This window comes from Symsagittifera roscoffensis, chromosome 8 (genome assembly GCF_963678635.1).
Source record: "Symsagittifera roscoffensis chromosome 8, txSymRosc1.1, whole genome shotgun sequence".
Classification (NCBI taxonomy): domain Eukaryota; kingdom Metazoa; phylum Xenacoelomorpha; order Acoela; family Convolutidae; genus Symsagittifera; species Symsagittifera roscoffensis.
Genome location: NC_087069.1, coordinates 34,559,431 through 34,631,519, shown reverse-complemented (window position 1 = coordinate 34,631,519; position 72,089 = coordinate 34,559,431). Strand labels below are relative to the sequence as shown.

Here is a 72,089-nt window from a genome sequence, read left to right as displayed (position 1 = left end):
TAAAACAAAGATTTTCATTTTATTTAATTATTAACAGTGCAAGAAAATCTTTTTTCAGTTTTCTTTAAAATGCGAAAATATTTAATGAAATTTTTCTCAATTTGCGAGATTTTCTTTGATTTTTTCAACAAGTGTGCAAAAAAAATTATGAAAAGGTTGCATGGTGCAAAAATTAATGTAAAGTTTTTAACAGTTTGCAAAAATTGGTTTAATTTTTTGCCATCTTTCTAACAAAATTCTATAAAAGTATTTACCAGATGCATAATTAGTTTCATTTTTAACAAATTTTTACCATTGAAATTTCTTAATAAACTTTTCTAAGATCTCTTTTTTCCTATCTCTTGAAAATAAGTTCTCTAGATGTAAAACAATTAAATTACAAAGCACAAGACAGTAGTCAATTTATTTACAAATCAAAGAGCTGTCGAGTAGCTGAGTTCTCAAAATTTTGCAAGTTCTCAATGGAGCGCAAAGCTGGTCTTGCCTCCATCACTGGTGGTTCGCTGACTGGAGTTCTTGGTTCAGAGAACCCCTCATCCTCTTCGATGGTAATTGGGTTGTCCACAGATCCCTCTTCCCGAGGAAAGAGGAAATCGTCGAATGGTTGGGCTACGTATCTAGAGTCAGGAATTTCGGGGTAGTTCATTCCCACATGCTCGGCCACTTCCTCCATCATTTGCATTTCTCCAAGTTGATTCTCTGTAGGAGGTACTTGCGTTATATGATGTTCGTTGAAATCCCTGCGCATCAATTCCACCATATGCCAGACTTGGATTTGGATGTCCATTCGTGCCAGAAAAACTGCACAAACTGTTTCTCGCACTTGGATTTGTACTAAATCAGCCGAAAATTCCACTGAGAACATAAGGTTGTTGTTTTGTACTGAGAAGATCATTTTGAGCAATAAGTTGAGTAAATGATTAAAAACAAGATTTACAGTTGAGAGGGAGAAAGTTGCCGGTAGTTATGTTGAAATTAATGTATTAAGAGCTAAGAGAGGAGGTAGTTGACGGTAGTTAAGTTGAAAATAAAATAATTTTTAGTTAAGAGAGAGGGGTACCTTCAACTGGAATGTGTGGGTTTAACCAATCAGAATGAATTTTCCTTATTTGGATTGTACTCGTGTCCAATCAGATTTCAGTTTCCTTTTATGGAATTCTTATAGAAAACTCGTGTCCAATTGGAAACAAAGCTCCATTTTACACATTGTCGTTTCCAATCACAAAAATGTTCATTTTTGTTCAAGTTGTCGTATCCAATCAGAGGAACCTTTCAAGGACTTAAGTCTTCTAAATAAGTAAAAATATACACAAAAGCAATCGCAAAAATAAATGACCAATAGTTGTTTGCTGTAAAAATAAGAAATATTGCCGATATAAGTAACAAAAGAAGAAAAATTAATAAAAGTAACATCTCTGCAAGTCTTCTCATCAAGTTAACTGACTTTTTTGTATATAATCGATGAGAAATTGCTGATTTTTGAGCAGATAATCAAGTTCTTTGATTTTGATGTAGATTTGAGACGATAACTCAAAGTTGATGAATTTTTCAAAGCAAATCTCTGGAAATCTAATACCAAACCTGATCATGCAAGATTTTGAACTTTGAAAGTCCTTAAAAAAAAGGAGGAATAACGAATTTTGCTCGGGAGTTTTGACAAATTTGGGAGTTGGATATGGAATAAAAAGAGTCTTTGAAATATTATCGTACGACTTTTTTATTCACTTCAAATTTTCTAAAATGAATAAAATTTATTTTCTAGTCAAGTGTAACTCAGCAGTAAGTTTATAGCTTTGATACGCAATATGTGGATCAAAAAAAACTCTTTGATTGAGTAAGTTTCCCTAAAAAGACCTTTACTTAGTCGAATAACTCTATTTTGGACAATATAAACGTCCAAATAATTGTGAAAAAAGTAAGAATCTACATCTATTTCATCAATAAGGAAATCACACGGAATATTTTCTTTTTTCTTGTAGAGTAATTCGAGAAAGTTCAAATGCTTTTTAATTGACATTCTTCAAAAATGAAAATTTTGGATCTAAAGTTATGTCTAGAAACAGCTTAGTTCTGATTGGTTGAGAATTTTTCTGGAAAATTCTAGAATTTTTCGAAAATTCTAAAATTTTCCAAGGAATAACGTGGTGATGACGTCATTGCCATAAAAGGAAAATTGCGTGGGTGTTGACGTCACTTCTATTCATAGAATGACGTCATTACCATAAAAGGAAAATTGCGTAGGCGGTGACATCACTTCCATTCAAAGAATGACGTCATTACCATAAAAGGATAATTGCGTAGGCATCATTGATAGTATAAATACACTTATTTTATTGGGTTAAATCATTCATTTTGTTTGCCAATCAGAAACAGTCAACTGAATTTTACTTCAAATTTTACATTTCGTTACTTCACGAAAAGTAAGTGTTTTCATTCATTTGGTACTTTAAACTTTTAATTTTGGAACATTTCTAAAGTCCCAATTTGTTTAGATAATGCCTGCCCTTAACCGAAACGAGAAGGTCAAATGTGAGGATTGTGGTCAGGAATACAGGAGATCTGATGCTGCGAGACATCAAAAAAGATGTGCTAAAGGAGTTGTTTCTTGTCCTGAATGTAAGTATTCCACTTACAATCAACAAGAAATGAACTATCATATGGTTAAGAAGCATGCTCAACCAAGTTCGAAGCAGTCGACGGTTTGTTCTTCTTCTGAACAAGAGTTCCCCAGTTACTACTCTCTCCAACAACATCGGAGAAAGGAACATGGAGCAAAACAACGGAAACCCAGTGATACGGTAGCCGACTTGAACAAGATTGTGGAGGAAAAAGGGGAAGATGGTGAAAAACTAAAGGAAGACCTAAGTGCTTGTCAACATTTTCTAGTGGATACGGAGATGGAAAATGGGAGAAATAAGGTATTTAACTTCCAAATGTCCAAGTTAGATACTAAAATCATTAACGAGAAACTTGAAGAAGTCTTCAACAAGCTCGATGCTGCTGCCAAAATCAACATTGCTCTGGGTTTTGTTCTTCAAAATATTGAGACTGGTGAATATCGATATTTCTACGCCCATGAAAACAATACTCTATTTGAAAAATTCCACTTACTTTGTACGAAAGCGGATTTGATAACAATCCAAGGAAAATAGGTAGAAAGGAAGATAGGTAGAAAGTAAAAGTATCTAACAAATTTTTATTAGATCAAATTAAACAAATCTTATCGTGTTTTGAATTTTTTCGAAAAATTTTTTTTGATAAAAATTCCAAGTTTTTGCACAAAATCTCTTACCATTGACTTACCATGCACCAAAAAACTAAATACATAACCTTTATTCTACAATCTACACGTAATTAACAATTAATTGTTCCCAATTAGGTATTGCGCGCCCAGATTTTTCTGAAAAAATTAGACATTTCCACACAAAAACCAAAAAAATTACGTTTTTCTTACCATTATCTTACCATCACACAAACCATAAAACCTTACCATCGGTATTCCCTACCTTAATACATTGTAGACTCTATACCACATCTTAATACATAGGTGGCTGACCGGATACTCTATAGCCTATTTTAATACATGGGGGTCAGCCACCTCCCCCCCTGATCAGCCTCAACATCTACTACTCATCATAATGGGCAGCACCAGTGTTTTGTATAGATTGAGTTTGCTTTTCACGGAAATGTGAGGGGAAATTCTCTTCATCATGAAGAACACTTTATTTGCTTTACTGCACTTTTCTTCAACATGAGCGTCCCAGTTCAAATTGTCAGCCCAAGTCTTTGTGCTCTTGTGCAAAAACAATTGGGGCACCTACAAAATGGCAGTCTCTCAGACTCAACGAGCGCGAGAAAGTCATCGCCACACATTTATCAACATTAAAACTTATCATGTTTAGTTGCGACCAATTGCAAATGTAGGAAAGATCTGTTTCTATCAGCACCTTGTTTGTATTTACACAAAGAAACTTAGCATCATCAGCACAAGGGTATGGCTCAAAGCACTGTAAAGAATCAGGCAAATCGTTGATAAAAATTAAAAACAAGAGGGTTCCTAACAAGCAGCCTTGCGGCACGCCACTGGCCACAGGTATGGAACTGGAAAACATCCCCCGTACTCGAACTTTTTGCGTTCTGTTGGATAGGTAGCTCTTGAGAAGCTTGAGCAGTTTGCCTCGTACTCCAAAATTATGCAATTTAGCAATAAGAATCTGATGATCAACATTATCGAACGCTTTCTCAAAATCTGTATAAATCTAGTCAACGTTGTGGCGACGATTCAAGTTTGAATAAACAGCGTCGATAAACTCCAGGAGCTGGGTATACAAGATCTTCTTTCCTGAATCCATACTGCCATGGATGCAGATGATGCCAAAAATGATCATAAAGTGCAACAAAAATACATCTCTCAAGAACTTTTGATGCGATTGGTAGAAGCGAGATTTGTCTGTAGTTTTTCACTTCTATTTTTGAATCTTTCTTAAGCACTGGGGCGACTACAGCTTCTTTCCGGGCGTCAGGATATATGCCAGCTTGCTTGATTTTATAAAAGAGAGTTTTCAAGGACTTCGCGACAGCGTTAGAGGTATGCTTGAATACTCTTGCAGGAATATTATCAGGTCCGGTTGCTTTTGTCACATCAAGATCACCAAGAACTTTGACCAAGAAATCTTCGTCAATAGCAAAATCATTGATGATGACGTCAGTTTTGTCGGGAAACGTTTGAATAGAACCACTGGGTTGGTTGAAAACAGTGGCAAAAAAAAGACATTGAAAAGCTCAACTTGTTCCGCAGAATCTGTTGCAGTGTCACTCAAGTACTTGATACTGGAAGGAATACTAATGCTTCGGAAAGAATTATAAATTTTGAAAAGTTTGTCAAAGGCTCTGCTGTCTGCGAGATCTTCTTCATAGTTGACTCGATCTTCGATTATTGCAGCGTCGCATTCTTTTTTCAGTCTCAATGTCGTGCAGTGCAGGGTGCCCTTTTGCTGATAAGCAGTCTCTAGTCGCTTTATCAGATTTGAAGTTGTTGGACTGATCCAAGGAGCATGACTGGATGTATGAGTTGTTCGCCTTGGAACACACTTGGCCAGGAGAGTGTCTATCCACTCGTACCTTTGCTTCACCAACATGTTCACATCCGACCAGCAGTAGGGAGAAAAAGGCGAATCATACATCAACTGACTCAAAAGTTCGTAGTTGGCAGAGCCAAAACTGTACATGGAAGTTTTTGCATCATGATCTTTGATACCTTTGTACTGCAGAAGAGAAACCAAGTCCAGAGTTGCAATGACTGGCAGGTGGTCAGACATACAGACATCAGTGGGGTATGTCATAGAGACCGAGAACTTCTCTTGAGTGGAGAAGTGATCGAGAGTGTTTCTCTTGCGTGTTGAGCTTCTGACTTGTTGTACCAAGTCAATACCTTCTGTTCGGAGTAGAAGTCATCTGATAAGCATGTAGACCTATTGATCAGTGGTAAATTAAAATCTCCACAAAACAACAGTTCATCAAAGCTGTACGATTCTTTCAGAGATCTGATTCGACTGAATACACTGGTTCATTGCTCTACAGAGACTCTGTAATCACTGTTCGTCGGTGGATTATAGCAGCAAACAACCAACAGCTTGCAGCCATTTACTACGGCGGTACATGAAACCAGGAAACCGTCATCAGTAACACTCAGAGTTTCTGCGAGAGCGTCCCGCCTCACTCCAATCAGAACACCACCATACCGAGAGATTTGACCTGCACTAGCGCGCTCTGACCTAAACAACTCATAATTGGGCAGGAATAGTTCAGCGTCATCGACTTGCTCGGTAAGCCATGTTTCTGTTAGACAAATTAAAATAATATTGCTCATTGCAACAAAGTTGGCGAACGTCACGCGCTTTTGTAGATTCAGGAGGCTTCTCACATTATATAAAAGACAGTTTATCACTGACGAGACTTGAAGCGATTTTCGCGGTCGTCACTTTTCGATATCAGCATCAGCAACTGTTACCCAATGTCCTTGGTCATTTGTTCTCAGAAGCTCATTGTCATTCAATAGGAGGGGGTTTCTTGGAACACCAGAGCTGATGAAATCTTTTCGGAGTTTCAACAGTTCGCATTCACGTCTGTACCCGACAGTGGACAGATCACGAGAAACATACACGTTTTTATAAAACTCAGAAGTTTTTAGTTTCACAAGAGAAGATAAGATGACCCGTTTGTCAATTTGCTACCTGAGAATTACTAGAAACGTTCGCGGCGGTCTGTTGATATCGTTGTTCCACATACCGAGTCTGTAGGCATCGCCGATCACTGGGTCTGTGCCAGTCAAAAAGTTCAAAGTTTTTTCACGGCAGCGAGATCTTCTTGGAACCTGAGGCCTTTCTCTTTGTTTTTGCTCTCTGGAATACCTCTTACGCGCAGAGCGAAAAGATTTGCATCTCTTTCAGTTTTCACAATTTCAGGCGCTTCAACGGCGGCTGCAGGCGCAGGCGTATTGAGCAATGTCTTTTCAACATTCCAAACTGAGCTCAAAACGGTTTCAATTTTTTCGGCTATTTTGTCAGTTCGTTCTTCGGGTTGAGCAGGTTTGTTGAGAAACAAGTCTCTCCTTCCTTGTTGATCACAATTGTTACAGAAAAGCAACACATTCTCTCTGACAGTTGAGAGAGCACTGAGAATAGTGTCTTCAAATCCAGTGCACTTTTTTGACCAATGCATAATGGATGAGCAACAGACACAGAGAAAGATTTCGCTGTCTTTCGTTGGATGCTTGCATGTTGAACAGTGTATTTCGTTGAATACGGAAGACCTCGTATTCATCGTTGCGAATGTTTTTTTTTGTTTGCTTTCCTTTTATTCGTGTTATAGAGAATAAATGAGACGCGATAAGCTGCAGGTTGGTGCACAATGTGGTCGATGTGCGTCGTTGGTCCAGCCTCTCCGTTAACAAGCTTCCTCCTCAGCCATTTAATATGAAACTGTTTAATCAATTTTTTTTGAGACTATCAATTTTTTTTTGAAATTTATGGAGACTGACAAGAAAAATCCCTTGTAATCTATTATTTTCTTTTTTTACTTTTTAAAATTTCAAACATTTCAGTTTTATTTAATATATCGATTTTTAATAGAAGTGTTCAAAACGAAATGTCTAGTCAATATAAGGATTCAAGTACTGATGATGCTCCAACGGTTTTGTCCCCTTTCTCAAAGTCGCCCACTTTTTCCCCTCGACCGGCACTGATCTCCCATTTTTGATTTGGGCGTGGAACTTCCAGGCAAACTGGAACATTTCTGGAGGAATATAGTCTCCTTCCGCCTCACTGAATTTCTCGATTCTTTCTAAATTTTCCACGTCAAATATGGCAATTCGTAATTTGAGGACCACCCTGGAAACTATGAGCTTGAGGGGGGTTCCTGATTTTACTGCCCCATTTTTGCCCCATTCAAAGATGGCTTTGTTGATTTCGGTTTCATCCACGTTGAGGTCGTCACAGTCCATTGCCTGTAAGAAAAGTAAAATCTATAGTAATGATACAATGTTTCCAAGTGAGGTCATTACACAAACAAAATTAGATGTAAGGAATTCCTGTACCAGGAATTTTTATTTTAGAAAAAGTACCATAAGACCAAATCTACAGCCGGAAGCAACTACTAGTTTAATCACGAGAAGGTATTTGCTGTGATTCCAACCTTGGCCCTTTTCAGCTGCCTACGCAAAATTTTAAGTTTGATCGTCGTTAACTAGAAAATCCAAAATGGGACTTAACAACTTGAACTTTGAAGTGTGACCAGGTCAGGCCAGATGGGTGAGGAAGAGTACTGCACTTCTGGTAAGAATTCCTTCTCTTCAGTAGGTAGGGTGATGGGTACTTATCTGCCGCACTTTTCAACAACTGTTTCTTTGCGGGGGGAGGGGGGGGGGGGTAGGGGTGTTCACTTTGGTTTTAAAGCTTTTGCATGTTTGGTAGTTTTAGATTCCAAAAAGTGTATTAAAAAATTTAATGCCACATAAAAAAACTATCGAAAGAAAAATATATAAGAATCGAACAGTGCGCAAAAGTTATTTTAAAAAGTTATCTCTTTTCGGGCATAAAAAGTGCAGAACATGTTGTTACCTTAATAAAAGCCTGTTCGCCCATCTCCAAGTAGCTCTTACTCTCTAAGAATTCATTGGCATTGTCAGCTATGAATGAGAGGCAATGCTGTTCTAGATGGGATACTTCGAAGTAGACAGCTGCGTGGAGAGCTGTGGCTGCGAACTCAGTGTCCAAGTTCTCAGTTATGTGTTCACACACGACTGCTTGCAGATCTGAAATAGACGCCAAAAGTGAAAGGAGTTTGCAAACTATGCAGAAAAAAGAGTGATTTTTTCAGAAGATCTGAAATCGAGCTGGAACTTAATGCCTAAATACTTCAAGTCCAAAGTTAGGGGCGGATTTTTTAAACTATATTTTTGATCTAACTACTGTTTTTCTTTAAAAATTTAAGAACTTTTACAGTTTGCAGTAAAATAATTGGCATGGCAGTACTCTCAGAAATACATTTTCTATCAAGATCTTTATCCATGCAACTAAAAACCCCCATTTCAGTAGAAAATTTTTTGATGATTCAAAATGATGTTTCCAAAATTTGAAGTTTCCAAAATAGTGATATTTCAATTTTGTTACTGATTCTCGTAAATAGGTCTCGAGCATATAACAGCATATATTACCTTGCAGTCCATACTCAATTGCTGTTCCCAATAAATCCATAGCCGAGTTCTGGCTGATCTGAACAGTGTTTGTGTACATGAAGTCTAACATCTGCTGGAAGGTCTCCGGGTTGACATCTGACAGCACTATAGGCACTTCAGGACGTGCGGCTGATTCTTGGAACAGTTTCTGCAGCAAGGCGCACCTAAAATCAAGGGGTTATTTGAAGTCGTTTTACAGACACCGCTCGATAAGCAGCTAGCTTTTTTGGCGTTCTTCCAGGATGGGCTTTAATAAAAATCTAACCAATTATAAAAATCTAGTCTAATCAAAATTATAGGCAAACTTTTCCCTTCTTTAAAACTAATTTATTATTTATATTATCAAAGAGATGTCCCTAAATTGCTTAATGCAAATCTCGCAGGAATTTTTTTTTAAATAGGATTTGTCCTTGTACTTCTTGTTAGGAATTTTGTAAGAGCTGAGTTTCAAGTAGATTTGAGGTTATTTACTTTAATGATTGAGCGTGTATCTTTATAAATCAAATGCTAACTTGGTCCAGAATTCCCGGGTTGACCTCCATAGACCAAAAATGCTAATCATACAATTCCATAACTAAATCTATGAAAAAATGCTAATCATACAAATTTCATACATTTTGCTAAAATGATGTCATCGAATTTTCAAACAATTTTTCTCTTGTTTTGGCATAAAATTCGTTGTATCGTACAAAGTAAAAAAGAAGAACTTTTTGTCGAAAAAAATGCTAATCATACAATTTCCATATATGAAAATTTATGACTAGCCTTTTTTTGATTGCGATTTATTATTTTGTGTGTATAACGTAGTCCTAGATATACTAATATTGGATTTTTTTTCCTTTTCTCTTCATAACTTTTGGTCAAAAACGCTTAAAACTCCTGTTTTTTTGTATGACATGTATTTGTATGCCTTGATCAATGTCTGGTAGTTTAAAAACTCGAACTTTAGAAATAATCATCTTTGAAAATTTTTGCTAAAACTTAAAAGTTCGTTAATTTCGTTATATTATTTGTGTGAGACAGAATTTAAATGTTTTAAGCTGTTTCCAAAGCATGCTTAATGCGAGACAGCCAAACCTTTGGTTTCTTTGTTTGGGTAACCAAGGTTTATGCCATTTGTGTTCGGTTACGAACACAACCAAGAAATTTTGAGAAATTAAAATGTAAAAAATCAATATTTTTGGTTTATGGAAAGATGCTAGTCATACAATTTCCATATATGAAAAAATACTAATCATAGACCTTTCATGCAACTTTCTACAATTTTCTATACCTTTGGAATTGCATGAAAAGTGTATGATTAGCATTTTTTCATATATGAAAATTGTATGACTAGCATTTTTGGTCAACCCGGGTTTTCAAATCAACGTAAATGAAAATTTCTTTGAGCAAACTCTTTAGCAAATAACGGGTAAAAAGTCATCAAAAAGGTTGCTGCAGCAAAGTATATGTCATTAAAATCTTGAAACGTCTTGCAAACTAAAAACTACTCGTGTGAAACATGTACAAAATAAAACAAGGATAGTCGGTTGCTGTGATAGTGGCACAGAATGTTCTGACTACATTTTCAGAGCTTTTTTTGCACTGAGTTAGTGTCTTTTTTGTACGTCGTGCAATGATACAAATATAAGAAGTTGCTTAGAAATTTTGTGATTTAGGCATAAACGAATCCAATGGTCTTCAAAAATAAATTTGAAAAATGAAAAAAATTTTCGAAAAATTTTAAATCTTTTTTTTTTCAATTTTTTTCTTGCACTCAAAATTTTAAATATTTTTGAAAGAAATTTATAGCCAGAGAAGCGCTAAAGGAAGTTTCCAAAAGTAATCTTCTTTATACTAAAATCAAGTTTCATATAACAAACGTTACTCGATCGCTTTACTCGCTCGAAAAAAGACGATAAGAGAATTTTTTTTTAAAACAGGGGCACAACAGCGGTTCGCCGTGATGAGCTGTACAGCTCTTGTGTTGGTCCTTTCCCCCGTGGATAAATGATCTTAAAATTTGTAAGTGTCGTTCAAATGACGACTAGAAAGGCTTTAACGTAATATATCACTCGACCATGTGCGATGATTTTTTGTGGCACCAAATTTTTTGCGTGGAAAGCAAAAAAAATGAAAAAAAGCAAAAGAAAAAGTTAACACACCCGGATACAAAAGTCCCCCCTTCTTTCAATGATCGGAACAAAAATATATTTAGGAAAAAAACTCCAGAACCCCCTCTCATTTTTTTTTTATGAATCCATCTTCTCTCTATCTCTCTCTCTCTCTCTCTCTCTCTCTCTCTCTTTCTCTCTTACCGGAGTCCGATGATGATCCTGTGCCCGTAGATGATCTTTTTCTGATCGCCCACCACAAACTTGACATCTGCAAACTCCTTACTGAACAAGCCCAACTTCATCTGAGCCGCAAACTTGTCAATCTTTCCACTCTTCACACACATGGAAGACATTATTCTGTAACAATCTGACGGTGTTTGTGATTGTAAACACTGATAATTTTCAGCTTCTGATTTAAATTTACAACTCGTAAAAAAGGAAAACTTTACTCTATAAAGTTTAGCAAAAACTTTAAGACCTCGAAAACTTAATATTAGTTGCTACAAATGGCTAGCACTCAAATGTTCTGCTTTCTTCGTGCATTATTGTATATATAATGTTTTATAATATGAAGTATGATTGTACAAATACTAAAACAGATGGTATCACACACAAAAAATGATTTTTGAATTAAATGATATAAAAAGAGTTTTTGTATGCTAGAATGTATTGTTTTTTTCTAGACAGGTATACATAGCATACTTCATAGTCATATTTTAATTTTCACTTTTTTCACAATGCGCAGTAAAAATTACGGCACGCAGATTTAATTTTGTATTCAAAAACAACCATATGCAAATTATATACGAAACCGGAGCAACTCTTTAAAAACGCTTTCAAAAAACATCTTTGCTTTTGGAGACGTTTTACTATTGATTTTTAGCATAACAATTAATAATTTAATGCCTTTAACCAAAAAGAGACCCCAAACCAGATAGACTGATCGTTGTACAAGCGCTCTAATTCCTAAAAATTAACGTTAAATTAGTTTCTTAAAACTATTGATCACAAAAAGCGACCTTCGTTTTCAAATATTGGCCCTTATTGTTCTTTATTATTTGAACTTTCATAATTTTTTAAAAGAAATTTGCAAAAGTTGAAGCAATAAGAGTTGAATTTTCTCAAAGAAACCAAAAAATGACCCAACCAGACTTCATGGTAGCCAAACCGACCGAAGCGCGGGCAAAATACTCGCTCATAGGCACAACACTGGACCCCACTCTCAAGGACGAAGATTGGATCAAAACAGAGTACGAGAGAGATGTGAAAAAACCGAAGGCCACTTTGCACGATTGTTACCACGATCCCTTTCTCAGAATGACTGCTTACAGGTAAAGTTGATTTTTTTTCACAGTTTAGTTAATTTTTATTTTCGACTGTGAACAGATTACTAATTTTTTAAGCAGTTTTGTGCCATCTTCAGAAAAATTTTCCGAAATTTTTTTTCTCTAGAGTCACCCATTATTTTTAAAACTGGAGGTACCGATTTTGAAAGAACAACGGAAAAAAGCAACTAATCATAGATAATTCGAAGTTTTTTTTGAAAAAGTTTTCAATAGAAGTCATTTGATGCCGGACAAGTAGCACCGATTGTAACATTTTTGTAGACCCTAGAATTAATTTTGTGATCTTTTGGATCTTTTTCTGGCAAAATGCATCTTTTGAACCACAACGCTCAACAATTTTGAAATTATAAAGAGGGTAAATTGAAACTTATTAAGCTCTAGCGAAGAAGCCAATTTGGTTTGAGATTTTTTTGATACTTTAAAAGTGTCGGTTGTTCAGTTTGAAATTGATAATTCTGCAGGCTGGAAGATACCCTACAGAAGTACAACCAAGCAGATAGATCTATCAGAGACAGAGAAAAGGAGGCTCTTTTCTTCTCAAACCAACAGTAAGTAAAACTATCATCTCATTTTTACTGTTTTTACCGCAAACCCCCTCAATCTTGGTTGCCATATTTTTTTGGGAGCAAATGTATTCAAAAATATCTGAAGGGAGAGTCGGCGGGGAAAAAAAACGCATTTTTTGTGAAAATTTTGGACTAATAATACTGGCAGTCTACGGTTTCGGTTGTGCACTTTCGAGGCGAAAAAATTCCTCAATTTTTTAAACGCACCCCTCTTTCGTAAAGTTCTTCTGCACACTACTGATTGTGCCGCTTCTTTTGCCTTCAAAATTTTAAGCTCAAAAATGCAAAATTGTTTTTGTGCAAATTTATTGTTTCCCAGAATTGAGCGTCTTCCGGGTAGCGAGAGACGGAGTCGCATGTTGCCAGTGAACTACAACAGATCAGAGATGAACGACAAGTACAATCAGGTTAGATTGGAAAAAAATTGTCACCTCTCTCTTTCAATTGTCTGATTTGAAGTTATTTTTATGAAAATGTTCACATTATATACAATATTAGATAGTTTGGATCACGGAAATCGATCAACCGATCAAAGTTTTTCAGGAACATCACCAGCGTTACGATTGTACAAATCTGCTACATTTAAAAGCGTTATTTTGAAAAAAACCAGCATCCTATATTTTTCTTAAATTAATCCACTTTTTGCACCAATTTACCAAACTTTACATCTTTTTTTTTATCAGTTTTCCTAAATTTGGGTCTTATTTTGATCAGTTTTCCTAAATTTGAGGGTTTTTTTTTCAAATGAACTTATGTGACATATTACTTTCAATCTGCTATCCTATAGAACTTGAAATTTTCTTATAACTTCAGTTTGTTATAAATTTCTGTGTGTTCTGCAGTACAACAGACTGCCCACTGGAGATGTGTATGAGATGAACAGGGTGGGTTTGAAGCCAGTGCAGGCAGACAGACTACCCACTGGCAACTACAACTACGCAAAGTACAGACCCAGGTCAGCATCTCCATCCCAGTTTCATTCAGTTCTCTAAGTAGCTTCAAAAGTCATTTTTATCTACTTTATTGTGGGTGCACTTTTAAGGAATAAAAGAAATATTCAGGAATAAAGGAGTTAGTTCGTTTTGTAAGGCCTTTTTTGGGGAGTTTTTTGGGGAGGTTTTTTGTATTTGATACATTTAGCCTCAAACAGCCACTGTTATTTGTTCAAAACCATTCAAATATTTTAACAGTCGAATATCAAATTAACAGTCAAATCCTCTAACTGAAGAATGTCCAAACGTTCGAATTAGCAAGTGGATATTGCAGTGGGACACACATTTCAAATTTTAACCTGGGCAGAGCGAGGCAACAGGAAAACTACTGTATACACGAGGGAAGTTCCAAACTCTTCAATTTGGGGTCAAAATGTTTGTGCGAAAAAACAGATCACATAATAAAAAAAACTAGCAAAAAGAATCGCAATTTTTTGCTTGAAGTGTTTTTTGAAATCAGCTACTACCATTAAAGTAACTTTTTTAGAACTCATTTCCTTCAATTTTTTGAATGCCGCGTTATATTATTCCTCACTTATATCTTTTGATTCTGTTGTAAGAAGAAGCTAGCAGCGTGTCCTGTTCGAACGACCAGCTCGAAACAAAAAATCTTTTGAGCGCAAAAGCACACATTCGGGAATTATTTTATTTTCGCTGATTAAAGGTAACACAAAACCCTAAAAAAATCAGAAAATTGTTTAGATCTCTTTAGCAAAGATCTCTTGTAATAATCTTGTCAGCGGATTCTTACGCAGTTAAACTGACTGGCGGTGATGAAATTATAAAAAACTTGCAATAAAAAAATAATAACTAACGATGCTGATGATGACAAAATAAACAAAAATATAGAAATTTTCCGTTTACGAAACCTCAAAAACGTTTTCTGAAAAGCTGCCGTAACACTAATAGAGAATTTGAATTGTTTCATACAATTATTTAAAACCAGTTCAAAAAAATCACAAGACCTGGAAAAGTATCTAAATGGAAAAGGCTGCGGCAAAAAAATTGTCTGAAACAATTTTATAATTGCATTGAAAACTTCAAAAATAGAAAAAAAAGTGTAAGAATCAGAGAAATTTTATAAAAAGTTTAACAAAAGCACTGTAAAAAAAGAATAGAAAGTATCAAATAATATACAGTTTATTGTAAACTCTGAATGACAAAAAAGTGGGAAAAGACTAGAAGTTAGGTTGCAACTTCCGAAATGACATTTTGGCGTTTTTTTTTTACAATGGTAGAAAAAAAGCAGCAAATTTAGTGATAGATAGCCAACGCGGAAGGAGCACAAACAGTCCAAGTATCTGATTTTTTTTCCAGTTGAATTTCTCAAGGTATTTGAGTCTATTAAAAGAAAATTCAGCACATGGCAACGAGAATAACAAAATTTATCAAGATTGTTTTGACATTGCGATCTTCGCAGATTGACTTAAGTTGGCTAAACTGATTCCAATCTAAAAAGAGGATCAATCAGCAGATCCCTTCAAAATTTAACAAACATTTTTACTGCTTGCGATAAGTAATGTAAACTCCTGGAAAGACTAAAATGCAAACAAATGCTGTCAATTTTAAAATAAATTTGGCCTCATTTTCAATCAATTTTTTTGTTATTAAATCAAGTAGAACAAAACTCAAGTCTCCGCAAAAATTTTCAGGGAAAAACAAATCACCACATATCTACATAAGAAATACGAGACAACTGAGCAAAACAATAGGTTTTGAGAAACACTTAGATGTTCTCGGTAGAAAAAAATCACAAAATTTAGCTGATCTTTTTTATGGGTTACGAAACTTTCTCTTGATCTAGCACCTTTCCAGAAGTTTTCCGTAACTTATAATAAATTTACTGTTTTGACTTACAAAACCACACAAAAACACAAGTAGATTTTCTGGACCAAAAATTGAAGCGTTACGAAAATTCTATTACAAGTTTTTTTTCTGCTTAGGAGCTCGAGGAGCTCTATTTGTTCAATTTAGTGAAAGTACTCTCTAAAAAATCAGATGTGGATTTAAACCAAAGTTTAATCAAAAATTCCTAGACTGTTAAACTCTCGATAACGAAGAGCTCGGAAGAAATTTTTCCATTTACTTAACTAACATCTGGAAAATTTCTTGCTAAAATTTACCTAAAATTGTAAAATCCACCTACAAATTGAAGTTTAATTACTGTACAAATGAATTTCAAACGTGAGAAAAAGATTTCGCACCCAATATTAAGAAAATTTTTGAATTACCTCTGTGAATCACCTATGCTTTAAATTACCTCTAGCCCCATTGCTGCTCTCTCAGGCTGTAAAAATGCCCGAAAAAATTTTCATTATGATATTCATGTGCGTGTCATAGCGTGCACAATTTTGACGAGTTTTGTCACTACCCATTAGAAAGTTAGAGATTATTTCGTGTTGTGCAGACATACTTCATGCACTAGAAATTTCTTTCATTCAAAACAAACGACAACTCACAAAGTTTTTTAAACACTGGCTAACATTTTTTAGGGTTATCGAAAGTTTTGTTGAAAAACATAAAATAATTAAAAATAAACAAAAATTTAAGCATTTGGACTCCTGAGAAAGATATGAAAACAATTTTTGAAATGAGAATATGTATATGTATATATATTTATATAGATGTAGTTATCTGAACAGATTATATTTGGGTTTTAAATCATTCGGTGTTAAATCATTTTCATCTCGCTTGTTATAGATTACAAAGTTATGTTTACAAAGGTAAATATGATTGGCGTTTATAGCGAAGGCACACATGCAATAGAACGATTGAAGAGCCAGAGTATTACATGAAGTCAAGATTTTCAAAAACATAAAAGAAACCAGGGGCGTATTTGTGGATGGGAACGGAGACGGGACCCCATTTTGATTTTATTTTAAGTCATTCATTTTTGGCTGAGGACTCTAAAACTTTTCTATTGGCGCATTTGGCGCCAATGTTTACTTATTTTGAGGGTGGAGAACGCGCCGACGAACGCGAAATTTTGGTCAAAATCTTCCAAAAAGTGCTTAAACAACTTTCCTGGCCTGTTTTCTTTTTAAATTTGGCCGCAGCGAAGAAAATTTGTCAAGTTAGGATCTTTGTAGTTATTTGGGAGAATCCGTCCCCTGTTTGAAACTATAACCAACTCTCGTTAATTAATTTAAGCTTTTAAATTCAACAATATAAGCACGGCAGAACTCAAAGTTACGAATTGGCTATAAAGCGTTTCTGAGGTGTGATATTTCAATTGCATTTTTTCTTCAGAGAGGCTAAATATCCGTTTGCCGAGAATGGCCTGATAGTGGAGAAGCCGAAAGAAAGGAGAGATGAGTCGACTGAGAGGAGCATGTCTAGATTCCCAAATGTGAGGGAACATATCATGAGGAACTTTACTGTCTACGATCCAAAGTGAGTCACCATGAGGGTTTTTGCTTTTTACAGTTTATTAGCGAGGAGGAGTTGAAGGCACGAGATTTCAAACTACACGGGGAAAATTATTCGTAAGGATTGCCAAGTCAAACCATTGAGAGATGCCATAACTGAATAGGAGATAAATGCAATATAAACAAAGAAAAAATCAAGTAAAAAATTAGCAATAGTTAGAAACAAACCAGAGGGTCGATTATACCTAAGCTTTGAAAAAATGAATGTTTTTGTAAACTTTTTCCACTTATGTCAGTTTTTTGAAAAAGGGAATCATTGATTCAAGTGACTAGTTTTATCATAATTTTTGAAAAACAACTGTAGTGGAGACCATGAATGACGTACTTATATTATGTTAGTACGTAAATAATTACTAATGTCAAGGTCATCGCTGTAGTAAGCGTGACCATCCCGTATCGCCGTTGGCGAGGGTGTTTAATTTAATTCAAGTTGAGTCTTCTACGTCTTATTATACGTTACGTTAGTATGCAACTACGAGGATGCTCCCATATGATTGAGCTACCGCAGCTTGTATGTATTTTGGCACAACTCATCGCAGGAACCCCCAGTACCACGGGAAGATGTGTCCCAACGCTTCCAATTGTTGGTAATAGCAAAAGAGGAGATAGACATAGAGGTTTTACTGGCAGAAAATGCTCTCGCACAAAATGTCTACCCGAAGATGTAAGAACGAGCAGGAACTGAAGATAACGCGGCACGAAATGAAAGAAAAGACCGCAATGATACAGGTTTTACAACCTGGAGCGACAAAGAGAACCTTCGAACAGACGCGAGAAGCGTCTAGACAGACGAGGATAAGGAAGTACCCGGGGTGAAGCCGACAAAAGACTGAAAACAAAACTGTTCCTATCTCTAGGGAAACACCGTCAAGGGTATTTCTATCGGAAACATTCGAGACAGAAGATTGTGGAAATCGATTTGATCGATTGTGGAAGCTAGTGGTGGATACATTCTAGAGAGCACCGAATGTTACAAACCGGCGATTCATTCTGTTTGGCGGGAAGCAAAGAGAAACAGAAGGAATAGATCAAAATTTTCGAGCGTTGAGTGATCTGACCCGGGGGCGTGATTTTCGAGCGTTGAGTGATCTGACCCGGGGGCGTGAAATAATTACTAATGTCAAGGTCATCGCTGTAGTAAGCGTGACCATCCCGTATCGCCGTTGGCGAGGGTGTTTAATTTAATTCAAGTTGAGTCTTCTACGTCTTATTATACGTTACGTTAGTATGCAACTACGAGGATGCTCCCATATGATTGAGCTACCACAGCTTGTATGTATTTTGGCACAACTCATCGCAGGAACCCCCAGTACCACGGGAAGATGTGTCCCAACGCTTCCAATTGTTGGTAATAGCAAAAGAGGAGATAGACATAGAGGTTTTACTGGCAGAAAATGCTCTCGCACAAAATGTCTACCCGAAGATGTAAGAACGAGCAGGAACTGAAGATAACGCGGCACGAAATGAAAGAAAAGACCGCAATGATACAGGTTTTACAACCTGGAGCGACAAAGAGAACCTTCGGACAGACGCGAGAAGCGTCTAGACAGACGAGGATAAGGAAGTACCCGGGGTGAAGCCGACAAAAGACTGAAAACAAAACTGTTCCTATCTCTAGGGAAACACCGTCAAGGGTATTTCTATCGGAAACATTCGAGACAGAAGATTGTGGGAATCGATTTGATCGATTGTGGAAGCTAGTGGTGGATACATTCTAGAGAGCACCAAATGTTACAAACCGGCGATTCATTCTGTTTGGCGGGAAGCAAAGAGAAACAGAAGGAATAGATCAAAATTTTCGAGCGTTGAGTGATCTGACCCGGGGGCGTGATTTTCGAGCGTTGAGTGATCTGACCCGGGGGCGTGAAATAATTACTAATGTCAAGGTCATCGCTGTAGTAAGCGTGACCATCCCGTATCGCCGTTGGCGAGGGTGTTTAATTTAATTCAAGTTGAGTCTTCTACGTCTTATTATACGTTACGTTAGTATGCAACTACGAGGATGCTCCCATATGATTGAGCTACCGCAGCTTGTATGTATTTTGGCACAACTCATCGCAGGAACCCCCAGTACCACGGGAAGATGTGTCCCAACGCTTCCAATTGTTGGTAATAGCAAAAGAGGAGATAGACATAGAGGTTTTACTGGCAGAAAATGCTCTCGCACAAAATGTCTACCCGAAGATGTAAGAACGAGCAGGAACTGAAGATAACGCGGCACGAAATGAAAGAAAAGACCGCAATGATACAGGTTTTACAACCTGGAGCGACAAAGAGAACCTTCGAACAGACGCGAGAAGCGTCTAGACAGACGAGGATAAGGAAGTACCCGGGGTGAAGCCGACAAAAGACTGAAAACAAAACTGTTCCTATCTCTAGGGAAACACCGTCAAGGGTATTTCTATCGGAAACATTCGAGACAGAAGATTGTGGAAATCGATTTGATCGATTGTGGAAGCTAGTGGTGGATACATTCTAGAGAGCACCGAATGTTACAAACCGGCGATTCATTCTGTTTGGCGGGAAGCAAAGAGAAACAGAAGGAATAGATCAAAATTTTCGAGCGTTGAGTGATCTGACCCGGGGGCGTGATTTTCGAGCGTTGACTGATCTGACCCGGGGGCGTGAAATAATTACTAATGTCAAGGTCATCGCTGTAGAAAGCGTGACCATCCCGTATCGCCGTTGGCGAGGGTGTTTAATTTAATTCAAGTTGAGTCTTCTACGTCTTATTATACGTTACGTTAGTATGCAACTACGAGGATGCTCCCATATGATTGAGCTACCGCAGCTTGTATGTATTTTGGCACAACTCATCGCAGGAACCCCCAGTACCACGGGAAGATGTGTCTCAACGCTTCCAATTGTTGGTAATAGCAAAAGAGGAGATAGACATAGAGGTTTTACTGGCAGAAAATGCTCTCGCACAAAATGTCTACCCGAAGATGTAAGAACGAGCAGGAACTTAAGATAACGCGGCACGAAATGAAAGAAAAGACTGCAATGATACAGGTTTTACAACCTGGAGCGACAAAGAGAACCTTCGGACAGACGCGAGAAGCGTCTAGACAGACGAGGATAAGGAAGTACCCGGGGTGAAGCCGACAAAAGACTGAAAACAAAACTGTTCCTATCTCTAGGGAAACACCGTCAAGGGTATTTCTATCGGAAACATTCGAGACAGAAGATTGTGGAAATCGATTTGATCGATTGTGGAAGCTAGTGGTGGATACATTCTAGAGAGCACCGAATGTTACAAACCGGCGATTCATTCTGTTTGGCGGGAAGCAAAGAGAAACAGAAGGAATAGATCAAAATTTTCGAACGTTGAGTGATCTGACCCGGGGGCGTGATTTTCGAGCGTTGAGTGATCTGACCCGGGGGCGTGAAATAATTACTAATGTCGAGGTCATCGCTGTAGTAAGCGTGACCATCCCGTATCGCCGTTGGCGAGGGTGTTTAATTTAATTCAAGTTGAGTCTTCTACGTCTTATTATACGTTACGTTAGTATGCAACTACGAGGATGCTCCCATATGATTGAGCTACCGCAGCTTGTATGTATTTTGGCACAACTCATCGCAGGAACCCCCAGTACCACGGGAAGATGTGTCCCAACGCTTCCAATTGTTGGTAATAGCAGAAGAGGAGATAGACATAGAGGTTTTACTGGCAGAAAATGCTCTCGCACAAAATGTCTACTCGAAGATGTAAGAACGAGCAGGAATTGAAGATAACGCGGCACGAAATGAAAGAAAAGACCGCAATGATACAGGTTTTACAACCTGGAGCGACAAAGAGAACCTTCGGACAGACGCGAGAAGCGTCTAGACAGACGAGGATAAGGAAGTACCCGGGGTGAAGCCGACAAAAGACTGAAAACAAAACTGTTCCTATCTCTAGGGAAACACCGTCAAGGGTATTTCTATCGGAAACATTCGAGACAGAAGATTGTGGAAATCGATTTGATCGATTGTGGAAGCTAGTGGTGGATACATTCTAGAGAGCACCGAATGTTACAAACCGGCGATTCATTCTGTTTGGCGGGAAGCAAAGAGAAACAGAAGGAATAGATCAAAATTTTCGAGCGTTGAGTGATCTGACCCGGGGGCGTGATTTTCGAGCGTTGAGTGATCTGACCCGGGGGCGTGAAATAATTACTAATGTCAAGGTCATCGCTGTAGTAAGCGTGACCATCCCGTATCGCCGTTGGAGAGGGTGTTTAATTTAATTCAAGTTGAGTCTTCTACGTCTTATTATACGTTACGTTAGTATGCAACTACGAGGATGCTCCCATATGATTGAGCTACCGCAGCTTGTATGTATTTTGGCACAACTCATCGCAGGAACCCCCAGTACCACGGGAAGATGTGTCCCAACGCTTCCAATTGTTGGTAATAGCAAAAGAGGAGATAGACATAGAGGTTTTACTGGCAGAAAATGCTCTCGCACAAAATGTCTACCCGAAGATGTAAGAACGAGCAGGAACTGAAGATAACGCGGCACGAAATGAAAGAAAAGACCGCAATGATACAAGTTTTACAACCTGGAGCGACAAAGAGAACCTTCGGACAGACGCGAGAAGCGTCTAGACAGACGAGGATAAGGAAATACCCGGGCTGAAGCCGACAAAAGACTGAAAACAAAACTGTTCCTATCTCTAGGGAAACACCGTCAAGGGTATTTCTATCGGAAACATTCGAGACAGAAGATTGTGGAAATCGATTTGATCGATTGTGGAAGCTAGTGGTGGATACATTCTAGAGAGCACCGAATGTTACAAACCTGCGATTCATTCTGTTTGGCGGGAAGCAAAGAGAAACGGAAGGAATAGATCAAAATTTTCAAGGGTTGAGTGATCTGACCCGGGGGCGTGATTTTCGAGCGTTGAGTGATCTGACCCGGGGGCGTGAAATAATTACTAATGTCAAGGTCATCGCTGTAGTAAGCGTGACCATCCCGTATCGCCGTTGGTGAGGGTGTTTAATTTAATTCAAGTTGAGTCTTCTACGTCTTATTATACGTTACGTTAGTATGCAACTACGAGGATGCTCCCATATGATTGAGCTACCGCAGCTTGTATGCATTTTGGCACAACTCATCGCAGGAACCCCCAGTACCACGGGAAGATGTGTCCCAACGCTTCCAATTGTTGGTAATAGCAAAAGAGGAGATAGACATAGAGGTTTTACGGGCAGAAAATGCTCTCGCACAAAATGTCTACCCGAAGATGTAAGAACGAGCAGGAACTGAAGATAACGCGGCACGAAATGAAAGAAAAGACCGCAATGATACAGGTTTTACAACCTGGAGCGACAAAGAGAACCTTCGGACAGACGCGAGAAGCGTCTAGACAGACGAGGATAAGGAAGTACCCGGGGTGAAGCCGACAAAAGACTGAAAGCAAAACTGTTCCTATCTCTAGGGAAACACCGTCAAGGGTATTTCTATCGGAAACATTCGAGACAGAAGATTGTTGAAATCGATTTGATCGTTTGTGGAAGCTAGTGGTGGATACATTCTAGAGAGCACCGAATGTTACAAACCGGCGATTCATTCTGTTTGGCGGGAAGCAAAGAGAAACAGAAGGAATAATTCAAAATTTTCAAGGGTTGAGTGATCTGACCCGGGGGCGTGATTTTCGAGCGTTGAGTGATCTGACCCGGGGGCGTGAAATAATTACTAATGTCAAGGTCATCGCTGTAGTAAGCGTGACCATCCCGTATCGCCGTTGGCGAGGGTGTTTAATTTAATTCAAGTTGAGTCTTCTACGTCTAAAACTCTTCTATTGGCGCATTTGGCGCCAATGTTTACTTATTTTGAGGATGGAGAACGCGCTGACGAACGCGACATTTTGGTCAAAATCTTCCAAAAAGTGCTTAAACAACTTTCCTGGCCTGTTTTCTTTTTAAATTTGGCCGCAGCGAAGAAAATTTGTCAAGTTAGGATCTTTGTAGTTATTTGGGAGAATCCGTCCCCTGTTTGAAACTATAACCAACTCTCGTTAATTAATTTAAGCTTTTAAATTCAACAATATAAGCACGGCAGAACTCAAAGTTACGAATTGGCTATAAAGCGTTTCTGAGGTGTGATATTTCAATTGCATTTTTTCTTCAGAGAGGCTAAATATCCGTTTGCCGAGAATGGCCTGATAGTGGAGTAGCCGAAAGAAAGGAGAGATGAGTCGACTGAGAGGAGCATGTCTAGATTCCCAAATGTGAGGGAACATATCATGAGGAACTTTAATGTCTACGATCCAAAGTGAGTCACCATGAGGGTTTTTGCTTTTTACAGTTTATTAGCGAGGAGGAGTTGAAGGCACGAGATTTCAAACTACACGGGGAAAATTATTCGTAAGGATTGCCAAGTCAAACAATTGAGAGATGCCATAACTGAATAGGAGATAAATGCAATATAAACAAAGAAAAAATCAAGTAAAAAATTAGCAATAGTTAGAAACAAACCAGAGGGTCGATTATAACTAAGCTTTGAAAAAATGAATGTTTTTGTAAACTTTTTCCACTTATGTCAGTTTTTTGAAAAAGGGAATCATTGATTCAAGTGACTAGTTTTATCATAATTTTTGAAAAACAACTGTAGTGGAGACCATGAATGACGTACTTATATTATGTTAGTACGTAAATAATTACTAATGTCAAGGTCATCGCTGTAGTAAGCGTGACCATCCCGTATCGCCGTTGGCGAGGGTGTTTAATTTAATTCAAGTTGAGTCTTCTACGTTTTATTATACGTTACGTTAGTATGCAACTACGAGGATGCTCCCATATGATTGAGCTACCGCAGCTTGTATGTATTTTGGCACAACTCATCGCAGGAACCCCCAGTACCACGGGAAGATGTGTCCCAACGCTTCCAATTGTTGGTAATAGCAAAAGAGGAGATAGACATAGAGGTTTTACGGGCAGAAAATGCTCTCGCACAAAATGTCTACCCGAAGATGTAAGAACGAGCAGGAACTGAAGATAACGCGGCACGAAATGAAAGAAAAGACCGCAATGATACAGGTTTTACAACCTGGAGCGACAAAGAGAACCTTCGGACAGACGCGAGAAGCGTCTAGACAGACGAGGATAAGGAAGTACCCGGGGTGAAGCCGACAAAAGACTGAAAACAAAACTGTTCCTATCTCTAGGGAAACACCGTCAAGGGTATTTCTATCGGAAACATTCGAGACAGAAGATTGTGGAAATCGATTTGATCGATTGTGGAAGCTAGTGGTGGATACATTCTAGAGAGCACCGAATGTTACAAACCTGCGATTCATTCTGTTTGGCGGGAAGCAAAGAGAAACGGAAGGAATAGATCAAAATTTTCAAGGGTTGAGTGATCTGACCCGGGGGCGTGATTTTCGAGCGTTGAGTGATCTGACCCGGGGGCGTGAAATAATTACTAATGTCAAGGTCATCGCTGTAGTAAGCGTGACCATCCCGTATCGCCGTTGGCGAGGGTGTTTAATTTAATTCAAGTTGAGTCTTCTACGTCTTATTATACGTTACGTTAGTATGCAACTACGAGGATGCTCCCATATGATTGAGCTACCGCAGCTTGTATGCATTTTGGCACAACTCATCGCAGGAACCCCCAGTACCACGGGAAGATGTGTCCCAACGCTTCCAATTGTTGGTAATAGCAAAAGAGGAGATAGACATAGAGGTTTTACTGGCAGAAAATGCTCTCGCACAAAATGTCTACCCGAAGATGTAAGAACGAGCAGGAACTGAAGATAACGCGGCACGAAATGAAAGAAAAGACCGCAATGATACAGGTTTTACAACCTGGAGCGACAAAGAGAACCTTCGGACAGACGCGAGAAGCGTCTAGACAGACGAGGATAAGGAAGTACCCGGGGTGAAGCAGACAAAAGACTGAAAGCAAAACTGTTCCTATCTCTAGGGAAACACCGTCAAGGGTATTTCTATCGGAAACATTCGAGACAGAAGATTGTTGAAATCGATTTGATCGATTGTGGAAGCTAGTGGTGGATACATTCTAGAGAGCACCGAATGTTACAAACCGGCGATTCATTCTGTTTGGCGGGAAGCAAAGAGAAACAGAAGGAATAATTCAAAATTTTCAAGGGTTGAGTGATCTGACCCGGGGGCGTGATTTTCGAGCGTTGAGTGATCTGACCCGGGGGCGTGAAATAATTACTAATGTCAAGGTCATCGCTGTAGTAAGCGTGACCATCCCGTATCGCCGTTGGCGAGGGTGTTTAATTTAATTCAAGTTGAGTCTTCTACGTCTAAAACTTTTCTATTGGCGCATTTGGCGCCAATGTTTACTTATTTTGAGGGTGGAGAACGCGCCGACGAACGCGAAATTTTGGTCAAAATCTTCCAAAAAGTGCTTAAACAACTTTCCTGGCCTGTTTTCTTTTTAAATTTGGCCGCAGCGAAGAAAATTTGTCAAGTTAGGATCTTTGTAGTTATTTGGGAGAATCCGTCCCCTGTTTGAAACTATAACCAACTCTCGTTAATTAATTCAAGCTTTTAAATTCAACAATATAAGCACGGCAGAACTCAAAGTTACGAATTGGCTATAAAGCGTTTCTGAGGTGTGATATTTCAATTGCATTTTTTCTTCAGAGAGGCTAAATATCCGTTTGCCGAGAATGGCCTGATAGTGGAGTAGCCGAAAGAAAGGAGAGATGAGTCGACTGAGAGGAGCATGTCTAGATTCCCAAATGTGAGGGAACATATCATGAGGAACTTTACTGTCTACGATCCAAAGTGAGTCACCATGAGGGTTTTTGCTTTTTACAGTTTATTAGCGAGGAGGAGTTGAAGGCACGAGATTTCAAACTACACGGGGAAAATTATTCGTAAGGATTGCCAAGTCAAACAATTGAGAGATGCCATAACTGAATAGGAGATAAATGCAATATAAACAAAGAAAAAATCAAGTAAAAAATTAGCAATAGTTAGAAACAAACCAGAGGGTCGATTATAACTAAGCTTTGAAAAAATGAATGTTTTTGTAAACTTTTTCCACTTATGTCAGTTTTTTGAAAAAGGGAATCATTGATTCAAGTGACTAGTTTTATCATAATTTTTGAAAAACAACTGTAGTGGAGACCATGAATGACGTACTTATATTATGTTAGTACGTAAATAATTACTGATGTCAAGGTCATCGCTGTAGTAAGCGTGACCATCCCGTATCGCCGTTGGCGAGGGTGTTTAATTTAATTCAAGTTGAGTCTTCTACGTTTTATTATACGTTACGTTAGTATGCAACTACGAGGATGCTCCCATATGATTGAGCTACCGCAGCTTGTATGTATTTTGGCACAACTCATCGCAGGAACCCCCAGTACCACGGGAAGATGTGTCCCAACGCTTCCAATTGTTGGTAATAGCAAAAGAGGAGATAGACATAGAGGTTTTACTGGCAGAAAATGCTCTCGCACAAAATGTCTACCCGAAGATGTAAGAACGAGCAGGAACTGAAGATAACGCGGCACGAAATGAAAGAAAAGACCGCAATGATACAGGTTTTACAACCTGGAGCGACAAAGAGAACCTTCGGATAGACGCGAGAAGCGTCTAGACAGACGAGGATAAGGAAGTACCCGGGGTGAAGCCGACAAAAGACTGAAAACAAAACTGTTCCTATCTCTAGGGAAACACCGTCAAGGGTATTTCTATCGGAAACATTCGAGACAGAAGATTGTGGAAATCGATTTGATCGATTGTGGAAGCTAGTGGTGGATACATTCTAGAGAGCACCGAATGTTACAAACCGGCGATTCATTCTGTTTGGCGGGAAGCAAAGAGAAACAGAAGGAATAGATCAAAATTTTCGAGCGTTGAGTGATCTGACCCGGGGGCGTGATTTTCGAGCGTTGACTGATCTGACCCGGGAGCGTGAAATAATTACTAATGTCAAGGTCATCGCTGTAGAAAGCGTGACCATCCCGTATCGCCGTTGGCGAGGGTGTTTAATTTAATTCAAGTTGAGTCTTCTACGTCTTATTATACGTTACGTTAGTATGCAACTACGAGGATGCTCCCATATGATTGAGCTACCGCAGCTTGTATGTATTTTGGCACAACTCATCGCAGGAACCCCAGTACCACGGGAAGATGTGTCCCAACGCTTCCAATTGTTGGTAATAGCAGAAGAGGAGATAGACATAGAGGTTTTACTGGCAGAAAATGCTCTCGCACAAAATGTCTACTCGAAGATGTAAGAACGAGCAGGAACTGAAGATAACGCGGCACGAAATGAAAGAAAAGACCGCAATGATACAGGTTTTACAACCTGGAGCGACAAAGAGAACCTTCGGACAGACGCGAGAAGCGTCTAGACAGACGAAGATAAGGAAGTACCCGGGGTGAAGCCGACAAAAGACTGAAAACAAAACTGTTCCTATCTCTAGGGAAACACCGTCAAGGGTATTTCTATCGGAAACATTCGAGACAGAAGATTGTGGAAATTGATTTGATCGATTGTGGAAGCTAGTGGTGGATACATTCTAGAGAGCACCGAATGTTACAAACCGGCGATTCATTCTGTTTGGCGGGAAGCAAAGAGAAACAGAAGGAATAGATCAAAATTTTCGAGCATTGAGTGATCTGACCCGGGGGCGTGATTTTCGAGCGTTGAGTGATCTGACCCGGGGGCGTGAAATAATTACTAATGTCAAGGTCATCGCTGTAGTAAGCGTGACCATCCCGTATCGCCGTTGGCGAGGGTGTTTAATTTAATTCAAGTTGAGTCTTCTACGTCTTATTATACGTTACGTTAGTATGCAACTACGAGGATGCTCCCATATGATTGAGCTACCGCAGCTTGTATGTATTTTGGCACAACTCATCGCAGGAACCCCCAGTACCACGGGAAGATGTGTCCCAACGCTTCCAATTGTTGGTAATAGCAAAAGAGGAGATAGACATAGAGGTTTTACTGGCAGAAAATGCTCTCGCACAAAATGTCTACCCGAAGATGTAAGAACGAGCAGGAACTGAAGATAACGCGGCACGAAATGAAAGAAAAGACCGCAATGATACAGGTTTTACAACCTGGAGCGACAAAGAGAACCTTCGGACAGACGCGAGAAGCGTCTAGACAGACGAGGATAAGGAAGTACCCGGGGTGAAGCCGACAAAAGACTGAAAACAAAACTGTTCCTATCTCTAGGGAAACACCGTCAAGGGTATTTCTATCGGAAACATTGGAGACAGAAGATTGTGGAAATCGATTTGATCGATTGTGGAAGCTAGTGGTGGATACATTCTAGAGAGCACCAAATGTTACAAACCGGCGATTCATTCTGTTTGGCGGGAAGCAAAGAGAAACAGAAGGAATAGATCAAAATTTTCGAGCGTTGAGTGATTTGACCCGGGGGCGTGATTTTCGAGCGTTGACTGATCTGACCTGGGGGCGTGAAATAATTACTAATGTCAAGGTCATCGCTGTAGAAAGCGTGACCATCCCGTATCGCCGTTGGCGAGGGTGTTTAATTTAATTCAAGTTGAGTCTTCTACGTCTTATTATACGTTACGTTAGTGTGCAACTACGAGGATGCTCCCATATGATTGAGCTACCGCAGCTTGTATGTATTTTGGCACAACTCATCGCAGGAACCCCCAGTACCACGGGAAGATGTGTCCCAACGCTTCCAATTGTTGGTAATAGCAAAAGAGGAGATAGACATAGAGGTTTTACTGGCAGAAAATGCTCTCGCACAAAATGTCTACCCGAAGATGTAAGAACGAGCAGGAACTGAAGATAACGCGGCACGAAATGAAAGAAAAGACCGCAATGATACAGGTTTTACAACCTGGAGCGACAAAGAGAACCTTCGGACAGACGCGAGAAGCGTCTAGACAGACGAGGATAAGGAAGTACCCGGGGTGAAGCCGACAAAAGACTGAAAACAAAACTGTTCCTATCTCTAGGGAAACACCGTCAAGGGTATTTCTATCGGAAACATTCGAGACAGAAGATTGTGGAAATCGATTTGATCGATTGTGGAAGCTAGTGGTGGATACATTCTAGAGAGCACCGAATGTTACAAACCGGCGATTCATTCTGTTTGGCGGGAAGCAAAGAGAAACAGAAGGAATAGATCAAAATTTTCGAGCGTTGAGTGATCTGACCCGGGGGCGTGATTTTCGAGCGTTGACTGATCTGACCCGGGAGCGTGAAATAATTACTAATGTCAAGGTCATCGCTGTAGAAAGCGTGACCATCCCGTATCGCCGTTGGCGAGGGTGTTTAATTTAATTCAAGTTGAGTCTTCTACGTCTTATTATACGTTACGTTAGTATGCAACTACGAGGATGCTCCCATATGATTGAGCTACCGCAGCTTGTATGCATTTTGGCACAACTCATCGCAGGAACCCCCAGTACCACGGGAAGATGTGTCCCAACGCTTCCAATTGTTGGTAATAGCAAAAGAGGAGATAGACATAGAGGTTTTACTGGCAGAAAATGCTCTCGCACACAATGTCTACCCGAAGATGTAAGAACGAGCAGGAACTGAAGATAACGCGGCACGAAATGAAAGAAAAGACCGCAATGATACAGGTTTTACAACCTGGAGCGACAAAGAGAACCTTCGGACAGACGCGAGAAGCGTCTAGACAGACGAGGATAAGGAAGTACCCGGGGTGAAGCCGACAAAAGACTGAAAACAAAACTGTTCCTATCTCTAGGGAAACACCGTCAAGGGTATTTCTATCGGAAACATTCGAGACAGAAGATTGTGGAAATCGATTTGATCGATTGTGGAAGCTAGTGGTGGATACATTCTAGAGAGCACCAAATGTTACAAACCGGCGATTCATTCTGTTTGGCGGGAAGCAAAGAGAAACAGAAGGAATAGATCAAAATTTTCGAGCGTTGAGTGATCTGACCCGGGGGCGTGATTTTCGAGCGTTGACTGATCTGACCCGGGAGCGTGAAATAATTACTAATGTCAAGGTCATCGCTGTAGAAAGCGTGACCATCCCGTATCGCCGTTGGCGAGGGTGTTTAATTTAATTCAAGTTGAGTCTTCTACGTCTTATTATACGTTACGTTAGTATGCAACTACGAGGATGCTCCCATATGATTGAGCTACCGCAGCTTGTATGCATTTTGGCACAACTCATCGCAGGAACCCCCAGTACCACGGGAAGATGTGTCCCAACGCTTCCAATTGTTGGTAATAGCAAAAGAGGAGATAGACATAGAGGTTTTACTGGCAGAAAATGCTCTCGCACACAATGTCTACCCGAAGATGTAAGAACGAGCAGGAACTGAAGATAACGCGGCACGAAATGAAAGAGAAGACCGCAATGATACAGGTTTTACAACCTGGAGCGACAAAGAGAACCTTCGGACAGACGCGAGAAGCGTCTAGACAGACGAGGATAAGGAAGTACCCGGGGTGAAGCCGACAAAAGACTGAAAACAAAACTGTTCCTATCTCTAGGGAAACACCGTCAAGGGTATTTCTATCGGAAACATTCGAGACAGAAGATTGTGGAAATCGATTTGATCGATTGTGGAAGCTAGTGGTGGATACATTCTAGAGAGCACCGAATGTTACAAACCGGCGATTCATTCTGTTTGGCGGGAAGCAAAGAGAAACAGAAGGAATAGATCAAAATTTTCGAGCGTTGAGTGATCTGACCCGGGGGCGTGATTTTCGAGCGTTGACTGATCTGACCCGGGAGCGTGAAATAATTACTAATGTCAAGGTCATCGCTGTAGAAAGCGTGACCATCCCGTATCGCCGTTGGCGAGGGTGTTTAATTTAATTCAAGTTGAGTCTTCTACGTCTTATTATACGTTACGTTAGTATGCAACTACGAGGATGCTCCCATATGATTGAGCTACCGCAGCTTGTATGCATTTTGGCACAACTCATCGCAGGAACCCCCAGTACCACGGGAAGATGTGTCCCAACGCTTCCAATTGTTGGTAATAGCAAAAGAGGAGATAGACATAGAGGTTTTACTGGCAGAAAATGCTCTCGCACACAATGTCTACCCGAAGATGTAAGAACGAGCAGGAACTGAAGATAACGCGGCACGAAATGAAAGAAAAGACCGCAATGATACAGGTTTTACAACCTGGAGCGACAAAGAGAACCTTCGGACAGACGCGAGAAGCGTCTAGACAGACGAGGATAAGGAAGTACCCGGGGTGAAGCCGACAAAAGACTGAAAACAAAACTGTTCCTATCTCTAAGGAAACACCGTCAAGGGTATTTCTATCGGAAACATTCGAGACAGAAGATTGTGGAAATCGATTTGATCGATTGTGGAAGCTAGTGGTGGATACATTCTAGAGAGCACCGAATGTTAAAAACCGGCGATTCATTCTGTTTGGCGGGAAGCAAAGAGAAACGGAAGGAATAGATCAAAATTTTCAAGGGTTGAGTGATCTGACCCGGGGGCGTGATTTTCGAGCGTTGAGTGATCTGACCCGGGGCCGTGAAATAATTACTAATGTCAAGGTCATCGCTGTAGTAAGCGTGACCATCCCGTATCGCCGTTGGCGAGGGTGTTTAATTTAATTCAAGTTGAGTCTTCTACGTCTTATCATACGTTACGTTAGTATGCAACTACGAGGATGCTCCCATATGATTGAGCTACCGCAGCTTGTATGCATTTTGGCACAACTCATCGCAGGAACCCCCAGTACCACGTGAAGATGTGTCCCAACGCTTCCAATTGTTGGTAATAGCAAAAGAGGAGATAGACATAGAGGTTTTACTGGCAGAAAATGCTCTCGCACACAATGTCTACCCGAAGATGTAAGAACGAGCAGGAACTGAAGATAACGCGGCACGAAATGAAAGAAAAGACCGCAATGATACAGGTTTTACAACCTGGAGCGACAAAGAGAACCTTCGGACAGACGCGAGAAGCGTCTAGACAGACGAGGATAAGGAAGTACCCGGGGTGAAGCCGACAAAAGACTGAAAGCAAAACTGTTCCTATCTCTAGGGAAACACCGTCAAGGGTATTTCTATTCGAGACAGAAGATTGTTGAAATCAATTTGATCGATTGTGGAAGCTTGTGGTGGATACATTCTAGAGAGCACCGAATGTTACAAACCGGCGATTCATTCTGTTTGGCGGGAAGCAAAGAGAAACAGAAGGAATAATTCAAAATTTTCAAGGGTTGAGTGATCTGACCCGGGGGCGTGATTTTCGAGCGTTGAGTGATCTGACCCGGGGGCGTGAAATAATTACTAACGTCAAGGTCATCGCTGTAGTAAGCGTGACCATCCCGTATCGCCGTTGGCGAGGGTGTTTAATTTAATTCAAGTTGAGTCTTCTACGTCTTATTATACGTTACGATAGTATGCAACTACGAGGATGCTCCCATATGATTGAGCTACCGCAGCTTGTCTGCATTTTGGCACAACTCATCGCAGGAACCCCCAGTACCACGGGAAGATGTGTCCCAACGCTTCCAATTGTTGGTAATAGCAAAAGAGGAGATAGACATAGAGGTTTTACCGGCAGAAAATGCTCTCGCACAAAATGTCTACCCGAAGATGTAAGAACGAGCAGGAACTGAAGATAACGCGGCACGAAATGAAAGAAAAGACCGCAATGATACAGGTTTTACAACCTGGAGCGACAAAGAGAACCTTCGGACAGACGCGAGAAGCGTCTAGACAGACGAGGATAAGGAAGTACCCGGGGTGAAGCCGACAAAAGACTGAAAGCAAAACTGTTCCTATCTCTAGGGAAACACCGTCAAGGGTATTTCTATCGGAAACATTCGAGACAGAAGATTGTTGAAATCGATTTGATCGATTGTGGAAGCTAGTGGTAGATAGATTCTAGAGAGCACCGATAGTTACAAACCGGCGATTCATTCTGTTTGGCGGGAAGCAAAGAGAAACAGAAGGAATAGATCAAAATTTTCGAGCGTTGAGTGATCTGACCCGGGGGCGTGATTTTGCGCGACAAGAAGGAGTCGATCGTGCGAGAATTGTTCATATTCAATATGACAAACGAAGATATTCGCAAACATTTGTGTATAGAAAAACTGTCAACAAGGAGATCAATGCCATTACCCTGGAAGTTGACTCTAACTCAACCATCGGAACAACTGTGAAGCTCGGAACATTATATGTTATAAATACGGAGGTTGAAGACACTTCGCGAAACATTACAAGAAAGTGGTAGTAAGCCATGTCGATGGTAATAATGATTTGACACAGTACGAGACAAACGTGATACGTGATACGTAGATTCGACGATAATAATGACGAAGAAGAGTTCAGAGTATTCGCAATCCGCAGAGTCAAAGATAAAATAGGAAACGAAAACCGGAAGTTATTGGATGTCACGGTGGGGAATAGCCAATGCAACTCAGAATTACAGATAGAGTGCCAGCTCAGTGTCCTTCAGCTCACAAAGGAAGTTACATGAGCTAAAAATAAGGTATAGATTTTTAGCAGTATAATCAGTACCAGTTAAAAAATCGGACACCGCCAAAATTTCTGGGCAAACGATTCTTCATGTTTGTGATATCAGTCGAACAAGAAACAGTAAATGCAGTATCTACGCGAAACGAATCGGACGATGAGCAGAAGTAATTGCCAGAGACCGCAACAGGGCCTTCGGATACGAAAACGTTCAGTCGACCTTCGGACGGATCGCATGCAATGGTAGATCGAGCAGCAAGTGCCAGGGATCACAGTGGTACCCTTAAAAAAATTCCAAGCCCAAAGGAACATAACGCAGAGGATACATACTTTGACCGCAAAATGTGAAAATTCTACTGGGGAGAGGACTTTATTCAAGACGACATAACTGGGTTAGACGAAGAAGTTTCTGGTCATTTCGTCGATGAAATGGACAAACTTCGTAGAATAGTAAGACACCCAAAGAGCGTGCCCTCAATTACCGTTATGCAAAAAATTACAATTGACGGCTTTCGAGTGCAAGCCCTATACCAGGGACTAGAGTCTACAATTCGAAATATTCGCAAAAACTCATTGCTGGAAAAAAAAATTTATGCTGCTCAAGTGGAACTGCAAAAATTGCGAGAGTCAATAGACTAAGCAGCTCACGAGCTATTGGATCGTATAGCCACGGATTCAGGCGCATCGGCGCCGATTACGCGACGAGTCCACATTGCAAGTCCCAACGTAAATTTCTACCAGCAAGATAAAACAAACGAAAATACAATCGGTAGAATCGTCGGTTTTAGTCCAGCAGCCAGAAGCGATAGAAAGCAATGCGAGCAAAAAAAACTCAACCGGAGGAACCAAAGGACGTTATTAATGGAACAATAGAATCGGCCAAAATCAGTGGCGAGTCTAGTGGCTCAATGACAAACGACGAGTTGAACATAGTCGAGCTGTCTGCTATCCGCATGACGGATGAAGACCAACGACCAATCCTCAAGGAGCTCGAAAAATTATAACGAACCGAATTTTTCATTGCAGCGGAAAAGATAAGAGGGATTAGACTCGCCTTTTAGTACCAAGGGTACTAATGATACCAACATTAAAGGAACTTTATAAACTGGATAGTTTAGATGCATTAAATATCTTTTAAAATAGTATATTGCTGTCAATTTGTCAAAAAAGGTCTTGTAGAGACTATGTACGACGTGACACCTGTAAACAGATCGTTCTTGGCCTAAGGGTGTTCTCCCATACGATTCAGACCTCTTTTTTGTAAATTTATTTAACTAACTCTGTAATTAGGTATCGTTTGGAAACAATTTATCATGATTATAATTATGATTATTCTTTGGCCCTTTTCAATCATTGCTCCACCCCACCCCAGCAGTTAAAAAATGATAGCCCAACAAACTGTGGTTTTGTCAATTGGGGGTTCATTCATTTACTGGGGGGGGGGGGGGGGGGCGATAATAAAAAGCAGTCGGTTTTTTTAGCTCATCAAAACGATGACTTTCTTGCAAATTGGGGTATTCTTCCTTTTTCCTACACCTGCGAGTCTTACTAGTAATTTTTTGTACTAATAGTTCGATTGTAACAAAGTTTGGCATGCGGACTAAATAGTCAACGACAAATATACTTGATCTCCTTATTTTACTTTGCAAAACCTCTCTCCGCCATAAACTTGAGGCTTATTTGAGGTGATAGGGGAAAGAAAAAGAGCTTGAAACTGTAGTTTTTGTGAAAAAGCAACGATACGATTGCTAGCAATAAGTTTAATTATACCAACCTAACTATTTTCTCCACAAAGACTCTCATAGCCTTCGGATCATAGGTTCGAACTGTTCGGCCAATCAGTGCCTTTTAAAACTTCCAAACCTTACTGATCTTCCCGCTCTAATCTTTAAAATATCTACAGCAGAGTTATGATTGGCTAGCATAATTTTCTGGCACTAATTCGTTCAATAATGAAAAACTCCCTAAGAAAATAAATCACGCATTCATTGTAAAACAAATTGAGTTAATTATTTTTTGCAACTTCTTCTGACTAATGGTATAAAGAACATTTTATTTAGTCGGTAGAAGATTTACAGTTGATTAATTCGGGCCATGGTAAAGATTGAAGTGTCTGTTTTGTTCACAAAGTGAAAAAGAAAGAAATTATTTTTGAAGAAATATTGATTTTATTCATATTAATTTTGAAAACTAGCTTGCCGTGTTTTAGCAATACAAGCCCAGTCGTTGGATCCTATCAGAACTTATTATAGGTTGGGAGTATCGCCCCATTGTTTGATTCCTCATGTTTTGCTAGTTTCTGAGAAATCGGCATTTTTATGATTTTTATGGGGAAAAGAAAGGCGGCCTTTAAACAGCTGGTCCACTGCTATTAGACCACCATTATACGCTGGGAAACTCGAGGATTGTAGTTTTTGAGAAAATTTTAAGAAATATGGTACTTTCTTGGACTTCATAACGTCGCTCACATGATCCCTGCCTGTTCCTTTGCAAGGGTGAAGTAACAATTATCAGCCCTGAAGAACTAATCCTCAAAAAACTACTGTAATTAGCTGATTTAAAAACGATCCTTTCGAAGCTGTGAAAAGAAAGCTCACTCCAAAAAGGCAACCAAAAAATATAAGTTTTATAGGAAACTTGGTAAGAAAGTGAGTTCTTTGTAGGATGGCATAAGCGAGGAAAAATGATATGTGGGATTTTTCAGTTAACTTAGTAAAAAACACAAGTTCTAACTAAAAAAGTTTCGACTACAGGAAAGATCTTTCGAGACGTAGATACAACACACTAAGCGAAGCTCTGAAAGAGACGGGACTGCCTAACAATATCAAACACAAACACCTTCTCACCCGCAAAGGGGAGGACGGAGGGGATGCATCGTCGTCAGGGGGTGGGGGCATTGTGAGTGAGGGGGACATTAAAGAGATGTTTGAGAAGTATGACGAGATTCAGATGGAGTTGATGGAAAAGCACTTGGCCAGGGATAAGAAGAAGGTCAGTGGTTATAATTAGTTATAACTTTCGAAAAACAAAAAACCTTCAAAATTCTTGTTGACTTTTATTAAAGTCGGCAGAATTGATTTTCTGAAGTTTCTCAAAGCATACGAAAGACCTATTTTGCCACTGAAATTTTTGGCCGCTGACCGATGTCGAGTAGTGTCTATGAAGGAAAACGACTAGCTGCAATTTCATTACGTTAAAAATCTTTGGCGTGATGGAACCTGATCTAAACTATATATTATGATTGGATAAATTAAATGTTTTACCAATGTAAAGTATTTAATATTAACCAATCATGATCCATCTAACTAACAACCCACTTATTTGTAAGTGCTGAAGTTACTTGTAATTTCAGCACCAGAGAGATTTGAATTTAACTTAGAAATTAGTTGGACTCTCCCGAGCACTTCAGCAGCCGCAATAAACCAGTATACCCTAGATCTATTGAGCCTAGCAGAGACTAGTTAAACAACCTGAGACTAGATAGTATAAGAGTAAGATTAGGATCGGTATTAGACTAAGAAGTTGCACGAATCTATCCGGCCGAAAATAAGATAGCGTGACGAGCAGACGGTGTACCCTATCCGAAATTACTCTATGAGTTATACACTCCAGTCCTAACTCATCTGGTGCGACCATAAGTCTCGAACAAGACCTTACTAGATTAGAATTAACCAAAATTAGATTAGAAATTAGACAAAAACATTTACAAAATGTTATACGACAATAATTTAATTGAAATGTCTCTCCGACTCAATAGATCAGAGCCAATATTCCGAACCATAACAGAACTACCCGGAATTGGAAGAAGACCTCGAACCAAAGACGACATACGACAAAGTAGAAACTTGCCGTATAGTTATATGATAGTTCGGCAAAAGCCAGAACAAACTTTTATATTTCGAATACTACTTGCAATGAATTTAGATTTCCATTTGCAAACATAAAACCTTGAAGTTACTCTTCAAAATCATTTCAGGCGCTAAACAAAATTAATATTATACAATAACGATTGATAAAAAGATCTAAGATCGTTTTCCTAAAACTCTGCAGTATTATACAAAACATGTTTAAAAAATATTTATTGGAAAATAAAAATAAAAATTAGTAGCATGACAATAATTGGTTAGTAATCATAAATCATCCTGTTGTTCCAGCTCCATCACCTAAAACATAACAGCAATCATCAACTCACTAATATCATCAAAACACTAAATCTTTCCTTTACACACATTTAAAACTTTATTAAAACTTAAATTCACTTAATTTTAAAATCAGATCATCAAGGCTTATCCTTGGATCTTAAATCATTTTCTACTTAATTAAATTTCAAATTTGATCATCAAGGCTTATCCTTGGATCAAACAGAACAACTTTGTTCTCCCCCACCCACTTAATTAGTGTCTAACGACCTCAAACGTCGATTCACTATCCAACCCTCTCTAAAAACCCAGGACTAATAGAAATTTTTACACAAAACTAATCATTCAAATTAGGATAAACAGTGAAGAACTTCGGTTATTCATCCTTCACTTGACCCCCCCTCTTAACAGACCCAGGATAAATCTTAGACTTAGTAAGTTTAAAATAGTATCTAACGAACTACTCGCGTTCTAATTATACCTGAACCTTGTGGATCGATTTACTATTCTCCAACCCTTGAACACAATCACTACCCCTAAGTAAGATTAAGTAAGTTAACACCTTAGCTTATACTAGTCACGAGAAAGTAAAAATCATTCTTCGGAATCGATGTACTTTTCTCTCCAACCCTGAACAAAAAGACCCAGGTTAAGCTAACCAAAAAATCGTAAGAACTAACAGTTTAGGAAAATAGAAATCATTTAACAACCTTTGCATCCGTCATTCTAAACCTTATGTCATTTAAAAACCTAGGAAATAAACAAACAATCATTTTACACAATTGTGAAATAGATAACAAAAAATACGACCTTGTAATCACACCTCATACACAAACAGTTGGATACATTCGCACAAAACGACAAACACTAAAGAGGAAAATAATAACTAAACAAAAACAAATAACACGAAAAAGATTTTCAAAAAACCGAAACGCATTTTCAGAATCAGAAACCAACAGTTTAGACGAACTTTACAAACTAAAAGAATCAATAGATAAAAATTACCCACTTCACGATCAATTATATTTTTCTGACTCAGAAACAACTTCAAATTCATCACAAAGAGGAAAAAGAAGAATAAAAAAACAGTACAAACACAAACCAGTACATTTATACAATTGGAATCAACCAATTAGACACATTAATAATTACATATTAACAGTCATCGAACGGAAAAATGAGTTCAACACACACCCCAGGTGACGAAACTCCAGACGATGATGAAATCTTTCCTTTTATAGTAGATGCAGATACTGATAGAGGACAACACATATTTTGTCAAAATTTACTCGTAAATTTATTTGAACCCGGAATCAGTCCATGTAAAACAGAGTTCCCCGATGTAAAAATCAAAAGACAAATCATAGATCACTATCTAAAAGATATATGCAACATAACACAACAGTATGGAATCTACTCTATAGAATTCACTTCACCAAACCATAATAATAGAAAATATACTATTCAAACAGACGATATTGATTTAGAATTTTCAAAAGTTTTTTCAGAATATATAAAAAGCATCCAATACCATAACTCACAAAGAGCAAACTCCATTTTCACCAATGAAGTTTTCGCAATAATATATAGTTATATTTCGATATTAGAAAACGAAATCCCATTAACAAATGTCTCACCGACAGAAACATCTAAACATTTAAGAGTACGACATGAAATCACACTACTCTCTAGTTATTTAAACATCATTAAAGAAAATTTCACGAAAGACGACGTTTCACAACATACCAAACACGATTTACAAAAAATTTTGGCATGGTTCATAATAGATTATTTCACACACAATATTGATTTAATTGCACAAGCAAGAAAAAATTTTAGACCCCAAAATTCGAACGATGATACCGCTATCACAGAACAATCAGATTATGTTTGGGACCCCGAATGGTCTCATCCCGCATTTATAAGCTTTCCACAATCAATCTCAAGTCAAGCAATAGGTACAATATCTTACATACGAGATTATGTAAGAGTAATACCATTAACAATTGATGCAACACCATTAAACTATAATACATTTTTACCCGATACACAAAATAATAGTTTAAACTCTACAGTCATACACAACGAAAACCTCAATGGAACTAGGAATCTTACTCAACAAGATATCCAGACACCATCACACTTCATAAATGAAGAAATTGTACACACAACAACTACACAACAAAGTATTTCACCAATACGCCCAAATTTAACAACACCAAGAAATACAAATCCTTCACAAACACAAGTAACCTTACAATCAACCGTTAAACCTTCGGTTGCTCCAAAATATTCACATATGGATTACCAAACATATAGACCCATGACAATACCATCAAAAACACGCAAAACATTCACTAGAAACAACTTTGCAGACCATAATTATAATTATACACATCCATCAAAAACAAATTATCAACCACAAAGGAATTTTAATCAATATACAAAACCTCGAAACTGGGATAACCCAACGGCCCAATATAATTCCAAAAATTTTCAACCAAATCCTCCACAGGATCGCAGTGAAAATTACCCATTTTTTCAACAAAATAAAAATAAAAAACAAACATCTTATCAAATGGATTATTTATCCTCAGATGATGATTTCTTACAACCAGATATATTTGCACAAAATACTCAAGAATATCGTAGACAAGGAATACAGAAAACATGTACAAATCATAGAAATTTTTCTCCACAAACAATAGATGCACAACATCAACAACCAATTCAACAACAAAATCTAATTAATACACAATCTTTTCAACCAATTCAACAACAAAATCCAATGACTGCACACTCGTATCAAGCATCACAAATGCAAAATGAGATACCACTCCCATATTATCTCCAACAACATGAAATAACAAGAAACCAACTTTCAAATTTTTCTCAAATGCCAAATGCAGCAGAATCATTACAAATGACAATGAATCCATACCTTATGGGTGGATCATCAATAACATCAAACAAACCTTTAATGGTTTTCACAGGAACAGACCCTGAATACTCTGTAGAAGATTATCTAAATGCAGTAACAGCAAATTTGATTTTAAACATTGGACCTGAACCAATTAATACGCCACTACACCAAAACTGGATACATCGACGCACAGCGTTAATACAAACAACCTTAGATGGCGCAGCCCAAAAATGGTTTTCAGTACTACCTCTAGAAATAAAACCAAACTGGAAAAGATTTACACAAGAATTTTCAAAAATGTTTGACTCCGAAAGAAACAAACAACAACAAAGAGTTTTATGTAATGAAATTCGCAGATTACCAAACGAAACCATCAAGCAAATAGCAGTACGAATCGAAACACTAGTTCGAAAAGCATATTCATTAAATAAACATGACTATAAAAACACAAAGATGACAGAAATCTTAATGATGACCTTAACACCACAATTAAGGAAAATAGCAATAAAAAAGAGAGCATCTCATCCTTCTTCAATTCGAGAACCCGATTTAGATTTTCGAAAACTAGTAGACAAACTAGAACAAGCAGAAATCACGATGAAACTAGAAGAAACGGAAAATCTGAAATTACAATACGTTAACAAAATTGAAACGACTCCCACTAATATTAATAATATACAGGAATCAGAAACAGACCTCGTTGAAAAAATCACTGAAATACTCAATATTTATGAAAAGAACCCGAACTTTAAAGGCAAACCATCTTTCAAAAAATGGTGTAATTATTGCCGACGATACGGACATAGTATTTCCGAATGTAGACAAAAACAGCAAGATAGTCAAAATAAACCTCAAAAATACAAAGAACCAAATAAATCATTCTATCAATACATGAAAAAAGATCAAAATTTACCGAACAAAACAGTTCACAGCAACAACAGTTCAGGAAAACCACTCCCGAACAATACAAATTATACAAGAAATCAATCCCCATATAACTCAAGTTATAGAGGAAGATCACCAGAACGAAGAAACACGTATAATTCATCACAAAATCACTACAATAGACCAAATAGTCGAAATAACTACTCCAGATCAAATTCAAATACACAACGATTTGTTTCTAGATCTAATTCCCAATCAAGAAATAATTACTATCCAAACAATCAATCACGAAATTCATCATACAATAGAAATAGAAACTACTCCTATAATCGAAATAGAAGTTATTCAAACAACCGAAACCAGAATTATCCGAACAATCGATCAAGGAATAACTCATATAATAGATCGAACTATAACAGACCAAACAGCAATTATCAAAACAGATCGCGAAATAATTCACAAAATCGACACCCAAGTTATAATAATCGTTATAGAAATTATTCCCAATCACCACACCGGAATAATAATAACTATAATAATTCTAATAATCGCCACAGAAGTAGTACACCTAAACATCAAAGACAAATCAATCAAGTACAAGCTAACCCAGAAACAACATCAGACCCCCCAGGTATTGATGACACAGTAACTGATACGTTACAACTCAATCAAATAAATTGTACATCATCAGATTCAGAAAGTGATACTGAAAACACTCTTTCTATCAATATGATAAAAGTCGAAAATGACTATGAATCTGTCATATATGAACAACCCTTTCCATCACACATATATGAAAATCAATCAGAATTTCTTCAAAATCATTACACTACACCCATAAATTCCACACCAACGACGCAAGAAACAAATGAGATAAACACTACAAATCAAACCAATAAAAATACCAAAACAAAATGCTTGAATACAAACCACATTTATCAAAATATACAAAAAGAACAACCCAAAGAAAAAATTTGGACAATACCATTTCTCTTAGAAAGCCCAAGAAATAAAGAATTTCAACCACCAGACCTTGAAATAGATTTTTTAATTGATTCAGGAGCAGAATCAAACATAATAAACATTCCCACATGGAATGAAATAAAAACTTTACATCCAAAGCTAACACCTCTTGAAACCTCCAGTAAACTAGCAACAGCACAAGGATCAACATTGATAAACTACGGAAAAATCCAATTATTTCTCCTCCCCACCAGAACAATGGAACAAAGCAAAATTTTAAATAAGCCATTTAAACAAATATTCCATATCACTGATATTAAATATAATATCATTGGAATACCATTTATTTCAAAGTATATACCAACAATTAACATCCTAAACAGTAAAATATTAATCAAAGATAAATATACAAAAACAAAAGAAACATCCTTAACATTTTTTCAAAGATTAAATAAACAACCACCATTTTTTTCAAAATTTTATCCGATATTTAACCAACAAAGAAAACACCTGAAACCACTATCAGGAAACATCTATAATTTTTCAATCAAACAAGTTCACCAATATGATAAAGAACAAAACAAACAAAAATTTTATATGTCAGATTTTGAATTCAAACCTATTCATAAATTTTTCAAAATCACAATCTCTTCAATAAAATATTTGAAACATTCAAATTCAGATATTATTTCCTTACATGTTTATAACAACACACCTTACCAAGTAACATTACCTTTAGGACTTTTAGGATATTGTGAAACCAACGCTACAATATCACCAATACACGAAAAAGCCTATCGCGTAAATAATATACTCCAATTACTAGATATTTGCCAATCTACAATTCTTAATGAAGAATTATCTATAAATAATATAATAAGTAACGAAAACAGAAATACGGATTATTTCACAAAAACTCCATATTTCAAACCTACATTCAACATAAGTAACTACACAGCAGACCAACAGAAATTTTTAACAATGTTTAATTTCCAACATTCACAAATAACACAAGACGAATTCGAAAAGTTAGCCAAACAGCTAATTAAATATTCATCAGTCTATGCAACATCAAAATTCGATGTTGGCAAAATCAGTTCATCACTACATCTCCCATTAAAACCAGACGCAGTTTTCAAAAAACAGAGAGCAAGTAAAGTACCAATTCACTTACATGATAAAGTAAACAGATTACTCGATATTTTAGAACAATACAACATTATATCACCAGTAAACAAAGAAGAACAACCAAAAGGCAACACATTTATCAACCCCGTTATCATTCTAGCTAAAGGAGAATCATTAAAAATCGTTCTCGACGCTAGATACCTCAATTCACTCATAGATGAATCAAAATGCAATTGGCCCATCGAACCAATACAAGTTATTTTAACAAAAATAAACGGCAAATACTTCACAACCGCCGATATGAATAGTGCATACAATCAAATGCCACTAGATGAACAATCACGACGTTTAACACAATTTGTTATCGGAAACCAACAATATGAATTTAACCGCTTATTCTATGGAATATCCATAGGACCAGCAGCATTTTCAGCTTTTATGAGCAAAATTTTTAGACCACTAATACTCAAGAAAAACGCAATCACCTATCTAGACGATGTTTTTATGCAATCACAAACAAAAGACGAAATGTTCAAAGTTTTAGAAAAATATCACCAAATACTTCAGAACGAAAATCTGAAGGCCGCCCCCGATAAATCACACTTCTTTTTGACAAGAGTTAAATTCTTAGGACATAATATAGAAAGAAAAACAATCACTCCATTGAAATCACGCATTGACGCTATTCAAAAACTTCAACCACCAACAAATAAAAAGAAAATCCAAGAATTCCTTGGAATGTTAAACTTTTTAAGTAAATATGTTTATAAAATGCAATTATATCTACGTCCATTTTATAACATCCTTAGACAACAAAATAATTTTGAATGGAACACAGAACATCAAACACGATTCGAAGAAATAAAGAAACTTTTAACTGAACAAATTTCAAACACAATTCCAGACCCTGATCAACCATTTTATGCAATGTGCGATGCTTCGAACTTTGGCATCGGCGCAGCACTATTACAATCACATAATGGTACAAATAAAATGAACCTCATATCAGCAAATTCCCGATTATTCACTCAAGCAGAGCTACGACTCTCAACTCTAATGAGAGAATGTACAGCCATAATATATACACTGACAGAATATGAATTTCTGATACTTGGATCAAAACATCCCACAGTTTTATTCACAGACCACAAACCAATCATATTTCTTTTCACACAGAAATCTAACCCAAACCACCGAGTTTACAGATTTCAACTAATTCTAATGAAATTTCCAAACTTACATATAGTTTGGACTGCAGGAAAAAATCTTGCATTACCAGACACCTTAAGTCGAAATACACCACCTGAATTACTTACACGAAAAACAACAGTTGAAATACCCAAAAACATAAAATTCTACCTTGCAGAAAACGAAACATCACCCCGATTGGAATGCAAATATGCAGTAAAAACTGATATTGAACAATCACAAATAAATAATTTACAACATTTCCCACTTTATTTAGATTGTCAAAATAATCATTATGAAGTTGATTTACTTGGAACATCAACTTTCAAACCAATCCCATATTCTCAATGGATAAAAAATAACACCCAACAAAAACGAACAAAACAACACCCGCCTAAGAAAGACCATTTTCCACTAATTGAAAAAGAAGATTTAACTGATAAAATAAATTTATCAGGACCACAAACAAATGATTCAAAATACACAATAAATCAAGTTTTTGACCTTCACGACCCACTTGATACAATACCCTTATCTAAATTCGAAATTGAAAACATTTTTCTCCCTCCAACAGAAACGATTACAATTTCAACACTGAAACAATATCAAAATCTTGACCCGATAATTAGACAACTGAAATCATGGCACAAATATAAAACTAAACCTAACAAAGCAGATTCAACCATACTAGGCAACAAGACACTCCTCCGATATTTTCGCAAATTTAATTACACAACAATTAATGAAACTACAGACCTTTTAGAATACAACTTAAACGAATCCATAGTCCCCTGTCTTCCTTTAAGTATGATTCTCATCGCTTTTAATATTTCACATACACAAAATATTAAAGGACACTCTGGATCAGAAAAAACATATTCAAATTTTATACAAAATTTTTACTTCCCAAATGCACCAATTTGGATAAAAGTACTATGCAATGATTGTATAGTATGTCAGCTAAATAAACCTTACCCAAATCAAAAACAAATAGCACAAAAACAAGATTTTAAAGGACAAAGTTTATACTTTAATCATCGTATCTCATTTGATACTAAAGGACCAATTTCACCCTCATCAGAAGGAAACTCCTACATTATGGTAATTGTTGACGCATTTACACATTATGTAGCACTTAACCCAGTACCACATTGTAACGCTTATTACGCTTACACAACACTCTATGAACACTGGATAGCAAAATTTGGACTACCAGAAATTTTAGTTACAGACAATGGTACAGAATTCATAAATAATGAAATAATAACACTATGTCATTTATACAACATTAAACACAAACCACGTACATCTCATGCACCTTGGACAAACGGCTTAGTCGAAGGTATGAACCGTTCACTACAAGAATATCTTAGATGTATCATCAACGGAAATGATACAAAATATACCGAATGGTCAGCAGATGTAAAATTATTTCCCTTAGCATATAATTCACAAATTACGACAACACTAGGAATGTCACCATATGAAATGGTTTTCAACCAAAAGCCACGCAAACCAATAATGTTTACAGCAAATTCCCATAAAAACGTACAAGGTTATTGTCAACCAAATAAAGACTCAATTTGTTATAACCTCCCATTACATACGCACGATGAAGATCATTTTCATCACCCACAAATTCTTAAATTAGCCTCCGGTACACACACCGAATGGATTTTAAATAGAGATAAGAAACACAATGAAATTTACCAAAAAATAACGAAAAAGTTATTACAAAGACAAAACATAAATGAACAAATCAATTCACGTTTTACACCAGCTTCCGATTTAAAAATTGGAACATTTGTTTTAATACCTAATTTTAATACTCAAAAAGGAATTTCTAAAAAATTACAACCCCTCCGAAAAGGACCCTACCAAATAATTGCAAGACCCACTGATGTCACATATAAAATTACCGACTCCAATAAAAAAGAAATCGTTCAGCACCGAAACAACCTATTACCTTACTACCCAAAAGAATACGCACTCCGCGAATTAACCCAATTATATTCCTTCACAGGATTAAAAATCATTCAAAATGAACCACATCTGAAAAACACAGAACAAAATGATAACCCCACCGAAAATCAAAACACAAAACCAACCGCAACCAAAATCAATACACAAAACCATAAAGAATCTCCAAAACAAAGAAAAAATAGAAAAATGACCGAACAAATAATACCCCAAGAAGAAATAGACAAATCAGAACATAGAAAAACAACAAGACTCCGAAATCAACCACGTAAAAACTACAAAATGTTCATCCCCCAATCTAAAATATTAAAGAAAGTAGAATTTAAAAAGTAATTTTAAGATTTTATACTTCACAATCTTGAAACCTCCGTAACATTTTTCATTTCAATTTTTCAAAATAACATGCTCACAAGTACGCAATAATTCTAGTTCAAAATAGACCAATAGGATTCATCCAATCCGCCACTTTCTCTAACTCAAACTAAGATCAATTAGACGAATAATCTAGAACTCCAGGCACATCTCTAACTATAACTTTACAACCTCCAGGTCAAAAATAAGCAAACCACTCCAACTTGACAGTTAAAATAAATATCACCATAATACCGTACCCCTCCCTTATCTAATAACCCAAAGATCAACAATATTTCCCCAACTCAGACCACGAATACCCCCAAAACAAATTTGAAAACTTAGCCTAAAGTAACAAAATGAACATTTTAATTAGCCTAAAGTATAAAAATCTCACCATACCCCGAATCATTTGACAAACAAAAATAAAGAAAAAGACGACCTCCCAGTCACCATGAAAATTGCCCCCAACAATTTTTTACAAAACTCAACCCACTTGTCAAAAAACTAATAAATAATTCGACCACACTAGAAAATCGCCTCAAACAGCAAAAAATATTCGACCAAGAGATCATTTCTTAAATGCTCTTCTCTCAAACAGTTGCTCAAATACTTATAAATTTTAAACATTTTTTTTCAATACTTGAAGCCTTTATAATATTTCTTTTTGATATACTTGAATCTTTTCTAATAATCCTAATCATTTTTTGTAACATTTTTTTTAATTTTCTACACTATACTCGAACTATTCCTCCAACTTTCCAAAACCCTTGAATATATCCACAGGTACGATTTTAACAACTTATCTAAATGATACGAACAATTTTCAGTAGAACTGATATTTTTTTATTGTTTGTAATTTTCATAACATTTTTATCATCCCTCATTTTGACAATATGTAAATGTATAAAGAAAGCAATCATCACATTTGCCCTAGCAACAATTTTTCTAATTATTTTTTTGGAAGAATATTATAATAAACATAAACCTTCCCACTAAAGTAACAATTCAAAAATCCATCAAAAATTGCTACCCAACAGTCACAGAATCAGTCTTCACCGACATCATCCCAAGATAACCAAACACCACCTTCAACTACTCAAAACCCTCAAACATCTACACGAATTTCTTTTCAAGACAATCCATACACTTTTGAAGAACGGCACGCTCGTTTATCAGAACCACTAGAACCAGTTCAACGACAAGCATCCCTAAGTGAACCAACATATAATCTTTACCCAACACTACCACAAGAACTAAGTAGAATACGAAACCTTAGTCAAAACCAAAACACAACAGAAATAAATAGACAAATTATACATCCTCGACGAAACAGAAATTTTCAAACTCCCCGAGTTCATTTTGATATACCTCAATCCCCATCACAAACCACTCCAGAAAACACCACTGGTATCACACCAGAAACTCCTACACTTTTTTCACAACGAAGCACTTCAAGTCTACCCTCAGACTACTTAGGTTCAACACCAACATCTGAACAAGCACGAGAAAACCCTTTTAACCCCCCAAACCTAACATCACGACTGCCATATTGGACTACACATTCATTCACACAAGGTGAACCAAATTTAGTCAATGACCCCATAGATATTTCTACGGATACAACAACATCCTCATCACTACCAGAAACATTATCACTACCATCAACACCATCAATAAGCCAATTTTCACCACTACCCTTTAAGTTAAATTTTCCAAATAATCTCGACGCCAGATATCGAGAACAATCATCAATAAATATTCCTTTAAGACTAGATTGGAATACATTCACAGCACCTCCACCATTATTTGGACAACATCAAGAAAGTAACCGCCTTCATAACTGGGCACTTAATAGATTACAATATCGCCAAGATATTCACAACGATATCCGTGATCACAATATTCAAATACTCCAACAAAACAGTTTACAATTAAAATTTGAAATCACAGTTAAGTTAAATAACATTACTCAACATCCCTATCCATTAAACCCACCTAACATAACAGCTCAATCACTACCACCACCGTTTATAACTACTGAAGTAATATATAAATACGACAGATATACCAAAAACACAATTGGTTACATTACATTTTATAATCCATACTCAGGATTATCATACACATGTATATTCTAAAATTATTAATTTTTCTCCAACTCCTTTTTCTAGTAACCTCAAATCAAAACATAAACCCTTCCCCTCGTACAGGACCACAAGATTTATTAGTAACACATTACGATTGCGAAGAAAATGAACAAAAAACACTACACAAATATGCAATAAATCAAGTATCACAATGTGAAACAGAACCACAAGCTATAGAAACCACAGATATAATAGCAACACTCTATTCAAAAGCCCGAGCAACAACAGTTACAGGTTATAAATTCACAGCAACATTTTCCGAAAAGAAAGTACATTGTTCACAAGTCTCGAACGGAAACAAAAACCGACTTGACCATGAATCATTCTATCAAAGTAATATAGAACGTCTTTTACATCTCAATCCCGACGATTGTAAAAATGAATTACTTAGACTAAACATCACACAAAATAAAAACTCCCAAAGAAAATTAGTTAATTTTCAAGTTTTTTCAGACTCTGTACACCAATCACAACTTGAAAGACACCAAGGACATATAAAACTAGACGAAAAATACCCGTATAACGGCGCACACGGACGATTAACCTATGACCTACATGATAAACATTGGATACCACACATTGGTATAAATAACCCATCAAACTGCAAAGCAGACACGAAAAATAAAGGATACCAAGAAATATTGTGTTTTTCGATTGGAAAATACAACTCGAAAAAATACAACTCACACGAGATTTATCTGATAATACAATGATCTATCAAGGAATCCGACTACCTTGTAAAAATGATCAAGGATATTGCGACCCTACAACAAGAACACAAGCAACAATTGTTTGGTTCCCCGAAGATACATGTACAACATTTCAAGTAGCAAAAATACACGCTCGTATGATAAAATTTCACGAAAAATATTTTATACAATCAATTCCATATGAACAAGTCCATCCATCACGAAAACTAAGTTCTAATTTTAGAAACATAGACAATATAGAAAATAAATTGACACGTTTTCAAATATATCAAGAAACAGAACTTGCATGTAAATACAGGAATCCACTTCATAGAACACAATACTCTGAAATATTAGTCGAATACGAAAAAGGATTCGACATGACCACTGGAAAAGTAAAAATCGACCCATATGCCACAGGTCATCCTCTAAACGAAGGAACATCCTATATACCAGTTAATTTTGAAAAAAGCAACGGACAACCTGGTGGACATCTAAAACCTTATCACCTCATCTAAAACCAGAAGCACACGCTTACAAGAATTATCACTAATGAATACTACATATTTCGGTAATATCCACTATGATATTCATTTGGATATGAAACTAGACTATACAATTAGCCGCATTTTTCAAGAAATGTCACTCTCCGAATTAGAAACACTACACCAACTATGTGAATTAGAACGAACACAAATATTACAATCACTTGCACTAGCAGTATTAAAAATACCCTATGCAGGATACTTATTATCAGGAAATAGATCAAATTTTTTAGACTACGAAGGAAACATCTTATGGTTTTATACTTGTACCAAAAAAGTATCACCACTATACGTTTTTGAAGATAAACGATGTTATAAAAGAATCCCTATCTTTTATAAGAATAAAGTACATTTCGTGGATACACTTTCACGAAGAACCTATTTCTGGGATACCGCAGTCCCATGTGGATCAGAAAATAGCCACAATGTAGTACAACTAAACCCTGATGAAAATAAATATTATCTTCTCACTCCATATCCCACATTAATGCAATCACTCAAAAAATTTTCACCAGAAAGCATTCGCGCTATTGCTCGAAACCCAAATATAGACTTACAATCAATAGGAATCTATTCAAAATCAGATATTCAACATCACATTAGAACACAACAATTCCAAGAATTATTAACACAAATGGACACTATACAAAGACAATCAATTGACCAAAACTTACGCAAACTTGCAGAAACCGCAGGATTTGCCGATATCTACACACAAGACTATAGCGGATATTTTAAAGACATTAAAGATTATATATATCTAAACGGCGAAAAATACCGTCCCCAAGATATATCACCAATCAACATTTTTAGCTTTGTTACACTCAAAAATGGGATCCTCGATTTTCTAGGATGGCCCTACTACATCTTAGAAAAATTGACTATTTTATACGCAATGTTTAACTTTATTGGATTTCTTTTCTCACTTTTAAAAGGAATCTACAACACATGTGCTATACACACACAAGTAAATAGACAAGCAAGCGTAGCACGCATACTCTTTGCAGGATTTTTTGGAATTTTTTCCACATCTATAAACAAAATTCTTTTAGACGCACAAATAAAAGAATATAACACAAAAATAACAACACGACAAAATACATACGACGAAGAACATAACAATGTCGACACACAGCCAACGGCACCACAATTACCACCCCTACCAAATAACCATCCACTATCCCTAGTCCCACGAAATTTCCGAAATTTAGCAATCACACATAATCCAAATTTTCGACTCAATACATCGCAAAGTCCCGTCCAACACATAATGACACATCAATCACAAGATGATAATACTTATGAACAAATTATTGAACAGCCCCATACCACCGCTTTTCAATCTCAAAATAATAATTTTTTTAGCCCACGATGAGCCGCCAACTTGGATCACTCCACCGATCAAATTCCCATCCAACCAATCTCACCTCTCCAATCCCAATCATACCACTTTTTGCTTTTCCGCCACCCGATTTTCCACCTAGCAATGTAACATCAGGCATGAATTCCGACACTAACTCACATATTTCAGTTTTATACTCCATCTCACAGCTAAATAATCCGAATATTGAAACCCCCGATGAATTTGCCGACTCAGAACCATCTCCATCCAATAATTTTCATAACCCTTCTAATTTTTCTCAACCTCCTTTTCAACCCATATTGTCAAATAACCCTGACCCAATCACTCCCACACCATCTTATGCTTCCCAAGTTACCCCAACCTACTCCTCATACCATTCTGACCAATCATCTCATTCTCCAGACACCCCCCGAATCTCCCCAGAACTAGATAATTTTATTACCCTCCAACAACAACCCTACCACCTTAACACCCCGACCATAAACCAAATCTCCTCCACTACAAATTCATCCAATCCCCCTACACCCTCTTCAAATTATACTGAATCATTAACACCATCATCCACATCCACTATATCTTCACTAAACACTAATAGAGCTTACCGCACTTTTAAAAGAAAATTCCCCAACCATCCTTTCCCAGCAAAACCAGGAACAGCCCGTGAATACATCAACCACCCCCAGCATACTAACACTAAAGAATTTTTAGCTATCACCTTACCCTCATTTCCACAATACACCTTAAACACCCCTCACGACGCTAACGAAACACGCAACTTTGTAGATGAATACGTTTTAATGCCCACTCTCTCTTGGACCTCATACTATCATTTCACTAACCCTCTTTGCTTACCTTTATCCAACACTTCCATCGACATAGAACGAAACAAAGACATGCTATATCGACTAACTACACCGCTAACCGCTAGACAGTTTACTTACGTTGGATATAAAAAATCACTAAAAATACACACTGCACCTAGAGCTAATGAATATACACTAGAATACTACGATCACAACATCATCAGAGCTAACCAAGATCAATTCTTAGACGACGATCGCTTCGCTAATCCACAAATCACCGAGAAATTTTTCATCAAGACACCATATGTATTTACACTAAACATCTTCGACCGAAAGTTTGATCACATTATTTCAGAAGCACTAACAAACACACAAGCATACGAAAGTTTTAAAGAACGCTTCCAAATCTTTTCACTAACCTTTCACTTCCTTGCACCACACGAAAGAGATTTGCACTGCTCACATGATATTATGTTGCGCACTAAACAAACACATACATACAGTTACTATCGTTTCATCCAAAATCACTTTGACCTCCACACACCCTCTAGACAACCACACCATCGTTTTCAATTCATCAATTCAAAATACACTTCACCGTATTTCCTAAATTTCACATATTGTATTAAAGACACTAACCTTCATGGTATTCTTCGTAATTATGACCCCATAACCCAAATGTACATTTTCTGCCCCATCACCAAGACCTTCAACGCCGAAGAATCCCGACCCTTCCTTATCCCGCACGAGTTCCTACAACCTATAGAAATCCCAATTTTAGAATTCATCCACAACACTAAATTTAACCACAAATTATATAACTTAATCCAAAACACACCTTATGAGTTTGCAGTAGGCACTGAAGAACTAACCACTATTAAGGCACTTCAATTGCTTTGGCCACTGCTTCAGACTAAAAATATCATCCGCATTCTAGCTAAACTACTAACAACTTCAGAACTAATTCACGACATCTTCCCCCACGGTTTTTTCCCCGACGACTAACAGGTAAGTATGAATTAAGTAAATATTACTAACTAATTAAAATATTAAAAAACTCACCATTCTTTATTCATGTTTTCTTTAGATTTTTAGCCTTCATCCTAGATCATCTGAAAAATTCACAAAAGAAAAATAAAAAATAGCAAACTTCTTCAAAACTGTTTAAGACACTATTAAACTTTTGCACCAACAATTAAATAAATATAATACCAATGCAGTAAATTAGTTTATAAAATTTTCCCCCAAAAGCAGTAAATCTAATTATAATGAAAATTTGTATCTTAAAATTCCCCCATAACTAGCAGTAAATTTCCAAATTCTATGCAGTAAATTAATAAAATGCAATTGCAGTACTAACCTTTTGATATTTTCATTCATTCGCACAGAAATTCTATCCACACTCGCACAGCTCGCCCACGAAGAATTGTTTAAAATAATGAATTTCAGTTTCAAGTTTTCACACTCAACAACTCTAACATATAATAACATGTTTTAAACTTTCCTTTAACCCGGTTGGAAAGGAATCATATACTAAACAAAACTAACCAACGCAGCTTACTAAATACCACAAATCATAGAATAACAGCATGACTAAGAAAAGGAAACCAACGGTACCCAAACCGGATTAACCCAGTTTAAAACTGGATAATTTATTCTTTTGAAGACTATTACAAAGTCTTAGAAAGAAATAATAAAACACAAAAAAGTCGAAAGACAAACCCATACCACAAACAATTCGCTTTTTGGAAAAAGTACATAACCAACAAGACATAAGTAAGACCACAACAAACCCAACATAAAACGTTGTCACATAACAGGACCCCTCACAAAAACCGCATGAAATTATACTCCCACACCTGGCCTAACCCACCAGGAAGGACGTCCTGAGCATGCTCTATAGCCGGCCTAACCCACCGCGCTACATCCACGCTTTGTGACCACACCTTTATTTTTAATAAGAGCTACTCAAGGGTGAGTAACTCTTCAAAATAACCGAACTAAAACAAAAAGCTTTTGTGAAAACAACTAACTAAAATCATTATTAAAAAAATATTAAACTAATAAAAGTTTTATAAAATGTAAAATCACATGATGCAATATATAGATCAGAATACAACACCAAGGACGAACATCAAAAGACAAGACGACCTCACTACACTCGAGAGAGAATGACCAACTACAATCGATATGCCGCTCACAATCACAACTCAAAGGATTTAGAGTACGACTTGACTTCGCAGAAAAGGACTTCATTGAACTAGACCAATGACCACCTCGATGTTCAAGTATACGTACAGATCCGAGTAACCAGGCATCCCCTCCACGCACAATCTCCACGCCATTCCCAAGCTAGATCAGACACAAAAAAAAGTTCTCCCCGAAGAACAGAAAAACCTGACATAGCCAACCATTCTGAAATCAGAATTGATTTTGTTGCAGAGACTCAGTCGTTGTCACAAGAAGAAGCGGAAGAAAATTATGATGTCCGCCAAATACCAACGTCCATCATCCATCCTTGAATTACAGAAGAACTGTTCTAAAAAACTCTGTAAAACCCGGATGGGTGGAACCTGATCTAAACTATATATTATGATTGGATAAATTAAATGTTTTACCAATGTAAAGTATTTAATATTAACCAATCATGATCCATCTAACTAACAACCCACTTATTTGTAAGTGCTGAAGTTACTTGTAATTTCAGCACCAGAGAGATTTGAATTTAACTTAGAAATTAGTTGGACTCTCCCGAGCACTTCAGCAGCCGCAATAAACCAGTATACCCTAGATCTATTGAGCCTAGCAGAGACTAGTTAAACAACCTGAGACTAGATAGTATAAGAGTAAGATTAGGATCGGTATTAGACTAAGAAGTTGCACGAATCTATCCGGCCGAAAATAAGATAGCGTGACGAGCAGACGGTGTACCCTATCCGAAATTACTCTATGAGTTATACACTCCAGTCCTAACTCAGTGAGATTTAAGTGGAGTTTCTAGACTAACCGTAATAAAACGGGGTGAAAAATTGAGAGGGTAAAATGGTTAGGACCAGAAAAATTTAGTGCAATAATTTATAGAAGGAAAACAAGTGACAAAATAGGTTAACTAAGAAGAGACGGAATAATTAAACGATCCTAAGTTTCTCTTGATGGCACCTGTCGCCGATCATATATACCGTCTCCGAAGGCAAGCAAGTGGATCACAAAACAAGCATTTCAGTGCATTTTCTCAAAAATATATCTGCAGCTCCAAAAATTTTCGATTAAATAATGCCTTTTTAGTGCACTAGAATAGCTTTGTAAATAACTTGATTTAACAAAGCTGTTTATTGAAATTGAGCTTTGAACCGAAAACTGTTTGTTTGCCTCTCATTTCTTGTACAAGTTTTCATCATTAGTAAAGTTATGTGCTGATTCGTTTACTGTTGAGCAAAGACCATATCACTCTACTGCGGATAATATTTTTTAATCAGATGTTTCGAATACCTTATTTTTAGAGATAAATTTACTTTGAAAATATTAATTATTTTGTAACATTTTCAGAAGGAGCTACGACAGAGTGACTCGATGCGACACACCATCTCCTCCCCCAGACAGAGAATGGGCGTGTGTCTGAGAGACGCCATAGGAGCGAGTGCAGACTGGCCCATGGATCAGACTGAGGTAGAGCAATTATAAGAGTCGACACGATTTAACCTCGAAGCTGTTCAACTCAACTCATTAAAAACAACAGCTGCAGTGATTCTTACTTTTCGTACCGCAGTTTTTTAGCTATTATTTGGGACTAAGTATAAAGTTAACTCAGCTCTAAGCAACGAAGATTAATCTAGACATTGTGCTATGAAAAAAACATTAGGATTAACAAACCTTGTGCCATTAAAAAGTGTCTCCAGGTTATTTCAAATAATTTTATTATAATTGCGAGAATAAGTGTCGTGTAATCGGCAGCTAAATTGTATTTGATTTTTTTTTGTTATTTTTGTGAGACTGTCGGTTTAGTGTTGGTATTTGTGTGACACTGTTGCAAATGGTTAGTTTCCTTGAAAAGTGCGTGCTGATGATTGTAAGGCTTCTTGTTGCAAATTGTTCTTTTAATTTTTCCAGTTCTTTTCAGGATTATAAGGGCTTCAAAATTAGTGCTTAATTGCGTGAATTTATCTAGTCGTGTGTTTTTTCGGCGAATAAAATTTATTTTGCTAAAGGCTTATTATTTTGATTTCAATTAACTTTTAACTTGGAAAAAAGCACAAAAAAAATGGTGTTTTTCATACCAAATTCTTCTTTCTCTGACTTACGAAGCTCCGTTTTGCATTTTTGTAAACTTCGTTTCGCCTCTGTTGAGAATAATTGCTTATTGTTAAAGTTTAATAAAAAATCTATCTAAAAACACTAGCTGCACAAAATTCGACTCTATCCCATTGAAAACAAAAAGTTTATTAGAAAAAAAAATAGCCTAACAACCACGAAAAAAATTTAATTACTGCGTGCTATAATTTGCTGGTTTCCGAAACTATAATTGCTTGTGTACTGCTGTAATCCTTGACAAGATTTAGGCCATGTGTTTTTCAGGTTAGGGACAATTACAAGAGTGAAGAGTACGAAAGAAGCAGGAACCAACTTCCCCCTCCAGATGAGGCCAGGAGGAGAAGGGACAGTTACAGTGAGTTACATGCGCAACATTTCACTTTTGGGCAAATTTGCTCCGCTACTCAAAAAACTTTGAACATTTTTTGTTAGCCACTTGATTTGAGTTTTGATGATTTTTGATGATTTGCGATTATTTTGATGATTTTTATTGCTTCTTGATAATTTTTTTCTAATTACATAACGAGGCCAAACTGTGCACTGGATAGGCGCAAAATTTTGTGTCTGTATGTTCCTGGTTTCCAGAGACAAGTCTTTAAACATGTTAAAAGTTTGTTGGAACGATCAAAGAAAAGAAAAGAACAAAAAAAGAACAAAAGTAGCTTAAAATTTACACAATGCTCAGTTTGGCCTCGTAATGTTTTTTGATTATTTTTATGGTTTTGATTATTTTGATGACGTTGCTACAACAAGAAAACACATAAAGTTTTTTTGAAAGCACATAAAAATGCTCAAAAGTTTGTGTGAAACGTTTTAAAAACTAAAAAAAGTGATAAAATAGCCGCGAGATAAAAAACTCGTATCGGGGCACATCCCTGAATATTTCGACTGCTCTTTAACTAGATTCGAATAGTTTTTAGTAAAATGAGAATTGGCAAACTATGAGTGCCATGTCGTGTATTGAATGAATAACAACAATAAGCTTGCCTCAAAATAATTTAGGACGATTTTGTAGAGCGGGGTAATTTGTAATGCGTACATAATTATTACACTCTCGTCATCAAGAAAACACCGAGCAGTTAAGACAGACTCGTTTCAGAGGCACCTCATAGCCAAGTTAATATAGTCGTGTAGGCGACTGGCTAGTCCAATGAAGATCCAGATATCAATCTACCGTGAGGCTAATTGTTCCGACCATTGAAACTGACGAGGACTGGGTTGAATTGGACTGGGTTGAATTATAAATCTTATTAAAGAACATACAGTCTTGATTCCAACCACGTTTAAAAACCAAAAATTATCCCAGTGTCGAGAACAACTGGTTTGAATTTTTTGGGTTTTCGTCTTTCTTGGAGCGAATAAAGCTTTTAAATGCTTAAAAGCTTACAACTGCCTAAATTAAAATGTTAAAACTTTTAATTGAGTGATGTTCTTTTGTTTTGATTATTAGCGCCTTTTTGGAGTCAAATTTTCAAAAATCCAAAAAAACTGTGAAAAACTGTGAAAATTTCAATTTGCGTATCCAACTATGACTGTCAAGTATACGTAATTTCCAGTTTTTTATTTAGCTCCTTTTGTCAGACCACGCCGAAAAAAATACTATAATTTGAAGTACTTGGTTTCATTTTATAAGAATAAAATATTTTTCGAGACTAAAGACTAGGAACAATCTGTTTTACTTGCACAGTAACCGGCAACATAAACATGCCATACAAAAAAATTATGCATTTTCAGCGTTTTTGAAACAAGCGATTAATCGGAAAGTAAAAAATCCAACATCAGTGTATCCAGGAATACGTTATGCACACACACAAAAAAATTTGCATGCAAAAAATTATGTTTTAGAAAATGTTTGTCCTTATGTTTTAGAAAATGTATCCAGGACTACACGTTTTCAAAAAGTAACAACTATCTTTTTTCAACGACTTTTCGAATTTTTACGAAAATTGCATGACAAGTTTTTTTCCATACATTTGTTGTATGGAATTGTATGATAAGCCTTTTCGTTGTATGCATGTCAACCTGGGATGGTTGGTTTAAGGATGTAAATTGTTCAGATGGCTTCACAAAATGTTAGAAACTGAGATTTTTGATGAAACCGTAAACAAGGCTCTTTTTCGAACTTGGTGCTGATTTTTTTAAATAATTTTAACTTGGTACAAATTTCGTGGTTTCATTTATTATTAAAAATTATCTCACCATACGCTAACTCACCTTAACATAGAAATTCCCCTTCAAATATGCAACAGTTTTGAAAAAGAACTCGGTATAAAAACGCACTAAGGTTTTTTTGCTGGACAACAAAATCACCTAAATCAGTTTCAACAGTTTGTTGATTTTTCTAAATCTGTTGAATAGATGATATTATGCCCCGATTGACAAAAAGTTTTTTTATGGCTAAAATGTTTATCATGCAGTTTGATACTAACCATAGAAAAAAATCAGCATGACTAGAATTTTCCTTTGATGGAATCGTATGACTGGATGGAATTTTTTCCATTAATGAAGTTGTATGACCAGTTTTTTAAATAATTGGAATTGTACAACAATCCTTCTTACCCTTGATTGAAACATTTTTTGGCCTGTTTTGCTTTTTAATTTTGTGCTGTGCACTGAACCCCAAAAATTAAAACAAAAACAATTTCGTCAATAGGTTAAACGGCGTAGAAAGTGCAAATTCAAGTATTCTTAAGATGTGCCTATTATCTTAACCTATTCATTTTCACACAGTATTAGATAAAAAAAATTTGTATTTGTCCCAGGCCTTCTTTAAAAAAAAATTCAGTGGTTAAAAATCGTGGCCTGTTTTTGAGCCTGTGATTTTCATTCTTCTGTGTAAAAACACCGGGTCTCGATTAAGTTATATTCAAAACGATTCTATAGTTCTTTGTAACTGAAAATTTTAAAACAACATATGTTTAACAGTTTGACCGGCGTCTTCAAAGACTTCGGATTATTAGGGATCATTCAATATATCAATGCCCTGATTCCAAAATTGAAAATAATTTATTTGCGAGATTATCAACCATTTTTCACGTGGGTCTACTATTTTTTTAATCGAAAACTTATGAGTTATTGTTTTATTATAAATTACATCAGACAATTAAGCCAATGAGCAGTCCAAGCCTTCAAGGCTTTGTTTTGAGAACTTTTGTATTTTTCGTTGAGTTTTTTGTAGAGATTGAAAACTTTTGTGCAGTGTTTCAATTGACGTTTTTGGCTCAATAAAATCATCTTCACCAGGTTGTGATACAAAAGTTTTTTATTATATGCCAACACTAAGACACCTATACCTTAAAAAAATAGTCACTCTCCGTTTCAAGGTGGATATTGGAACCCTAAAAACTTTATTTTGTTTCATTAATTTATTTAAAGCAATTTTTGCAAGCAGTTCCTTGTAAAACGTTCCAGAAAATTGGGGATCTTTTGATTTATGCTCAATTTCATTGCTTGTTTTCAGGCAAATGGGTGGGTTTGAACGTGCTGGATCAAAAACACAGACAGGAGTGGAAAGAGTATCTGGCCGAGACATCCCAGAAGCCAGCAGTGTAGAAGACTGATGAGAAATGGAAAGATAGAAACTCTGCTAATGAACTCTAAAATGGGCACAATCACTAATTTTGATGTTAAAATTGAAAAAAAATTAAAGGATCAGTTAAATTTTGAAAAAAGAAAGAAATACTTTCTTTGGATTTTAAAATAGCGACTTGTTTTTAAAACATGTAGGATGATGAAAATTTTTATGACAGTATCAAAAGAGAAGAGCAAAGTTATGCTGACGAAATCTGAAACGCTCAGTCACTTTTTTTCGATACTGAAAATTACACACGTTAGTTAATTGTCACAGTATAGCGCTCCAATTTCAGCACACATAATTGATGTCGTAACTTTCGTAAAATTTAGAAAAAAAATCATAGATATTCTGTCGAAAATGAAGTCGAATCGTTGATATTAGGTCAAAATGGCAAATTCACACATCAATTCATTCATTACTCGTTTGAAGTTATCTCTCTAAATTTTTTGAACTTCAAAACAGTTTTTTCAGTACTAAAGTGTTGTACGAAAATTACTAAAGCTCAGTTTTCTGGTTCCAAATCTTTATTTTATCAGTGAAACTTTTGTCTTCATGATTTGACTCGGAAAAACAAAACATACCAATCAAATTTTAGTTCTCAGCCAGAAAAAAATTAGCTCACTTCTATGTTTTTTAGTCAAATAGCTCGGAGGCTTATCACGGAATTAAAATGTTTAAGTAGACAGAAGCCCATTAAAGACTGCACACTTTCGATCTGAACCACCAACCATATGGTTGCTGGGCGCCATCACTACCGGAGCGCCACTGTGCTCTCCAAGATGACTTGAGGTAATGGTAAAGTTATTTTCAATAAAAGAATGACAAACTGTACATCCTTTCACCTGCCATGTAAAAATTAGTGCGCACTCTCAGTCGACGTCTAATTTCAAGTCTGGCACTTAACCAGTTTCGACTATATCTTATATCATGATGTTCGTAAAAATAAATAATTAATTGTGAGAAAATTAAAAATCACAAAAGGAGAATTCAGAGAAAATGAACGCAATCAAAAAAAAATTTATGATTTGAAAAAAAAAACTGAAAAACAACTATTTGATAAACGGGCCAAAAATAATTCGGCAGAAAATTTTAAATTGCAAAAATGCAAGGTCATTCTATTATAATTCGTCTTATATGTTTATTGTTTTTAAGCAAAATTTTAAATCTAGTCAAAAGTTTATGTTTCGTAGAATTTATACAAATGTATCAGGTATGGATCTGATATCATTGCTGTTCAAATAAAGTTGAGAAAAAATTCAATAAGGGGAAATTGAATTTGGTAGATATTTTTACTCTACCCTTTATTGTGAATTTTACCTTTCTCCCAATTTATGATAAATTTTTGAACATCATGATATAAGATGAGCAAGAAGGTTTGAAAAAAGAACATGAACAGTTTAAGAGGTGCTAGACTTGAAACTAGACGTCGACTGAAATTTTACATGGATCCATGTAAAGTTTCAGTCGACGTCTAGTTTCATGTCTAGCACCTCTTAAACTGTTCACGTTCTTTTTTCAAACCATCTTGCTCATCTTATATCATGATGTTCAAAAATTTATCATAAATTGGGAGAAAGGTAAAATTCACAATAAAGGGTAGAGTAAAAATATCTACCAAATTCAATTTCCCCTTATTGAATTTTTTCTTAACTTTATTTGAAGAGCAATGATATCAGATACATACCTGATACAATTGTATAAATTTTACGAAACATAAATTTTTGACTAGATTTAAATTTTTGCTGAAAAACAATAAACATAAAAGACGAATTATAATAGAATGACCTTGCATTTGTTGCAATTTAAATTTTTACTATAACGACTTTTTCAATTGTAGACAACGAAATGCTTTGAAATTTTTTCGGTATAAGATTGACATACTGTATGTGAAAAGAGATACAGTATGTCAATCTTATACTGAAAACATTTCAAAGCATTTCGTTGTATACAATTGAAAAAGTCGTTATAGTAAATTATAAGTAATGATAAATCAGATCGAAATGCCGCTGATAAAGGAAAGATTTTAATACGCGTTTTTGGACAATGATGACATTCAGAGATATAATGTTCCAGAAAGACATATTCATAATTGCTCTCTTAGCTGATTTGTGCACTCCTTTTGGGACTAAAGGCCTATGATTATCCAAACAGTACCCCGTAAACTTTTTGCTTATCGATTTTTTTTATTGAGATACCGCATGTTTTTTAGGGTCGAACTAAATTCTTAATTTGACACTTTCCAAAATGTGTCAAGTGAACTTTGAAACACTTTATGGTTATCTACTAGACAAAAGCAACAAAAACAGTCTACGCAAAAAGTGGATAAATGTTTTCTTGAATACCGATATTACTTTCGTTTAATCACGTGAAAAGAATATTTTTGTCAAACTTTTAACCTATCGGTGATATTTCTGCACAAAAGTTTTTGGTTTGATTTCTTTCGTATCAAGACTTATATTTGTTTCAATTCCGATGTAAGTGTTATGTCCGATGTCACTCATATTGAGTATTTGATTTTTTTTAACTTCTACCGATTAGTTTTTTGAGAACGAGATGACACTTTGTTTGTTTTTAGGAATCCTAAAGCTTTTGATTTTCAGAATTATTTTGACTACTTCCGGGAATCCGGTTCCCTTTTGGAGTTCTTTGAACTTTTGGAGTTCCCCTCTGGGAATCTGTTTGACTGCTTTTTGGCTGGCAACATCAAAATACATCTGCTTGACCGCTTTTTTGGCTTGCAATATCAAAATACATCTGTTTGACTGCTTTTTTTGGCTTGCAGCATCAGTACACATCTGTTTGACCGCTTTTTTGGCTTGCAACATCAAATTACATCTGTTTGACCGCTTTTTTGGCTTGCAACATCAAATTACATCTTTTTGACCACTTTTTTGGCTTGCAACATCAAAACACATCTGTTTGACCGCTTTTTTGGCTTGCATTATCAAAATGCGTCTTGCTTGCAACATCAAAATGCAACAATCGCTGACATTTTTGTAGAAACTCTAGTACAGTAGTCGTTCTTATAACAGTTACTGAATAACATCTTTGGTTTCCTTTTCTATTTTTATTCTTTCTCCAAGACGGAACAACTCGAGAGTTTTTTAAAATCAATGCTGTTATTTTACAAAGAATTTTTGTTCATATAAAGTTTAAGTTTATGTCTTCGCTTTTTTCAATCAAAATTTTGGATTTATTTCCTTCGTTTTCCAAATGATACACTTACTGTTTCAGTGGCTCAATTCTTGTCAGTTTGAAAAGTGAAACTAGGAAAGTTTCGAACGTGAATGAGTGTCAAATCTTTTCGCTATTCGAATTTTAAATTAAGAAGATCATGTCAAAGCCGGTTAAAAATTGTTTAAAGAACCAACTTCGTTGGGGATAACTGGATCAATAAGTAATTTTTATCAAAAGATCCGCTGGGAATTTTCATAATTGAAATGTATAAATTTAAGTCTTTTAACATTGAATAAAGATTAATCTTAAAGGTAATCGACAAAAAAACACCGACGAAAAAGAAAATTTGAGCTTGATTAAAGTAAACCTAGACATTTTACTAGAAGAATATCACACGGCTTAAATTTGTGTCTCCTCCTTTTATTGCAAAAAATCACACAGCCTAAGCAAGTGCAAGTGTATTCACTTTCTAGTTCAAGTTCATTGCTTTTGTTAAACTGACAAAAAACTCATTTTTTAGTATGCTTCCCACTAATTTATTTTGACCAAAACTCTTACACTTTTCTTAGAAAAAATAGCCCAAAAACTTTTAGAAAAAAATACAGCAAGGCAAGTCTATAGAAAAAAAACAGACTTGCTTATTAAAAAAATTCAACTTTCAAATTAAAAACTGAAATCATGATCCTATAGCTCTTTGAATATCGCAAGCAATTTATTGTTGGCACTTTTCTGATAACTATAACCCAATTTGGGAAAACTGGATTAGTAAAAACAATTTTATTCCCCAGGGAAATCTAAATTCTAGCTGCGAATCTAAAAATCGATCACGTTTGTTTCTCACCATTTTAGATCTCGTATTTGGAGAAAAACGTGTGCCTTCTTTCTAGCAAATGAACTTCAATTGAACTAAAAAAGCGGATAGATATTTACAGGTTTTTTATGTGCATTTATAAGGATCAATTCACTTCTTTTGTAATAGAGCCTTTTCATGAAAACTATACAAAAATATCCATCACGACTTATATAAGAGTCTGAACTACGTTCATCGACTCTTTAAAAACAGGTATAAATAACTCTATCATGAAAAACAGTGAAAATAATGAATAATTTTGTTATTACAAAACTTATCAACCAAAATCGTCTACTTTTGAGAAAAAACTTTCACGTTTTTTCGCGACACTTGAACTTTTTTATTTGACAGCAAAAAAAACTTTCCATATAGAGAATGAGGTGAAAACCATTTTGAAAAAACTGAACATTCAAAGCGCGAAAGAAAAACAAATTCGAGCCTGAACGACTTCGATTACTTTTCCTGAAAAAAAAAACGGAAACGGGTTTCCCTATTTTAATTAAATGATGGGAAAAATTTACGGACATTTTTGTATGACTGTCGCTATATGCCTGCATTTTTCCGGATTTCAGCTATCAAAACAGTTTGTTCGTCTGATTTTTTCATGCTCTTAACTCGCTATGGCATCAACAAAAGATGATCTGTTAGTTACATGGCATTAACAAAAAACAATTTGCTACTTTCTAAATATAATTGTTTCACAAAATTAAAGGCTTAGCTTTAGCACTGTATTGGACAATATAAACTACATTTTCACTTTTAATTATTTTGCTTAATTGAGAAACTCTGTTTTATAATTAATTAACATAAGAATTAAATTGAACATGTATTTGATGACAGCTTGAATAAAAAATTGAGATTGCAGATTTGCGTGTTTTGATTGCAGCTATAATCTACCGGGCTCATTTGTTGCCTTCTAAGAATTCGGTTGATTTTTCCCCTTCACTGAAAACCAATGAGAAACACTAAAAAAGTCGTCGTTTTGATTTCATTCCAGATTTGGCTGCAATCTGTTTTTGGCATGCTTTCGCTTCTTAAACAAAAAAGTTAAGAATGAATAACGACAGTCCAATCACGTAGCAAAGCAGTTTTGGCAATTTTTCACCGGTTATTGCTCCTGTTTTGAAGGATCTTCCGATTTGAAGGATACATTATATTTCAAACATCCCAAAATAAAAATCAGCAGAAGAATTAGGGAGTCAAAAGGTTGAGAAAGAAAATGATTGTTTTGCAACCAAATTCTTATCCTTCGAGAAAATTTACAAAGAAGGAGGTTTCCCGCATCTGTTACACAAACCGACAGCACAATTGATAAAAACTGAGACTCTGATGAAAAACTTAGCCGGCTGAAACCTGGATTAAAAAGGGACAAATGAGCTCAATCTATATTTGCTAGGGTTTGTGGTTATAGGGAAGATATTTTCTTGACAATTACTGTGTAATGATCAGTCTGCCCGAACTACGTGAAATTAAAAGTTCTAGGGTTCTTTTCAATACCCACTTTTTATTTCAAAAACGTGCTTGAGCTGGTTCTTTTTATCTTCAAACCAACATTACAAAAAAGTTTGGGGTTCGTGTGGATCGACGCAGGACTTAGGAGTGCCCAAGCGAGAGTGCTTGCAACTAGCTTGAACGCGGTTTGAGCCGCTCGATTACCCCAATAGCTAGTTATGCGTGGCGAAATTTTCATCAGGGGTGGATCTAGGATTTTCTCGAGGGGGCGGGGCGGGTATTCAAAAAAAATTGTGACAAGTTTGTCAACCTTTTTATTAGGTCAGCCAAATTGATTTTCTGAGCTCTCCCAAATCACTTTAAAGACCACATTTTAACCAAAATTTCTGCACCGCAGGCTTATTTTTGAAAAAAAAGTCCAAAAAGGCACTTTTAGGCACTTTTTCGGATATAAAATATAAAATACTCTGTTGATCACTATATTTGAAACATTTGCTCTTTTGCAACTATGGATTACCGACCCACAATCCATAAAAGATAAAATAGTCGATTATATTACAATATTACAATTATAACTGTACTTTTATCAAAATTTTAATTAATTACAAACGCCAACTTTAGATATTTAAATGATTTATAATGATAAAATTTTTCGTGAAAATATAATAAATTATAACCAATTGTAATTGATTGCTTTTTTTCCGAAAAGCTCTTATAATTTCTTATAATCTGTTTTAATAGATTATAATCTTTTTCTGTAAAAGTTAGATGTCTTGTAACTCTTTGGTTCATCTGAACACAAAGTCTTACCAGGAAACAAAAGTTTCATAGAGATCCCTTCATATTAATTGACAGAATCCAGCGGTAGGTGAAATTTAAATCTTCTATATGTATCATGAAACTAAAGCAGTGTGCTGATTTTTTGGTGGTCAAAAAACTTAAAATTTACATCATGAAACAACTATAATCATACTATAATCAAAAAGAAATGAAACAATAAAAATGATATAAATTTGAATTGATTTCAAAACTGATAAAACAATTTTCCATTTTTTACATAAGCCAACGTCTAGGAAAAGCATAAAATATAAGCAATTCTTGTGCAAGGTCGCAGGCAAAATGGGCAAACAAAAAGGATATAAACAACTATAATCGATTATAAAAGATTTTTCTGCAAACAAATGAGTTAGAAATTCGAATAAAGATAATTGATCATAATCGATTATATTGTATGATAATTGATTACACTTGATTTCAAAAAGAAAGATTATTATCGATTACTAACGCTTGAAACTGGATGAGGGGTTCCTATCTACAACTTCTACAGAAGCAACATATATTTTGCTATTGATCTTTGTTATGAAACAAAAACTTATAATCACACTAATTCAAGAGAAGAAAACACAGTTTTCTCAAAAGATAACTTGTAAGGAGAACAATATAAAAACCCCTATTTAAGAAAAGAAAAAACAAATTGATTCTAATGAATATTCGTGGTCTAAACCCGGGTCGGATTTGAAGGGGGCGGGCAGGGGTTATGGGGAGAGGGGGTGGGTCCACTCTTTATTCCTTTGTTTACTGACGGACCTAAATTTACTGACGGACCCAAAGGGGGTTGGTTCAGCTGGGGGAGGGGGAGTTAATTCGGGTGGGGGGATTGTTGTTGGTTCGGTGGGGGGGGTTTGGTTCAGGTGGGTGGGGGGGGGGGGTTTGTTGGTTCACGTGGTGGGACGTGGGAGGAGGATCAAATAAATCCAATTAACAGTAACAAAAACTAACAATAACGTTAACAAAATCAAAGTTGCACAGAAAAAAGTTGAACCTGAAAAAGAACTAACCAACTTTAATTTAAAACATAGAATACACTTTGAGTGCGTTGAAAATCGTATCTCAATAAATGAAAAATAAATTTTATATTGGAGTTTCATTGTCTTATCTATGAAAGTGAAAAGTAATCGATCATAGTTGTTTTGCAATAGGTTTTATTGCTTTTTTAAATAATAGCAATTTGATCCGTTATTAATCGATTATAATTATAAAAGATTATTTTTCACTTTTCTAGACACTGACAAAAAAAATGTAATTGATTGTTATTCATGAAACTCCAGTGCGGGGCCTATTTAGCCTTTATATAACAACATAATATAAAAAGATTCAAGTTAAAATTTTTTGTAGTCTATCAAAATAAAAATATATCAGAATTTTTAATGCATAATTATATTTTTGCGCATTTGAGTGAAATACATATTTTAAACAGAATTAGTCTTCAGAGTTTTTAATGCAGGGGGATGACCTTCTTTGGTAGGTCACTAGGGGGGTGGGGGTGGTGTTGATTGTACGGTTGATTCAAAACCTGCACTTGGTGAAAACTCGAGTTTCAATTGTACAAAATTGACTTTCATAGACTTGTAAAAAATGATTTGCCCTTATTTGGAAAGTTGGTGGATCAGCTCTGCTAGATTTGTTTTTTTTTTGAAAAAAAAAAGTTTTTCCGCAGTACAGTTTCATGAATAAAAATCGACTAAATTTGAGTTTTTTTTGTCAGTGTCCATGAAAGTGAAAAAAAAATCTGTATTGTTCTTTTGATAAATTCAGAAATTCATGCAAAACTTTGCACGACGCGAAACAAAACCGATTGGATAAAAGTTCAATTTAATTGATTTCAAATGGATAATGTTTAAGTTTAAATATGATAAAAACAATGAGCTATAAAACTTTACTGAAAAAAATGAGGCTTATTTGTAATATAATCTATTGAACTCGGCCGGAACGCTTGAAGACAGGAGGAGAGATCACTAAGGGATGTCACAGAAAAGGGCTGCGCATAACCTGCGCCAAGCAAAGCCACGCTGATGAAAACTTCACCAATTCAAAATTGGGTTCTTCGAACTGAAATTTAGTTAACGTTGATATGCTGATACAAGGTATGAGTTAGGTCCTTGAGGTTAACTCATAGAGTAATTTCGGATAGGGTATACCGTCTGCTCGTCACGCTATCTTATTTTCGGCCGGATAGATTCGTACAACTTGTTAGTCTAATACCGATCCTAATCTTACTCTTATATCTACTAGTCTCAGGGTGTTTAACTAGTCTCTGCTAGGCTCAATAGATTTAGAGTATACTGGATTATTGCAACTGCTGAAGTTCTCTTGGAGAGGTAACTAAATTCCAAGTTAAATTCAAATCTCTCTGGTGCTGAAAATACAAGTAATTTCAGCACTTACAAATAAGTGGGTTGTTAGTTAGATGGATTGTGATTGGTTAATATTAAATATTTTACAGTGGTAAAATATCTAATTTATCCAATAATAAAATGTAGTTTAGATCAAGTTCCACCCATCCGGGGTTTACAGAGTTTTTTAGAAATATCTTTTTTCTGCAATTGAAGGATGGGTGATGAACGTTGATATTTGGCGAACATCATTTTCTTATCCGGTTCCTCTTGAAGAAGAACGTTCCAGGACGCTGGAATCAGGGATAGGAAATTGTTATTTCGTCATTCGACAATGACTGTGATTCCCAATGAGATCAATCCGATTTTAAAATGGTTTGCTATGTCAGGTTTTTCTGTATTAGTAGAGAACTGTTTTGTGTGCAGCCTGTCTGGGAATGGCGTGAAGATCGTGTTTGGAAGGGATGCCTTGTAACTCGGATCTGTGCGTGTTTTATATCCAACGTATTTTAATTTATATTTACCTTAATCTTCTGGGAAAAAGCCGTGGGTGAAGATGTCGTGCATCACGTCTGATGTTGTTAGTAATTTGGCTAGTATGCGTATGATATTTTTAGTTTGTAGCAGTGGCCAAAGCAATTGGAGTGCCTTGATGGTGTTTAGTTCTTCTGTGCCTACTGCGAACTCGTAAGGTGTGTTTTGGATGAGGTTATATATTTTATTATTATATTTAGTATTGTGAATGAATTCTATTATGGGTATTTCAATAGGTTGGATAAATTCATGCGGGATAAGGAAGGGTCTTGATTCTTCAGCATTGCAGGTCTTTGTGATGGGACAGAATATATACATTTGGGTAACTGGGTCGTAGTTGCGGAAGATGCCGTGGAGGTTAGTATCTTTAATGCAATATGTAAAACTAAGAAAAAATGGTGACGTGTATTTTGAGTTAAGAAACTGAAAACGATAGTGAAGTTGTCTTAATGGGGTGTGTAAACCGAAACGATTTTGTATAAAACGATAATATGTATATGTGTGCGTTTGTTTAGTGCGTAACATAATATCGTGGGAACAGTGCAAATCGCGTTCCTGTGGTAAAAGAAAGTAAAAGGTTAGTGAAAATAACTGAAATTTATCATAGAAGCTCTCGTATGCTTGAATATCAACTAGTGATTCTGAAATAATATGATCATGCTTTCTATCAAAAATATTAAGTGTAAATACGTATGATGTTTTAATGAAAAGTTTTCTGTTAGTTGGGGGTTTGCGAAGCGGTCTTCATCTAAAAATTGATCTTGATTAGGGCGGATGATATTATGATCGTAGTATTCTATTGCAAAATCGTTAGCTCGGGGTGCGGTGAATGTTTTTAATAACTTTTTATATCCAACGAAAGTAAATTGTCGAGGTGTTAGTGTTGTGGTGAGTCTATATAACATGTTTTTGTTCTTCTCGATACTTTCATTAGTATTAGCTAATGGTAGGCAGAGGGGGTTAGTATAATTATAATAAGCTGTCCAATGAAGTGTTGGCATTGAAACGTGCTCATCAACAAAATTGAGTGTGTCGTTAGTATTCTTAGGTGTATTTAATGTATATTGCGGAAATGAGGGCAAGGTGATTTCAAGAAAATTTTTCATGTTAGTGTGTTCTGGATGATTAATACATTCGCGGGCTGTTCCGGGTTTGGTTGGGAATGGGTGATTTGGAAATTTTCGTTTAAAAGTGCGATAAGCTCGGTGAGTACTGGTAGGTTTTTCGGTGGATGTGGATGATTGTGCTAATGATGGAGTGTAAGCTGAGGAAGGTGTGGGGGTAGGTGGATTTGAGGATGTTATTGTGGATGATAATTGATGTATTGTAAGGGTGTTGGGGTGTATTAATTGTTGTTGTAAAGTAATAAAATTATCAAGCTCCTGGGAAACTTGGGGGGTATCTGGGGAATTATTATATGATCTGTCGGAATGAAGTGGAGAATAGGTTGGGGTTACTTGGGAAGCATAAGAATGAGTGGAAATGGATGGGAGTAGATGACTGGATGGGATGGGTTGAAAAGGGGGTTTTGAAAAAACTGAGGAGTTGGTCTGTGTATATGTAGAGGGAGATGGTTCGGAGTCTGCAAATTCGTCGGGGGTTTCTACATTAGAGTTATTGAATTGTGAGATAGTATGAAAAACTGAAATATCTGAGTTAGTATCAGAATTCGTGCTTGATGATATATTAATAACTGGAAAATCGGGTGGTGGGAAAGCAAGAATTGGAATTATTGGTATTTGAGTTTGGAGGTTGGCTGGGTGGGAATTTGAGCGATGGTTGGATCCAAGTTGTCGGCTCATCGTGGGCTAAAAAAATGATTATTTTGAGATTGAAAAGTGGTGGTGTGAGGTTGTTCTATAATTTGTTTATATGTATTATCATTTTGTGAATGATGTGTCATTATGTGTTGAATGGTGCTTTGTGTTGTATTTGGTCTAGAGTTTGGATTATTTGTGATTGCTAGGTTTCGGAAATTACGGGGAACTAATGATAATTGATGGTTGTGTGGTAAGGGTGGCAACTGTGGTGCGGTAGGTGTTATATCTATATTATTGTGTTCTTCGTCGTATGTGTTTTGTCTTGTAGATTTTTTTGTGTTAAATTTTTTTATTTGTGCATCTAGAAGTATTTTGTTTTCAATTGATGATGAAAAAATTCCAAAAAATCCTGCAAATAGTATGCGTGCTACACTTGCTTGTCGGTTTACTTGTGTGTGTATAGCGCATGTGTTATAGATTCCTTTCAACAGTGAGAAAAGAAATCCTATAAAATTAAACATGGCGTATAAGATAGTTAATTTTTCTAAGATGTAATAGGGCCATCCTAGAAAATTTTTAATGGTGAA

General features: G+C 36.5%; 3 protein-coding genes across 3 annotated transcripts; 2 read left to right on the top strand and 1 right to left on the bottom strand.

Annotated features, from left to right (window-relative positions):
• Positions 1 to 7,114: 7,114 nt before the first annotated feature.
• LOC134853127 (BTB/POZ domain-containing protein 19-like) lies at positions 7,115 to 11,297 on the bottom strand. Its single transcript, XM_063869071.1, has 4 exons — positions 11,032 to 11,297; positions 8,714 to 8,898; positions 8,118 to 8,311; positions 7,115 to 7,504 (listed from the first exon to the last, which is right to left on the bottom strand). Exons 1-4 carry the CDS (start codon positions 11,181 to 11,183, stop codon positions 7,151 to 7,153), a joined length of 885 nt encoding a protein of 294 aa, XP_063725141.1. The 5' UTR covers positions 11,184 to 11,297; the 3' UTR covers positions 7,115 to 7,150.
• A 266-nt stretch (positions 11,298 to 11,563) lies between these two features.
• Positions 11,564 to 17,961, top strand: LOC134853632 (uncharacterized). Its single transcript, XM_063869636.1, has 6 exons — positions 11,564 to 12,161; positions 12,638 to 12,724; positions 13,062 to 13,149; positions 13,585 to 13,697; positions 16,984 to 17,127; positions 17,892 to 17,961. The coding sequence occupies exons 1-6, from the start codon at positions 11,968 to 11,970 to the stop codon at positions 17,959 to 17,961; spliced, it is 696 nt and encodes a 231-aa protein (XP_063725706.1). The 5' UTR covers positions 11,564 to 11,967.
• Positions 17,962 to 25,769: 7,808 nt separating this feature from the next.
• On the top strand, positions 25,770 to 60,652 carry LOC134853126 (uncharacterized). The gene is made up of 5 exons (XM_063869069.1): positions 25,770 to 25,910; positions 36,321 to 36,558; positions 56,221 to 56,340; positions 57,247 to 57,337; positions 60,443 to 60,652. The coding sequence occupies exons 1-5, from the start codon at positions 25,849 to 25,851 to the stop codon at positions 60,532 to 60,534; spliced, it is 603 nt and encodes a 200-aa protein (XP_063725139.1). The 5' UTR covers positions 25,770 to 25,848; the 3' UTR covers positions 60,535 to 60,652.
• The last annotated feature ends 11,437 nt before the right edge of the window (positions 60,653 to 72,089 follow it).

What these genes read in the sequence shown, in the direction of transcription:
- LOC134853127 (XM_063869071.1), bottom strand. Translation starts at nt 11,183, where the DNA reads ATGTCTTCCATGTGTGTGAAGAGTGGAAAGATTGACAAGTTTGCGGCT. An exon ending in AATTGAGTATGGACTGCAAG is followed by an intron (nt 8,312 to 8,713) that starts GTAATATATGCT and finishes CGTCTATTTCAG; the next exon opens with ATCTGCAAGCAGTCGTGTGT. An exon ending in GCGAACAGGCTTTTATTAAG is followed by an intron (nt 7,505 to 8,117) that starts GTAACAACATGT and finishes CTTTTCTTACAG; the next exon opens with GCAATGGACTGTGACGACCT.
- LOC134853632 (XM_063869636.1), top strand. Translation starts at nt 11,968, where the DNA reads ATGACCCAACCAGACTTCATGGTAGCCAAACCGACCGAAGCGCGGGCA. An exon ending in CTTTTCTTCTCAAACCAACA is followed by an intron (nt 12,725 to 13,061) that starts GTAAGTAAAACT and finishes ATTGTTTCCCAG; the next exon opens with AATTGAGCGTCTTCCGGGTA. An exon ending in TGAACGACAAGTACAATCAG is followed by an intron (nt 13,150 to 13,584) that starts GTTAGATTGGAA and finishes TGTGTTCTGCAG; the next exon opens with TACAACAGACTGCCCACTGG.
- LOC134853126 (XM_063869069.1), top strand. Translation starts at nt 25,849, where the DNA reads ATGTCTAGATTCCCAAATGTGAGGGAACATATCATGAGGAACTTTACT. An exon ending in GGCCCATGGATCAGACTGAG is followed by an intron (nt 56,341 to 57,246) that starts GTAGAGCAATTA and finishes TGTGTTTTTCAG; the next exon opens with GTTAGGGACAATTACAAGAG. An exon ending in GAGGAGAAGGGACAGTTACA is followed by an intron (nt 57,338 to 60,442) that starts GTGAGTTACATG and finishes GCTTGTTTTCAG; the next exon opens with GCAAATGGGTGGGTTTGAAC.